Here is a 72,089-nt window from a genome sequence, read left to right as displayed (position 1 = left end):
CTGTTTTAACAAGAGTCTTCCAATCCGTGAACATGATATATCCCTCAATTAATAAGTTATTTGATTACTATTATCGGTGTTTATACTTTTCAGTATACTGATCTTACATACATTTTGTCAGATTTATATCTGTTTCATGTTTTTGGTGCAAATTTAAATGCTATTTTTCATAAGCTTTAAAAATATTAGAATAGTTATTAATTAACAGAACAATTTTAAAGAAAACACAGAGTTACTGTATATCCTTCACCCAGTTTCCCCTATTGTTAAAAACTAAGGAACCAACATTGTTGTGCTAATATAGATAAAATGTCACACTGTATTAATGTCATTTTTTTTTTGTTCCAGGATCCTATCCAGAGTACCATATTACATTTATATTTCATGTCTCCTTAGGCTCATCTGTTCTGTGACAGTTCCTCAGAATTTTCTTGTTTTTGTGACCTTGACAGTTTTGAAGAGTGCTGGCCAGGCAATTGTTACATTTTTTTCTCAATTGGAATTTGTCTAATTTTTTTCATGATTAGAATGGAGTTGAAAGTTTGGAAGGAAGGCCACAAAGATAAATTGCCATTCTCATCACATTATATGAGAAACATACATTATCAATACGATTTATAAATATTGATATTAACCTTGATCATTTGGCAGTAGTAGTATTTGCCAGGTTTCTCCACTATAGAGCTACTTTTTAAATGATATTTTTAAAAATTAAATTTCCAATTGTTCATCATGAGTATATAGAAGTAAAATTGATTTTTTTAAATTGACCTATCATCCTGTAATCTTGTTAAAGTCACTTATTAGTTCATTCAGCTTCTTTTAGATTCCATTGGGTTTCTAATGTAGAAAATCATGGCATTTGCAAGTAGATATAATTTTATTTCTTCATATCCACTTTGTATGCCATTTATATACGCTTGTGCATATGAATATAAGTATATATTCATATGTCTATGTAGGTGTACTTGTCTTATTGCATTGTCTGGGACCTGAAATACAATGTTCAATAGGACTGATAAGAATATTTGGCTTTTTTCCTGAAATCGTGAAGAAAGTATTCAGTTTTTCATCAATACATATTATATTATTTGTAGGGTTTTTAAAGTATATCCTTTAGCAAGTACAGGAAGTTCCTTTCTCTACTTTTCTGAGAGTTTTTAGTGTAAATGGATGTTGAACTTTGCCAAAACTTTTTCTGCATTTATTGAGATGATCACGTTGTTTTGCTTCTTTACTCTGTTGATGTGATGAATGGCATCGTTTTAAACTGAGGGATATTTTCTCTGATAATCAGCCTACCTCACAATCTTTCTCTTTAGCACAAGTAAAGTCCCTGGAGAAGAACCTTCAGGTGTATGCAGTCTTCTTTTATTGTTTGCAGCTCTAGGGAATTCTGTAGTCTCTTGCTAGCCCACACTTGGCATTTAGCAAATTTTTAAATATTTTAGTGAAATCTTTTTAGCCACTTGTGTAACAACTCTGTCTTCCTCCTGTGCTCTGCCATAGGTAAGACAATGGCTGTGCTACATTTTACCTTAGAAGTATCTATCTTTCCAAGATCTTAGCCTCGTTGGTTATTCTGTAACCTCAGATCTCTGATGGGTACAATAAAATTAATGATTTTATATTTAGTACTGTTTTTTTTCTCATTGTTAGTGTGGAAATGACAGCCTTCTCAGCTTTCTAAATTCTAGGCAGAAGGAGGTAGTCCTTGTGATTAGAAGAAATTGACTTACCTCTAACAATGAAATGATTCAGGGATGTTCTTTCCTCAGAGGATTTTACCTATAACTTCTTTGTGAAGTGTAAAATGTAGCAATGGGGTTGGTTTCAGCTCATATGCAGCATAGGCAAGGCTAATTTAAAAACTGTGTTCTGTATGGCATCTAGTCCTTTGCTGGAAGTTAAGACTTGGATAATAACTGTGTTTGCATTTAAGGAAACTCTCTCCCTGGGCTTTAAAATGAAGACGATAAGAGATAATTATATCACTTTTGGCAGAGCAAATTAAAAGCAGAATAGGAAATGAAGCTGTCTGAAATTGCATAAATCAAACCTGCTGGCTGTTTTCCCTAAATAAAAAACTAATGGGTACCATCCAGACGTGAATTCCATGTTGTTTTTTTAATAAACATGTGAATGGTATCAATCAATGAAGTTTAACTTTGTTCATATTATGAGATTTTATATGAAAGTACATGACATTAATATATTTTTTAATTCCATAAATATTCATTGACCATCTAAAATGTAACAGAGCTACTCTCCCAGATATAGAAGAAACATTCAGACAGGCAATTTGGAGACCTGAGTTTTAGCCCTGATGTTATTACTAATCCTCTGCATGATCTTAGATAATTCAGTTCTCTGAAAAAAATTAGTGAGGGTGAATTATGTCAAGAATTACAGATATGCAGCCATCTCAGTACCTCTTACCCAGTCTATTTCTCCCAGTAATTAGGGCAGACCAGGTTATTCATATGTGATTATTCCACCTAAGATAAACAGGCAAAGAGCAAACAATAGTGAAGAATTACAAGACCAAGATTTGGGGGAGGAAGAAGACCTTGAGAAGTACAACCAGCATTAAGGATTCTTGTTGAGCCAGGATAATATGCCAAGCCACAAAGAATGGTTAAGGGCCTTAGATATTATTTTTGGTAGCCTTGCAAGGCTAAATAGATAAAACTGGGTGTCCATAGTCCACCAAGAATAGGAATCCTGCTAATTCCCCACCGTACCCTCCCCTTTGGGCTGGGATCCTGAAGAGTCTTCTCCTACTATTAAGAATGAATTGGAAGTAAACCAACCTTCACAGGAATTTTCAGTTCAGATTTAGTCATATGAAGGTTCCAAAAATCCTTAGTCCTTGAACTTGGATTAAGATGGTCCCTGACTGCTAAAATTTCTGGAATGCCTCATAGGAAAAAAAAATAATATGTGAAGAAAGATATTGATATAGGAGTTAAAAGGAAATTATTTAAGGAGATAGTGAGAGTAAGGAAGTCCTCGGTGAGGTTTCCCTTTGATAAAAAGCAGCCCCCAAATCATTTCTTTTCTAACAAAAAGCAGCCTGTAAAATCGAGCTGCAGACATACATAAGCAAGCTGGAAGCTTGCATGGGTGAATGCCAGCAGCTGTGACAATAGGAAAAGGCTAACTAGGGGCTAGGCATGTCCAACATGGCAGCTCCATCTTCCCTTTTCTTTGTCAACCACGTGTACAGTAAGGAGCAGAAAATATGGCACTGGCCAGGTAGAAAACCCATTTGCATAATGAAAGATTAGGGTGGGTGGCCAGCTTCCTCGTGTGCTATGTAAATGTCATACCTGATCCAGCCAATCTTTGAGCCCTGCCTAAATCAGACACCACCTCCTCAAGCCAGTCTATAAAACCCCGTGCACTTCACCATGGGACTGGAAGACCCACTTGGGAGGCCCTCTCTCTCTTCAGGAGAGAGCTATTCTCTTTTCTCTTTCTTTTACCTATTAAACCTCTGCTCTTAACCTCACTCCACATGTGTTCATGTCCTTCATTTCCTTAGAATGAGGCAATTAACCTCGGGTCTTACCCTAGACGAATTATGCCACTTCATTGTGGGGGCTTGTCTGGTATTGGAATGCAGGGTATATTTATTGAAACAGTGAGTATAGGTGTGAACCTCAATTCTGTCCTTTCATTTAGAGGCTCTCGGCCTTCATTTTAAAATCAAATCTAACCAAAATACTGGGCCCCCATAAGCCATTTAAAAAACGATTAGCATGGCTGCCAGCCTTACAAGACTTGGGGTATAGGCTTGCTGGGGAGAACATGGAGAATCCCCCACCATCCATGTTGCTGGGCATGTTGGCCATGTTTTGAACCGTTTCCTTTCACAGAGGACCTAGCCATCATGTGGGGCTGGAAGAGTTCCTGAAACAACGGAGGATTTCTGGCCAGGACTACACCCCGGTGTTATCAGAAGGCTTCCGGACTGACTCCAGGCTCCGACTGCCCAACTGGGCATTGGCAACAGGATCTTCAGCTTTTCCTATGGTAATTTCCTCCTTTCCTGTCCACAACTGCCATGTCTCCTATCCTGTCTCTATATGCAATGTTATGGGAATTTTTACAGTTCAGGTCAGGGAAATAATCACGTTAGGCAAGATCAGGAAATGCCATAGTAACTGGGGATAAAACTCAAGGGAAGCCCGTTTTTGTGATTTTAGAGGAACAGAAGGTCTCTCCCCGCCCACCCACAGTGAGTGTCTCTCTCTGCCCTTGGTCTGTAGAGCACATGGCATTTCAAGGTCACTCTGCCCTTGGTCTGGAGAGCTTATGGCATTTTAAGGTCAACATCGCCACCTAGTGGAATAGGAATCCTCTCCATGGGGCACATTTTTGCCCCTTCGCAGAAACACTCTAGCTTCCCAATTCTCCTCCCTTTTTGTGCTCCTCTACTAGAGACCATGATTTATGCTGCTTCTGTAAATGAGGAAACTCTGCCTTCAACAATGAGGAGGAAAATGTCCTCCGAAATCAAATTTTAGTCTTGATACTGTCCCATCAGCAGGAAAACTGTCATTCACTCCCTACATTCTTTTATGGTACCTATTCTACCTCCAATTAAAATGGTACCTAAAATAGTAAGGAAATTTTAAGTCCAGAAGTTAGCTGGAGACAATCTATAAGAGTAAACACTTCAACACGGGCCATAATAGTTTCTTGGTCTGGTCCCCAGGCAAAAGGGAATTTTATTTTGGGAAGGGGCTGCTATTGTCTTTGTTTGGGACCATAAACTGTAAACCAAGCTCCTCCCAGAGTTAGTTCAGCCTATGCCCAGGGATGGGTAAGGACAGCTTGGGGGCTGGAAGCAAGATGGAGTTGGTTGGGTCAGATCTCTTTCACTGTCTCGTTCACAATTTTGTGACTTAACACCTCTTTGAAAATACCTCATATACTCGTGGCTAAGTCATAACCTAATTAAGGCTTGTTGGTTTGATCTATGAAGTTACTTTTGGTAAAGTTCAAAAGCAGAAAATCTTAACTGCTTGGTGTGGCTAAAGTCAAGTAACAAGGGTTTTAAAAGGATTTTCTTTTTCTTTTTTTCGAGACAGAGTCCACCTCTGTTGCCCAAGCTGGAGTGCAGTGGTGCAATCTTGGCTCACTGCAACCTCCACCTCCTGGGAGGAAATTCTCCTGCCTCAGCCTCCCAAGTAGCTGGGATTACAGGTGGGTGCCACCATGCCCAGCTAATTTTTGTATTTTTAGTAGAGATGGGGTTTCACCATGTTGGCTAGGCTGGTCTCAAACTCCTGACCTCAGGTGATCCACCTGCCTCAGCCTCCCAAAGTGCTGGGAATACAGGCGTGAGCCACTGCACCCAGCCAAAAGGATTTTCTTAAAGAGTGCTCAGCTTAATTAAAAGTGGATATCCAAGCTATAGGTATATTTAAAAGCCCTTTAGCCCTTTATGTTTGTTTTTTTTTTTCCTCTTCTTGGGTCTTGTTTTTCTGGAAAAAAAATGTTTTTTTTTTCTTCTTAGTCAACTGAATTATTTTTTTCCATTTTTTGTCTTGTCACTTTTAATGCACACATGAGAGGCCCTAAGATAACTTCTAGTAACTTGGGACTACTTGGGAAAAACAGAGGAGGCACCACAAACCCCGTTTTGGAGAAATACTCTGTTTTCCTCATGAAACCCCAGGAATTAAAAATGGATAAATCCCTCTCAAAATGAAAGGCTCTGTTCTGTCTTGCATTGTATTATCTGATGGTTTTGAGTTTTGGGGGTATCAGAAATTACTTCTCATTGTGAGAGAGCTTTGGTGTGTAATAAGCAGGTAGGAAATATACTTTAAGGGATGGCTAATAGTAGTTATGGTAGGATACTTGACTCTGCACAGTTGAATAAGAGAAGCATGCTCTTGGCCACCTGGAAGATATGGAAACATCCCTACCCCCCACCCACTGAGAGATGAGACTCCTATGGGGGATGGGTTGATTACGAGGTCGGCTGGTTGGCTTTGGGTTGCCTTGCAATGAAATGCACAGTTGAAGCATTTCAGTATCTTCTCCCATAGTATTTCCCTCCTTTGGGGGATCCAGGATCCACTATAAAAGGGCACCCTTAATTTTTGGAATCTGTCTTTGCCTTCAGCTGTGCCTGCTTATTTGGCTCTAGAAATGCATGCTCTCCTGGCTCTGTTCCTTCAAGGGCTACACCCTGAAGCCAGTAGTCCAATTAAGAAACTGGCAAATGAAAAATCTTCCAAGTGCTGAATCTTCTGTCTGTGTAGCTATATATGTGTTGTGTGTAATGTCTATAAAAAGAGCTCTAATTGATTGGCTTAAAGAAAAATAAGCACTTAAATCAAATATTTTTAAAGGAAAGATAAAAGCTATAATGCCTTATAGTTCATGTGACTTCAATCTTTAAGAAATAAAATTAGTCTTAAGGATTATTGGTAAAATACAAGTGTCATCAAAATGCAAATTGGTGGTCTACATCATACAAGTCAGATACTAGGTTTGCTAAATGTTTCAATAAACTACCTGCTTTACAACTTGGTAAGGTCTGGGGATATATGAAATTAACCATGCCCCTAACTATGCTGGAAAAAGTCAGACTTTATCTGTGCCTAGTACATAATCAAAACAACTTACTAGCCTTCACATTAAAGTTATAAATTGCTAAAAGTTACCATTATAACATGTAATTTAAACTACTAAAAATGGATTTACATGCAAGGTGTGTAAAAACATTAAAATGTGTTTTTAATAAAAGATTATAAGAAGACATGGAAATGTAAGTTTTGCTTAGGGATAAAGGATTGTCTGAAATTAGATAAGATAAAGCTGAAAGTTTAAGCAAGTTGTGGAACGATTGTAAAAATTAATCTTGCGAAAATCCCATGTGTAAACATTAACTAATTTCAAAAGCATATTATACGGTCTTTTCATAAATTGAGCATTGAAATAAAAGCACAGCAAGGTTGTCATAAGATGTTAGTCTGCCCTTGAGCAAAAGTTATAAAAGGATAGTAAAAATTTCACCTCATGGTCAAATTGGTTAAGATTAGATGGAATTGTCTATGAGTTTTCACTTTAAAATTTGGGTTAACATTAATAAAATAATGCAAGGGTAAAATTTGGCTTTGAACAGGATTTTCATGTAATACTAAAGGCTAATGAAAGGTTTTTGCCTTTTTAAAATTTTTGAGTCATTATTTTGGCAAAATAAATAATTTATGGTAATCTGGAATTCTATTTCATAACATCATCAAGTGTTTAAACTGCTGACATATTTAACAGGATTCAAAAAATCAAACCTCAGTTTCAAAATTGTCTTTCCTGACACCTGGCTTTTCAGAGGCTCCAGAAGGGCCCCCGTAGTGTCCAAAAAAGAAAGGTAAACAGGATTATTTAACATGTTTAGGTATGTGAAATTGCCAAAATGATGTTTAATCTTCTTCAGGTTATATTTTACTGAATAATATTAATATATGTTCCAAAATTGTGTGGATGTCTAAAATTCTAATGTCTAAGTATACAATATCAATCATAATTAAGGTCAAAGTTATTATAAACCACAGAAATAACCAAATCTCTTTGTCAGTAATGTTTTTAACTGTAACTACCCTGGAAATTTTGTCATTTGCAGACAATTGTTGTCTTGCTTTGTTGCTTCTCAAAAGATGGTTTATAATCAAACTATGGGACTTTAACAGGTGTCCTCAAATGCAGGTCTCTAATAGCTTTGAAGATTGTAACATTGGAATAGAGAAAAACATACAGTACTCATTAAGAGCTGAAATGTTCATGAATATCAAACAGGAGTTAATTGCACGAACTACACTAATAGAAGTCTGAAGTAATCTTTTTTTTTAACTTTTTTCTTGAAACATTGCTAATCCTTGCTTTGTTCTTCAAAGTCAAGGCAACCTTTCTTTTAAAGCTATCTATAGCTTTTAACAATTAAGTATACTTCTGTAAACAAAATTTGAAGCATATTTATTTCTTACTGCCTGGGTCCTCTAAACTTTGGAATCTATTTGTGAGTATTCTTAACTTATGGCAATATAGTTATTTGCATCAGTGCAATAAGAATCCATTTTCTTTTTGCAATAGGACACAATTGGAGGAACTGGTTGTTTTACCAAGGCTTTGGCTGGAAGGGTGTGTTCCCCTTTAAGGAATCAAGCTTGACTTGCAGAGCCCATAAAAGTCCCTTGGGGAGACTGGTCTCATGCCCTTGCCTACACAGTCCCTGTACAGGGTTCCCGATCTGTGGTCAGTAAAGAATGTCACTTTCTAACAGGTCCAGGAGCTCCAAGTTTATCTTGGAACCTTAAGAGGAAAGGATCACCCAACTCACAGGTATTTGAGGGTACAAATCCATGGCTGTACTTGGCTTTAAAAGGTTTTATCTGAGATCCCTTGTGGAGCAGAGTTCCATCAAAACTAATCCAAAAGGCCTATGTAGCAATAATTATTCTTGCTGTACTTTATGCAAATAATCAGGCCAAGTATAAGACTAAAGTTTATTCTACAAACAACACAGTCCTATCATAATTTGTTTTTACTGAAAATGAGGACTGGAGATAGAAAAATTATGCTCCAAAACTTATTATACATTTATCATTAAGTTCTAGTTTCATTCGTTGTTTTAAAATTTTTTTGCCTACATTTTAGACTAACTCTGCTTATTTCTGTGAATCAAGTAGTGATCTCCTGCAGCTCAGAAGAAACAAAAAGGGATGGGTAATGTAAAAATCTGGATCAATATCCTAGTTCTGGGCAATTATCCTGCAAATCCTGCCAGGTAATGAAAGTAAATAAGGTGCCCATAACCTGTAGGTTTCTTTGACTGGGAAAATAAAACCAAGGAACTTCAAAGACCCCCAAAGGGAAATTCTATATATTGGCAAGTAAAATTTTATACACTACACTACTCTTGTGGGAATTGCTATACTCACTCTACTATTTGCAGTAGAGCTATACACCAGAACACCTTCTAACTGGAAAATCAGACAGTTTCCATTGCTATAGTATTTTGCTTAATTATTATCCTTAAAGGAGGAATAATAGTTACCGACAAGAAGTAAACATGAAAGTTTTACCATCAATAAATCTGCTAGAACTTTTTATTGGGTTTGGTAATATGTCACACCCTAGCTATGCAAAAAAGCTATAAAGAGAAGAGATTTTATTTAAGAAAGGATCTTGTACAGTAAATTATTGTCCTAAAGAGAATAACTGGTAGTTTAAAAAGAGGGATGTTTAGGACAAGCCAGAAAGTTTAAGCATGTCGTAGATGGTCTGTGGAAGTCATGAGAGGATTGGTAATTGCAGGAAAAAATTAGCCAAGGTTAACACTAAAGTTACTCTAGCCACCCAATAACGTATTTCTCCCAATTACATTGCAAGTTATAAAAGATGGCCTAGATCTAAGATTATCCCCTAATAACAAGTCAAGAGGGAAATACAGGTTTTTCTCAAAGAAAAATTATCAATGCTTAAGGTAAAGTACAGCGACCTCTGGTGGAGGCAAACCAGTATTACAGTCCATCAGAATGGCTGACAGATATCAAACTCTACTGTCATGGTTGTGGCCTACAGTACCCCCACTAATAGTGGTAGTCTTAATGCTCATATTCAAACTAAAATTTGTCTGTTCTTGTCTAGAAGCAATCAACTCCAAATGATGCTGCAGACAGAACCACACATGGCCAAGCTTTACTTCCAAGGACCCTTAGATCAACCCCAGGAGGAGCCCCAGCTGCTCTTCCCCACACAACGCCCAATTTCAGCAGGAAGCCAGAAAGAGTTGCAATCCAACACCCTCTAATAGCAGTTAGGGTTACCACTCCTGAGAGGGGAAGTTAGAAGTTAAAAAGAAATTATTTAGGCAGATAGTGAGAGTAAGGAAGTTCTTGCTAAGGTTTCCTTTTAATAAAAAGCAGCACCCAAATCATTTCTTTTCTAACAAAAAGCAGCCCATAAAATCGAGCTGCAGACATATATAAGCAAGATGGAAGTTTGCATGGGTGAATGCTGGCAGCTGTGACAATAGGAAAAGGCTACCTGGGGGCTAGGCATGTTCAACATGGTGGCCCCATCTTCCCTTTTCTTTGTCAATCACGTGTACAGTTAGGAGCAGACAACATGGCATTGGCCAGGTAGAAAACCCATTTGTATAATAAAAGATTAGGGTGGGGTTTCCAGCTTCTTTGCCTGCTATGTAAATGTCACACCTGGTCCAACCAATCTTTGGACCCTATGTAAATCAGACACCGCCTCCTCAAGCCAGTCTACAAAGCCCTGTGCAATTCACCAGGGGACTGGAAGACCCACTTGGGAAGACCCACTCTTTTCTCTTTCTTTCACCTATTAAACCTCTGCTCTTAACCTCACTCCACATGTGTCCATGTCCTTGATTTCCTTGGCATGAGGCAACAAACCTTGGGTATTACCCCAGGTGAATGACACTGCTTCAATATTATATTAAGTCAAAATTATTTCTACAAATAATTTTTCAAACACAATAAGCACAGTTGAATGTAACAATTTAACCAGGGAACAAGACTCAATGAAAAAGAATAAGCAGAAAATTAGACAAACAGCTGCAAGGCCTTAGTTTTTGGAAATATTAGTACATGTATGTTGTTAGAAAGTAACAGTGGAAAAATCCACTGTAGTTATTATGTTCAAGGCTAGAAAATAATACATTAAAATTTTCTGTAACATATATATGAAATTTTCAGTAGCAAATATATGAAAACTGAAAAAGAACGTCCTAAGAAGAATGAGATCAATAGCTGACTAGACATAGTGAAAGACAGAAGTAGTCAACTGGGAGATAGGTGAGTATAAATTTTTTAAATGAAATAAGGAGAGTAAAAAGCAATCAGAGCTACAGAATAAAATAATAGATTTTGAGGACAAAATGAGAAATTGCCTATCACAATTTTAATTGGAATACCAACAGGAGAAGATAGAAGAGAACAGTTTAGAGCAATATTTGAAAGAATAAGTAACAGTTTTTCTGAACTGATGGAAAGTTCAATCCTTGGATTCAAGAATATGAAGGAATCCCACATTAGAGAAATAAAAATATATTTATACCAAGTTACACCATGTTGTAAATGCAAAATAAAAGGAATGAAAAAATCTTAAAAGCAACCAGAATTAAAAAAAAATAGATTTCCTTTAAAGAAGTTATAGACCACAGAGCCATAGCTGACTTCATGACACTCCTTTCCTCTATAACATTCTTTTTGCTTCCTTATTGTATTTATTATTTTAAAGTTTTAATTGAGGATTTGAAATACAGCAATGTCCCTGAAAGCTATCTTTTAAATTACTGAAAGAAAATAATGCTCAACTTAGAATTATAATAAACAATACATTACTATAAAAATAATAATCCTTGAATTAAAGCAAAATGGACACATTATCCAGACAATTCAATATTGAACATTTGCCAGTCAGGAGGTTCTCCATGAGGGTTCTGCCCCTGCAGCAGACTTCTGCCTTGATGTTCAGGCATTTCTGTACATCCCCTGAAATCTAGGCAGAGGTTCCTAAACCTCAGTTCTTGACTTCTGTGCACCCACAGGCTCAATACCACAGGTAAGCTGCCAAGGCTTGGAGCTTGCACCCTCTGGAGCAAATGCCCAAGCTGTACCTTGGCACCTCTTAGCCACCACTGGCATGCAAGGCTCCAAGTCTGGAGGCTGCACAGAGCAGGGGAGCCCTGGGCCCCACCCGTGAAACCATTGTTCTCTCCTAGGCCTCCAGGCCTGTGATGATGGGAGAAGCTGCCAAGAAGGTGTCTGAAATGCCATGGAGACATTTTCCCAATTGTCTTGGGGATTAACATTTGGCTCTCTGTTATTTATGCAAATTTCTGTAGCTGACTTGAATTTCTCCCCAGAAAATGGGTTTTTCTTTCCTATCACATCATCAGGTTGCAAATTTTCCTAACTTTTATGCTCTGCTTCCCTTTTAAACATTCCAATTTCAGATCATCTCTCTCAAGTTCCAGAGATCTCACAGATCTCTGGGGCAGGGGCAAAATGCTGCCAGTCTCTTTGCTAAAGCATAGGAAGTGTGACCTTTGCTCCAGTTGTCAGTAAGTTCCTCATCTCATTTGAGACCACCTCAGCCTGGACTTCATTGTCCATATCACTATCAGCATTTTGGTCAGAACCATTCAACAAGTCTCTAGAAAGTTTCAAACTTTCCTACATAATTCTGCCTTCTTCTCAGTCCTCCAAACTGTTCCAACCTCTGCCTGTTACCCAGTTGCAAAGTTGCTTCCACATTTTCAAGTATCTTTATAGCAGTGCCCCACTCTCTCTGGTACCAATTTACTGTATCAGTCTGTTTACTCACTGCTATAAAGAAATACCCAAGACTGGGTAATTCACAAAGGAAAGAGGTTTCATTGACTCACAGTCCCACATGGCTGGGGAGGTGTCAGGAAACTTTCAATCATGGTAGAAGGGGAAGAGGAAGCAAAGACTTTCTTCACATAGTGTCAGGAGAGAGAAGAGTGAAGGGAAGAGGCAAGAGTCCCTTATAAAACCATCAAATCTTATGATAACTCACTATCATGAGAACAGCATGGGAGTAACCACTCCCATGATCCAATCACTTTCCTTCCTCAAGATGTGGGGATTACAGGTCCCTCCCTTGACATGTGGGGGTTACAATTCAAGATGAGATTTGGGTGGGGACACAGAACCAAACCATATCAGTAGGTCTGGGGTAGGACTTTATATTTGAATTTCTTTCTTTATTTTATTCTTTTTTGTTCATTTATAGGCTTTTATTGACTGGCTTGCATAAGATTTGGGTTTGTTTTCCAAGTGAATGAGTTTTATCAATATTACTTTATTTTATTTTTTATTTTAAATTTAAATTTCAATAGTTTTGGGGGTACAGGTGATTTTTGGTTACATAGATTCATTGTATAGTGGTGAAGTCTGAGATTTTAGTGCACCTGTCACCTGAATAATATGTAGTTTCTTATCTCTTGTTCCTCCCACCTTCCCCTTTCTGAGTCTCCATAATCTATTATATCCCTCTGTATGCCATTGTGTACTCAGAGCTTAGCTCCCACATATAAGTGAGAACATATGGTATTTGGTTTTCCATTCCTGAGTTACTTCACTTAGAATAATGGCCTCCAGCTCCATCCACATAGCTGCAAATCACATTATTTCATTTTTTATGGCTGAGTAGTATTCCATGGTGTATATATACACCAAATTTTCTTTATCCCCTCATTGGTCAATGGGCAGTTAGGTTGGTTCCATATCTATGCAACTGTGAATTGTGCTGCAATAAACACACATGTACAGGTGTTTTTTTGATATAAGGACTTGTTTTCCTTTAGGTAGATACCCAGTAGTGGGATTGCTGTATCAAATGGTAAATCTACTTTTAGTTATTTAAGGAATCTCCCTACTGTTTTCCATATAGGTTGTATTAATTTACATTCCCAGCAGCAGTATATAAGCATTCCCCTTTCACCACATTTATGCCAACCTCTATTGTTTTTAGACTTTTCATTAATGGCCATTCTTGCACCGCAGTCAAGCTTATTTACATATCCATCACCTGACATAGTTACTATTTTTATGTATGCAGTGAAAACACTTAAGATCTACTCTCCTAGCGGATTTCAAGTAAACAATACATTATTAGTAACTGTAATCACTATGCTGTACTTGTCTTGAGTGTGTTTCAACTTATAACTGAAAGTTTATACCCTTTGACCAAAATTCCCCTATTTCCCCTAGTCCCCTTTCCGCTCGCAGCCATCATTCTACTCTCTGCCTTTTGGTTCAAAGTTTTAAAATTCCACATATAAATGAAATAATGCAGTATTTATCTTTCTGTGACTGGCTTATTTCATTTAGCAAAATGTCTTCTAGTTTCATCAGTATTATCACAAATGACAAAATTTTCTTATTTTGTAAGGCTGAAAAATATTATTTTTGTATTTATTTTAAAAATATATTTAATTTTAGATTCAAAAGTACATTTTTGGCTGGGTGTGGTGGCTTATGCCTGTAATCCCAGTACTTTGGGAGGCCAAGGGATTGGCCCAGTACTTTGGGCGGATCATCTGAAGTCCGGAGTTTAAGAACAGCCTGGCCAACATGGTGAAATCCTTTCTCTACTAAAAAAACAAAAATTAGCCAGGCGTAGCGGTACATGCATATAGTCCCAGCTACTCTAGAGGCGGAGGCGGGAGAATCACTTGAACCCGGGAGGCAGAGGTTGCAGTGAGCCGAGATCATGCATGCCACTGCACTCCATACTGGGTGACAGAGCGAGACTCTGTCACACACATAGAAAAAAGTACATTTTCTTGTTTGTTATGTGGGTATGACATGTGTAATGGTGAGGGTTGGGTCTTCAGAGTACCCATTACCCCAATATTGGAGACTGTAGTCAGTAGGTAATTTTTCAACCCTTCTCCCCATTTTGGAAATCCCAGAGTCTGTTCTCTCCATCTTTATGTCCATGTGTACTCTTTGATTAGCTCCCACTTATAAGTGAGAATATGCTATATTTGATTTTCTGCTTCTGTGTTAGTTCACTTAAGATAATGGCCTCCAGCTTCATCCCTGTTGCTGCAAAGGGGACATGATTTTGTTCTTTCTTGTGGCTGTGGAATATTTCATCATGTATTAACAGCATTTTTTCTTTATCCTTTCAACTGCTGGTGGACACTTAGGTTGGTTCCATGACTTTCTTATTGTATACAGTGCTGCAATAAACATACAAGTGCAGGTGTCTTTTTGATATAATGACTTTTTTTTTCTTTGGGTAAATACCAAGTAGTGGGATTGGTGGGTTGAATGGTAGATCTATTTTTAGTTCTTTGACATATCTCCAAACTGTTTTTCCTAGAGGTTGAGCTAATTTACATTCACACCAACAGTGTATGAGTATTTCTTTTCTCCAAATCCACACCAACATCTGTTATATTTTTACTTTTTAAGAATAGCCATTCTGAACAGTGTGAGATGGTATCTCAGTGTTTGTTTACAAATTGAAGCACAGGTTTTAACTAGCATTTCTCTGATGATTAGTGATACTAAGCGTTTTTTGATGTGTTTCTTGGCTGCTTGCATTTCTTCTTTCAAGAAATGTTTGTTCATGTCCTTTGCCCAGTTATTAATCGAGTTGTTTGTTTTTCTTCTTTAGTTGTTTGAGTTCCTTGTAAATTCTAGCAAGTTACCAGGTGATGCTAATCCTGCTAATCTTGGAAGCACACTTAGAGAAACTGTTTTAGATTCTTCAGAGAAGGAAACCATGTTGCCAGATATTGAGCTCCAAAGGAGTGATTTCTCACAAGTTAATAGTGACTGCTTGAATTCATTTCTTCTAAGAAAAAATAAGTGGGCATATTAAATATAGACTTTAACAAATATTCTTTCATCTTTTTGCCAAATACTATTTTATTTTCTACCCAGATGTGATATAAATTGATGCATGTCCAAATTGAAGCACAATCTGCTGATAGATCAATATTTGTAGTTCATTTTGAAATAGTCAAGTTAGACATTTGGGTACTTGAAAGCAAGTTCCACCTTTAGAATGAAAATCCATTTTGTTTATAAATTGCATATCACTATTTCACTCATTAGTAATGATCTCTTCCATATCCAAGAAGAAAAAAGTGGTATGAGGGTTCACAGAAGAGTTTTCCACAGAATTTTAATATACATTTCATTAAGAAATGCTTTATTGTTGCATTGTTATTATTTAGTGATGTCCATGAATATGTTCAATCAAATTCCTTTGGTATTAAATGACTAGAAGTTTAATTAGACAAATAAGAGTTTTGTCAGTTGCTTTTCCTTGTTCTCCCTTAAATTAGTCTTAGAAACCTCCCAAGGGCTAGCTGTTGGTAAGATGTTGATTGCCTCAGGTCATTCAAATTTTCTACAGACCTATCTTTAAAAGAATTAATGATTAACTTAATCTAGTCTATTGGAAGTCAGGAGTTGGGGCAAGGGAGGAGGGTGGCTAAAACACATCTGAGTTACATATGAGCAACACTACACTATGTGCTTCTTATGGGATCAGGATCACTTGGGAGCTTTGGAGATTTTCATGACTCCTAATGAGCCACTTGAGCCAGTTCAACAATATTTACTCAGGTAACTCTATATGGTGATATTTTGATTTGATAACTTGAATATGTGTACAATAAATGAACATATAAATGTGTCATTTTTTTGCCACATTTATAATAGTGTATGGGTTAGGGAAATATAGTTACCCTTATAGTTTTTCATTTTAATACTGAGCATAGAGTCATCTAAATGAGATTTTTTTTTTAATACATAAGACTTGGGAAATTATTTTGAGCAGTGGTGTGAAGAGTCTTTTTGAATTTCCTTTGGTTGTTATGGAAATGGCAATTGATAAATTTGTCTGCAATTTTTTTTATATTTTAATATAGAGAGTATTCAAACAGCTAGATATAACTGCATTTTAAACTCTTCAAAGTAAATGCCTATATTCACACATAAGATATGATGGACATAATTATGAGTTAAAATGTAAATGTATTCATATAAAATATCCTTTTGAAACCAAACTGAAGAAAGTGAATGTTTCAATATAAAAATATTCAACAATCAGTTAAATTACAAATTGTTATAAAAGATTGAATTACCTTTAAATGATTTCCATATTCCTAATCATTTAAAGCTTATGACTTACATGCATATATCAATTTGCACATCAATGCTCATGAATACTATTTACATGTTGAAAATCAAGTAATTGTATTGTGAATAGTTATGTCCAAGTGAGTACAAACAGATTTTAACTTAGCTTAATGTATGTATTATTTCACCACTCATTCTTCTTTTCGAAGGCATTTGTTAATACTGTATGTCAATAAGATAGCTACATCATAACTGGTGTTTTGCTACACACGTTTTAGATGTAACTAAGATTCTTAGTTCTTAACACAACTCTAGTATTAATAGCCCAGAAGTCAATTATTTTACATTCTCCCTTTGTTAGATCCTCACTTCCCAACACTACCTACTGATAATATCATGAGTTACAGAAGTTTATCTGCCTCAAATATTCACAACCTTATGTATTGAGGTATGCTTCATATATTTAAGTGCCTTAGTAGTGTGTATCCACTATGATTTGGTGATGGAAGAGCCTTTTAGCTTAAAGAAAATAAGACCTTGACAAGTTACATCTAAAATATGAATCTGGGTGGAGTCTGCCTCTAATATTCACAATCTTATGTATTGAGGTATGCTTCATATATTTAAGTGCCTTAGTAGTGTGTATCCACTATGATTTGGTGATGGAAGAGCCTTTTAGCTTAAAGAAAATAAGACCTTGACAAGTTACATCTAAAATATGAATCTGGGTGGAGTCACTTGCTTCCTTGAGTGGCCACTGATGATGCCAAGTTGCCATGGTCTCCATATGGTGATATGCAAGATTGAGAACCAAAGGGGATCCAGGTACACTGGCCAATAAACTTTGATTCAGGCTAGAGTTGACCATTACCTCTGGAAAAACAGGGCTGAGTATTCCCACAGTTCAAGTCATGAGGCCATAAGGGACAGGCCTATAGTAAAATCTCTCTAGTTGAAGATTTATATCAAAGAGCTGTGAGATGTTGCTTGTTCTAACTTAGTTGTACCAGATTGTTGGCTCTTGAACAAATTAGCAGAGACTGAGTCCCAAATTCAGTGGCAAAAAATATTTCTTGAGATGAGCCATTTTCTCTTCTTTTTTTAGTATTTCTTCAGAGAAAGTGTCATACTTCATCATGAAGCTTTTCCTTAGTGTTCCAACTCAAGGCTCATTTGGTTTGGATATAAATCTATCTTCCAGCCAGTATAAGAGGCACTGGTTCAGAACTACTTACACCATCCTTGATGTCATAAATCCAGACAGATACCTTCAACTTTTGATTACTGTTTGTACTGGGCACAGTTTATGCATTTCCCTAAATTCACTTGGCAATGGTGTTCTGCTTGGTGCTCTGATGACCCTCCAGGAAGATTGACTGTCACCAGTCATGCTTATAAGCCACAGAGAAGAGGTTTCAATCTACCCTGAAGGAAGACTTATTGAGCTCTGTCACCACCTTGCACTGGGGGCTGCCACTGCTATCTTAGGATCTGGCTTCCCTAACCAAAAGAAATTTGATGGTGAAAATAAGTAGTACAAGGGAGTTGATGCTCTGTGGGTAAATATTTAATCACAGGAGACAAAAATGGCATATATAATTCTCCCTTTCTACTACTAGTAGATGTAAACCAGGGAGAACCATCCTTTCTAGTAAACCAAGCTACCAGCAGCACATGTTGGAATGCTGTGACCATCGCAGTAATATATTTTCTTACGTTTGTTTCTCCTTCCTCATTTGCCTTATTTCTCCCCTTAAAAAATCTCACACCACACTATTACCTCCTCAATGAAGTATTAGATTTTCCTTCAGTCTCAGATTTTCTAGGAAGCCCCTGCTAAAATAGTGGTCATTATCCTGCCAGGTGGAGCTCCTCCACTCTCTCAGAAGAATCAGGTTTCTTATTTTCACATTAGCTTTCTAAAAAAGGTCTTCATCTGGCCAGGTGCGGTAACTCACGCCTGTAATCCCACCACTTTGGGAGGCCGAGGTGGGCGGATCACCTGAGGTCGGGAGTTCGAGACCAGCCTGACTAACATAAAGAAACCCCATCTCTACTAAAAATACAAAATCAGCCAGGCATGGTGGCACATGCCTGTAATCCCAGCTACTTGGGAGGCTGAGGCAGGAGAATCGCTTGAACCAAGGAGGCAGAGGTTGCAGTGAGCCAAGATTGCGCCATTGCACTCCAGCCTGGGCAACAAGAGCAAAACTCTCTCTCTCTCTCTCTCTCTCTCTCTCTCACACACACACACACACACACACACACACACACACACACACACACACACAAAAGGCCTTCATCCTAGAGTCTAAAGTGACTTTCCATATGTGGCCTTACTGGCAATTTTTCTCACTACTTAAAAGAAATCACAATTCAAACACAGCCTTTTATTTCTCAATCCCTTTAGGCCTTCTTTGCAAGTTAGGAATCATTTGTGGGAGGGAATGTGTAGGAAGTGCCTTTAATTAATGGGATTAGGACAGTTTCAACTGCCAGCAAAGCCATCAAAGTGCTGCTTAAGAGGCAGTTTCCCAGAACACTAACTTCATCACATAGGACAGTATTTTACCTTACGTGTAAGAGTTTCCTCAGGCATTTGGTAATCTTGAATACAGGATACATTTCATGACCCAACTTGGGAATAATCAGTCCCTTCATTACCTAGAAATTAATTGTTTTTCCCCCCAGATTATCAATCTTTCTTAATCACCAGATTCAAAGAGTGATACTGCATTTAAGAGTGGGATGCAGGCTGGCTAACTCTCAGTCCTATTTTCTGTTGTCCCAACTTCTTATTGTTCCACTGCTAAATTCCTTATTATTTTGTTTTCCTACACAAAATCAAGAAAAACAACCTAAAGGATTTTCCCCCTAGTGAAATTGTTTGTGATTTTTCACAGTTTTTACATATCAATTTTTGAGGTGGATAGGCAAGCATTTCCCGCCATTTTTCCTATAGATAGTAAAATATTTAGGAACATTACTCTGATTTACCTAGTTCTAGTATGTTTAATTTTCATATAAGATATGAATAATATTATAATTACAATTGGATTTAATATTATTGCTATTATTCTACTAGTATCAGTAGCAATAGTAGTAATGACAATGATAGCACCAGTAATTATTATCCCGTAATATAAACTCAGTGAATAGGGTCAGAAGACTGGCCTTGACTTTACATGACCTAAGTCATCAAGCATAAAAGAAAATGAATGTATCTAACTTCCTTTTACATTCTTTAAGTTCTCAGGTTCATTTGAGAGATATTTCCTTGGGCAAGCTGGGAAAGATGAGAAATAATTAGAGGGCAATCCTGCTCCTAGTCAGTCTTTCCCACATTCTATTTACCAAAATGATGCTGCTGCATGCAATTATTGGTATTCGTAGATTTTTTTAAAAAGTTTTATTTTTTGTTTGTTTGTTTAGCTACTAAACTACCAGGAGAGACCAACTTGGTCAATTGTGTGTGTCAATACTTGTCTTTTCCCTCCAAGATTCCATCTATGAGGTATATTAGTATTTCTTATTAGAAGAAATATTTTTGGCAGCTCTCTCAAAGGAGATAAAATTTACCCAGGGTCATATAATAAAACACATTAAACTATGAGATATAGATGTTTTGTTTATTTCTTCCTTGGAAAAGAAACTTCTTTGTATAGGCCAATTTTTTCAAATCAATTATTTTGAATTAAAGCTCTAAATCATTAAACCTATGAATTAAGAGAGTTAGGGAATAAGTTAATAACTAGTGTACTTACTAATTATTACTTATTTGGTATTTTAGGTATCCCACAGTTAATATTTTATAGACTAAATAAAATATGAGTACTTGTATACTATAGCCAGGTTATAATAAATGATCATGATTTCAGCATAAAGGATTATTTTTACTTTGAGAATCTTTGGTCAGCTGGAGATGGTGGACACGTAAAATAGCAAGTCCTGAGTTGCATTCTATACAGTTCCTTCCTCTCATCTCTCTCTTGCAGTGCCTATCATGTGAACTATAAGCTCCCAATTGATACTTTGTTTTTTTTTAATTTTCATAAATTTAAGAGGTACAAACTCAATTTTGTTACATCAATATATTGTGTATTGGTGAAATGTGGGATTTCAGTATATCTATAACCAGAACAGTGTACATTGTTACCCATTAAGTAATTTCTAGTCATCCACCCCCTCCACCACCCCCATGCTTCTGCATCTCCAATGTCTGTCATTCCATACCCCCATGTGTACACATTATTTAGCTGCCACTTTTAAGTGAGAACATGCAGTATTTGACTTTCTTTTTCTGAGTTGTTTCATTTAAGATAATGGTCTCCAGTTCCATCCATGCTGCTACAAAATAGATGATGTCACTCGTTTTATGGCTGAATAGTATTTCATGGTATACATATACCACATTGTCTTATCCAGTCATCCATTGATAGACACTTATGTTGGTTACACACATTTGCTGTTGTGAATAGTGCTTTGATAAACATATTTTTGTGGGTATCTTTTTTATATAATGATTTCTTTTCCTTTGGGTAGATTCCCAGTAGTGGAATTGCTGGATTGAATGGTAATTTTATTTTTAGTTCTTGAGAAATTTTAATACTGTTTCCACAGTCATTGCATTAATTTACATTCCCACTAACAGTGTCTAACCATTCCCTTTTTTCCACATCCTCACTAAGATCTGTTATTTTTTCATCTTTTTAATAATAGCCATTCCAAGTGGTATAACATGGTATCTCATTGTGGTTTTGATTTGCATTTTTCTGAATGATTAGTGATGAGCGTGTTTTTTATATGCTTGTAGGCCATTTGTATGTCCTCTTTTGAAAAACCTAGAAAAAAACCTAGGCAAAATTCTTCTGAATATTGTTCTAAGCAAAGAATTCAAGACTAAGACCTCAAAAGCACAAGCAACGAAATCAAAAATAGACAAATTGGACTTAATTAAACTAAAAAGCTTCTGCACAGCAAAATAAATAATTAACAGAGTGAACAGACAACCTACAGAATGGGAGAAAATATTTGCAAACTATGTATACTACAGGGATATCTAGAATTTACAAGGAATCCAACTGATATTTTTAACATTCTGCCTCAGGATTTCATGAAACAAAGTGCTCTTCCAGCTTCCCCTTGCCACTTAGTCTCGAAAACAGTGCTACATTTCACGTTTTGTTAGGGCAACACTCCTTTTCTAGGTACCAATTTTTGTATCAATGGCCTATTGCTGCAAAGCAAATTATCTCAAAATTTAGTGGCTCAAAATACCAACCATTTTTTTTTTCACTATTCTTAAAGTTGACAATAAGGACTGGCTTCAGTTGTACAATTCTGCTAGTCTTTCCCACTGTCATTGAAATAGCTACAGTCATTTGGTGGTTCAGTTGGACCTTAATGGTCTAAACTCACATTTCTAACAATTTGGTGGTGGCTATCAGCTGAGTCACATGTCTCTATCAGGCTAGCCTGCAGTTCATCACACAACTGAGAAAAAATTTCAGAAATGAAATTCCAAGAAATTCTCAAGACCTTTTGAGAACTAGACTTAGAAGTCCACATCAGTTCTGTAGCTAAAAGCAAATCACAAAGCATTTATGGCCAAATAAGAATAAATTACATTATTAGATGGTAGTATGATTTTAGTTTTAATTTCAACTGAATCAAAATATCTAAACTCTTCTCTCTCTCATATATATTCTATTTAACCACTACCCTTTGGTGGAAGATCAAGCTATTTCCTAGGAGTCATTACTCAAGATAAAGACATAATGTAATTGTAATATTAAAAACAATAATCTGAAACCCCCAATTTTTAAATTATTTTTTAAAATTTTGAATTGGCCCAAATTAGTTTTTTTAAAAAAACCTACTTGCAAATCCAGTCATAGTAAAATTGTGCTAAATATTCTACCTTGAGTATATTCAGTGTTTCTTGTAAGACTAATAATAAAGACATATGTTTTAAAATAGACATACTAAAAATCATAAATTTATGATAATTATAAAATATAGTACAAAGAACCAAAAAATCAACATGGCCGAATCTAAAGTCCAGAAAGAAGCTAATACACTCTTTCTCTCACACACATATTTAAGGCACATTTTAAATAGACAGTTGCATTTGGCTACCCCCAAATTTGGAATGTCTTTAAATAACAGAACAAAAAAAAGTTTGAAATCAATGAGCATATCTGTCTACATTTTTACAACATTGAGTTAATATAAATATAGTTTCAATTAATTAGAAAAATATGACCATGCAAAAAAAAATAGAAAATTAAAACATAAACTGGCACTTTATAAAGGAAGAGATTACACATACATATGCATATTACTTTATATGGTAGATATGATATGGAGAAGAGATAGGACTAGAACAAACATGTACAAAAAGAAACTATTTACAAAGTATTAGGAAGCAGGAACAAAATGGTGACAGAACCTAGAGATATTTGAGATGTTATGAAACATTTGTTCATATATATATATATATGTTTTTTTTTTTTTTTGAGATGGAGTTTCACTCTTGTTGCCCAGGCTGGAGTGCAATGGCATGATCTTGGCTCACTGCAACCTCTGCCTCCTGGGTTCAAGCGATTCTCCTGCCTCAGCATCCCAAATAGCTGGGATTACAATCATGCGCCACCACGCCTGGCTAATTTTGTATTTTTAGTAGAGATGTGGTTTCTCCATGTTGGTCAAGCTGGTCTTGAACTCCGGACCTCAGGTGATCCGCCTGCCTCAGCCTCCCAAATTGCTGGGATTACAGGTGTGAGCCACTGCGCCCAGCCTTGTTCATATATTTGATCTAAGATTATTGAGTGAAAAAATATATCAAAGATGACTCCCAGATTTCTAGCTTGAGCAACTGAATGGATTATGGCTATATTTAACAATACTGTATGATCAAGTCTAGAAGATAAATACTGCTGGGAATTCTTTTTGAACATGGTGAATTAAGCTATTTTCTCCTTTCCAGCCTCACTATTTTCTCCTTCTAAACCCCCCTTTAAATAGAGTTGGAAATTTTAAATCAATCTTTCTCTGTCAAATTCTATTTTTTCTTTTGCTTTACGTTTCCATTTGAGGGAAAACCCATTACTTGAGTGTAATTTCTATTTCTCCAATCTGCTTTTCCACTTTGCCCAATCTGCCATTTTTCTTACCCATTATCTCTAATTGTTTTTTGTACATAATAATGCAATGATTTACAATAACTATGTTTTTCTTCTGTGCATGTAATATTGATATTAACTAAACTTGTAAGTTTCTAGACTTGTAGTTGCAATGACTATTTTTATCTGAGTAACTTCTTCTCTATTTCTAGTCACTATTCTCTCATTCATAGTACTGGCTTTAATTAAATGTTTAATGATCTTTGAACATGGCAGCTTTATGTAGTGAGTATACCAAAAGGAAGTTTGGGATGGGTTAAAGTTTAAATGGGAGGTAAGGAAATGGAGACAAAATGATTACCCAATAATTATAGAAGACTGTCTCCAACAGCTAGAAAAAAGTGGGGGCACAGTGTAGTTGGAGAGGATAAGAAGTCAAAAGTGAAGTTTTCTTTGAATATTTTTGTATTTTAATTTTTGTATTAGATTTTATTGTTTAGAAGGTAAGATACCAGATCATATTTATAAAAGTTTCATAGCTATATTCAAATAAGAAATGTTTAATAACCAATGCTAACCTACTGTTAATTTTATTATGAGGTAAGATTTTATTTTCTACATTAGATAATTTGTCTTTTAAACATTGTATTTATGATCATTGTAGACAAACTGATGAGTGCTGAGAAGTCAAATGTTGAAAAAAATCACCAATTATCCAACATCTCAGAATGACAACTTTTAATATTGATATGATAGATTGTGTTCCAGTGTTAGCTGCAATAATAGCTCCCATTTCACAATGTTTTTTGCAATATGGAACTTGCCATGCCCCCATCCAGAGATGGAGTCTATTTCCCTTCCTCTTGAATCTAGACTTTCCAATAACATGTGGCAGAAGAAACTGTGTAACTTATGAAATTGGACATTAAGGAAACTGTAGCTTCAAACTGTACTGCTCCCTCCTGAAAATATTAATGTACAAGGCATATGACTACCCTAAGACAACCATGCTGTAAGGAAGCTCAAATATGCCACATGAGGAGAAAAGTCACATAGAGGAGCACAAAGATGCCAGGTACAAATAAAATGGTTGTTTAAACGTCTACGTTTTGGGGTAGTTTGATATGCAGCAATGGATAACCGAAGCATTTAAAGTGTGTTTATTCACAGCCACCCTTTTCTTCCTAAATGCAAATATTTTTAGTAGGTTAGTAATCTATGAAGAGTTTTTTTTAATATTTATTAACTTTCAAACATACATAATATTTATAAATATTAAAATAACAAACACCCATCTATCAATCACCCAGTTTAAGAAATAAAACATTACAAAATATACTGAAAGCTCCCTGTACACTCTTCTACCAAAATATTTTCCTGCCTCCTCTTATTGGGAAACCACTATCCTGTAATGCTCTTTATTAATGTGAAAATGTCTTATATGGTTATTATATAAATATTTTTTCTTAAGCACTGTAGACTATTCTTATGCAAATTTAATTTTCATAAAAATGGCATTGACTACAATGATCCATTGATAAGTTGTCATTTTTGTGCAACATTAGTTTTTAGAGATTCATCTATATTTGATACAAGTTCCTCTACCTAAATTATTTCATTGATTCTAACTGGATTGTTTTCAGTTGTTTATATTACAAACAACGATGCTATAAATATTCTTATACGTTATGCATCTAGGAGTGAAAAATGCTGGGTTGTAGGGTGTTCACACTGTCACTTTTCTTAGGTATTGTCAAATTGATTTGCAAGTCAGCAGTATTTTACATAATACTCCCTAGTTTACCTAGATTCATTAACTCTAAACATAGTAATGAAGATATTTTGTCTTACATAATTTCACTTTGGCAAGTTCAGTATGTGGATTGTCTCATGTTAGCATCTGACATAAAGTAATACATCTTTTATTTAATCATTTGTATAATTAAGAAAGTAATGTTTCATAGTGTGGGAACAGAATCAGGAGTGGCTATAATTCATTCTCTTATGGATTTATAATTTGGCTTTCTGAGACCAAGTATGATTCCTCCTCTCTCTCCTCATTCTTTTTTGAAACTCATAACCAATAGGAAAAATAAAAATTTCAAACATTTTTTACTTTCCATGCCAGCATATTTACCTCTGGGTTGTTGTTTTTCTAAATCGAAAGATTATTTTTTCCCCTGCTTGTCTCTTTGTCCTATGATGCAATTCTGATATTTTATATAACACTGACTTCTGTTCCTCTGTAACTTAGTTTCTTTCGACAAGATATAACTCTAAAGAACACAAACAGAACACAAGAAGGTTTTAAAGCAGAGATAAAAAGTTATTTCTCCACAATAATCATGGTATAGATTTATACATATTGTATTACTGGTAGTTCTCAATCCACTACCAGAAATCAAGAGCACAATATCTACAAACTAACAGTCTGAATTGTTGCTCTGACTGCTCCATTTGTAAACATATACTGGAAAAGTAAAAACAATCAAACTCTAAATTGGGTTCCACATCCACCTTGATAACACCCTCTTAATGCAGAACGCAGCACCTGAGCTACAGTAGCCTATCAATTTAGGTTCCTTTCAATGGAAAAAAAAATGTATATACGGAAGGAAGTAATTCCTAGCTCCAAATATTTACCCTTCTCTCATGTTGTTTCAGGGAGAATACACTCTAACATTCTACATAAACTTTAACAGTAATATTTCGTATAACTTCATTCTGGCATCTTTTGAAGAGCCCCTCTTTTGTGTTATCTAAAGTTTAAATCAAATTCTGAAATACATTCCCAGAACAAAACTAATGTTTTCCAAAGATTTATATTCATATGAGAGCACAATATTCAGTTTTTGATGATCCTTAGCTTTAAAATAATAACTGCACTCCAAACTTGAGGCATGAGGGGAGACATAGTTTTAATTTTTAAGTAATTAGCATGTGAATCTCCCTTACCTGATTATATATAATTTTTTTGTTTTAATATTACCATATTTGTCTCAATTTTCTTCAATGTATAATTGCGACCCAAACCAAATGACAATTATTGACACTTATTTGATACTTTTATATGCCAGATATTGTGTTAATTGCTTTATGCATATTTTATTTAATTCTATCAATTTATTAGTCAATGTACTCATTTTACATATGAGGAAACCCAAGGCATATAAAAACTTTCAGACACTGATTTCATGTATTTATAAGAAAATCATTTTTTAATTTAATTTTACAAACTTAATACATAAAGTAAGAATGAGGATACAGACACATAATATTTAAGAAAGGTACTTAGAAATTAAGAATTTAAATTAGACTGAGCGCAGTGGCTCACACCTGTAATCCCAGCACTTTGGGAGGCTGAGGCGGGTGGATCATGAGGTCAGGAGTTTGAGACCAGCCTGGCCAACATGGCAAAACTCCGTCTCTACTAAAAATACAAAAATTAGCCAGGCATGTTGGTGGGTGCCTGTAATCCCAGCTACTTGGGAGGCTGAGGCAGAAGAATCCCTTGAACCTGGGAGGCAGAGGTTGCAGTGAGCCGAGATCGTGCCATTGCACTCCAGCCTGGGTGACAAGAGCAAGACTCTGCCTCAAAAAAAAAAATAAATAAAAAGTTAAACAACAACAACAAAAGATACTTTATTACTTTTAATGGCAAAAACCACAATTACTTTTGGAACAACCCAATAATTCCATGAAAATCTTCTTTAAATAAATTTATACAACCCAAAAGCCAATATAGAATTGAGACTAAAAGCTACCTAAAATATTTTCTGTTAATTTTCTATATGAATTATAGGAAACTATTTATGATGAAAAATATTTCTTACTTTATGTAACTTATAAACTCTCTATCAAAACCCTATTTCTGATTGCAGGCATTAGTAAAATCATTCGACTTTGGGTTGTAATCTTGACCAATTACTTTCTGTCCTCTTTGATTTGCCATGGAATTCCTGATATTTTACTCTATTAATCTATCTTCTATAATTTATTCATTGAACTATCAAGTTTATGATATGAATAGATAAGTTACTTGATATTGAATTCTGTTAAGTTCATCTCTTAGGTTTCTGTTTTTTTTAAATAGATGAAATTAGAAGGGATGCAAGTATATAGTTTCTTTTATGCTGCTAATATTCATTAAACATTAGAAGAAAACAGGAACATTTTCTGCAACACTTCAATATATAATTTCACAATCAGTTTACTTTTAAAAAAAAGATGATGGTACTCATAATTTTATATTAATGACTAAAGTAAAGTTTTAGAATACATAATGACAGAAGCATAGATTTAGAAATGTCCTTTTTATATTGAGTTATCTATTTTGTCATTTGATAAATTGTTAGTACATATACTTGGAATATGAAATCAGTGATTTAAATTTGTACCTCTAAGAATATGCAGGACATAGTTATATGTTCTAGATTTATATGCATGCTTCCTCCTTCAAAAAATAACTCAGTTTTAACTTTTGACTAGCTTCCTCCATATGTGGAATTTGAAAGGCATGTTTCTGAATATTCAGATAAGATGAGATAAAGGTATTAATGGGAAAAGGGAATACAACTGAATTTTATATTGTTATGTGTCTTAATTTAAAAAAATAAAGTTACATGCAACACATAAGAATTTAGAAATTTCACCAGAAATATCTTCTAAGTGTTAATACATCACTGTCATTCTTAGAGGTTTGTCAAGTGCTTTTTTTGTTTGACAGATTTAGATTCCACGTAGAACACATTCATTTATTTATTCATCAAATATGTATTGAGTGCCTATCAGGCACCAGGAGTTCTACTAGGTACCGATGATCCAAGGTATGGCTGAAGTATCTTAAAATATTTAGAGAGGAAGACAGATAATTTAATGGAAGAAGCAATACAGAAGTGTTGTGTTCTATGTTATATACGTTAAATCAAGTTTAGCCTAAAGCTGCTTCCTTACATATTTTAGGTTTCACCTAAAGGTTTCTCTGTACATTGTGAACTATAACCTAAATGGAAGTATAAACAGACTGTAGCCTACTCTTGTGCCAATCACCGAGTTTTGGCCAAACAAACGTGGCCAACTGTTCAAACCATGTTGAAATAAGGCAAACGCGAGCTGTAACCTATCTGGCTCTTTCTGTACCTCACTTTCTTTTTCCGTACATCACTTTCCTTTTTCTGTTCATAAATCTTATTCCACCATGTGTCTGCACTGGAGCCTCTGAGCCTACTCTGGCTTAGGAGGCTGCTTGATTTGTGAATTCTTCTTTGCTCAATTAAACTGTGTTACATTTAATTCAGCCAAGATTTTTTTAACAGATGGTGTCAGATGTGGGATCTAAAGCAGAGTTTCTAGCAACCTCCAAGATCACCAAGTGACCAAGCAAGGTACCCGCTGGGCCCATTGTGTCCATTGCTCTTTTACAGCAACTGGGGATTGTGGTAAGTTCTCTCTTGGATTCCAGAGCTCCACAGATTTGTGTTTTGAGCTCTCCAAATTTCTTTGAGCAAATTTTGGATTTAAATTGGGTTTGGAAGTTGCAATTGAAACTGGACTGGGTCCAGGATCAGATTGGATCTGATAATTAAGTGTCTTGGTTCCAGTTAGAGGCCTCTTATAAGTCTGACTGAGTCAGAAAGAAACCTGTAGTCAATGGCAATATTACAAGGGGTGTAAACTTTGGCTTTTGGAAATTCACAGGGATTTTTGTGTTCTACCCCCTTTGTTTCTTCTTTCTTGTATGCTCATGCTTAGGTAGGGAAAAAATCACTGGCTAAAAAAGCTGCAAAGTCTTTTATTATTTAAATACTGTTTATAAAAGGCAAATAAACAGATTAAGTGACTAACTGATAAGAAAAATTAAATCTGCTAACCTTTTGGCTTAGTTACTATCCTGCACTGAAAATGGAAAGAAAGCTATCCTAGATAAAGTGTGTATGAAAAGTAATCTCTCAGGTAAAATAGGCTTGCTTCATTTTCATATCTATCTATGTTGAGTGCAAGCGTAGACAATGATTTCTTTGCCCCATTCCTTAGTGGGTTCCACCAAGAACTCAGTAATTTTAGCTAAGAAACAGTAGCTAATTTTAAAAGACCATGTATTGAACTAAGATACACCTTTCTGGAATTTAATTGGTGCTCTAAAAAATCTTTTGTTAAAGAAATTTATGTCTATAAAGGAAATCTCCATTTTTAAGGATGTCTACCTATATACATTAGGAACTCTTACTATTCTTTTAAATGTACATAATCATACCTCTGTTTAAGATGCTTTTCTGGCCATCTTGTCTTGAGTTATCTTTTACTTGATCACGGTTTTATTTTTCTTGGTTTGAGCAAATGATGATACAATATTTAGGCCTAAAATCTTAAGTTTGTGCTTATGAAATATATATATATATATTTTGTGTGTGTGTGTGTGTGACAACTAAGAGTTGTCCCTTTAGAAATGCAATTTGTTGCCTAGTTAACAATTGCTTAGAGCAATGAAATAGATGAATGGAGAAAAAAAACTATTTAAAAGCTGGCAAATGAAAATCCTTTACAAAAGTTATAAGATCTTCTTCTGTGTGTTTTAATATCTACATGTGTTATGTGTCTGTGATAATATTTGGTAAATAAAGCTAGTTTTAATTGTAAGTAAAATAGGAATGGTTTCAAAATTATCAGTTAAATATAATTGGATACTTGCTTTATTTGACCGTGAGCTGTCTTTAGTTAGAGCCTCTGGATTTAGGAGTTTGGATAGGTGGTCATGATGAAGTCTGGAAACATGTTCTTAGTGTTTAGACCAGCAGCTATGTTTGAAATGCTTGTTCCCTGGTGCCATAAAGAAATAGCACTTGAATATAAATTTAATTTCCTCAGCAAGGCCATTTTTACTTTCTGCAGAAAGGGTACACTCACCAGCAGTTTTGCCATGAGAGTACACCGAACAAAGGAGACAGGGTCATTTATAACCTGACACATCCACCCTACTGCTGTGTCCAGTTTCCATTGGCTGGAACGGGACCTCACATTCTGTATTTGTCCTGATTGGCTAGCAACTTAGAACTTTTTACAAGAGGCAAAGGCAGAGGAGAACAAAGGAAGGAGGAAGTAACTTGTGGAATGCTGAGAAAGGTAAAAACACCTTCAAATAAGGAACAGAAACAGGCTATGACCTAATGCTTGCTTGGACCAGTATAAGCATGCCAGGGCAAATATTTAGGCTAAATTGTGGGAGCTAAGAACATAAAGTACCTTGACTTCTTTATTACGGCTAGCAGATATTTAAGAATGTTAACACAGGTCTTTGAATAAATTTTGCTTCCAAGAGAAGTTACTATTTATTCCTAATTAGATGGGGAGGAAAGTCTCTTTGAAGAGGAACCTCTACTTTACTTTTTACAGCTAGAAGCCAGAATCAAGCCCAATATGCTCTCCTCCTTCCCCACTTTTCCTGCTTGTCTACTGGTTATTTTGGGAGGGATTGGATCCACCGGGTATATTCTTCATAGCTCTGTCTGTCTTCTGTCCTGACCTCTACACCTGGTATGTAAATTCAGGACCCAGACAGGCCCTGAACTTCATAGTCCTCCTGGGTGCCATGTGGCTACTTGAGACCCAGGATGACTGGGAGAAGACATTAGGGCAGGCACCTGTGTAATATTTTCAAAATTATTTTCAGTAATTTAAAATCCTGAAGTCATGTTATGTTACATTAAGTAATAGATAAGTATAAAATTTCTGAGTCATTTTTAAGCTAAAATACTGAAATATCAATTATTAAACATTAGTTTAAGTCTATTTACCTTGACATGTTATTTTCATATTGAGAGACAGGACTAGCTGGATTTCCAAGGCCGACTAAGAATCCCTAAGCCTAGCTGGGAAGGTGACCACATCCACCTTTAAACATGGGGCTTGCAATTTAACTCATACCCGACCAATCGGGTAGTAAAGGGAGCTCACTAAAATGCTCTTAGGCAAAAACAGAATGTTAGGCAAAAACAGAAGGTAAAGAAATAGCCAATCATCTATCGCCTGAGAGTACAGGGGGAGGGACAATGATCAGGATATAAACCCAGGCATTCCAGCAGGCAATGGCAACCCCCTTTGGGTCCCCTCCCATTGTATGGGAGCTCTGTTTTCACTCCATTAAATCTTGCAACTGCACACTCTTCTGGTCCGTGTTTGTCACGGCTTGAGCTGAGCTTTCGCTCGCCATCCGCCACTGCTGTTTGCCGCCCTCGCAGACCCACGGCTGACTTCCACCCCCTCTGGATCCGGCAGGGTGTCTGCTGCACTTCTGATCCAGCAAGGTGGCACCCATTGCCACTTCCAATCGGGCTAGAGGCTCGCCATTGTTCCTGCGTGGGCTAGGTGCCTGGGGTTTGTCCTAATCGAGCTGAATAGAGCTATAATACTCACTGCATGGCCCAAGATTCCATTCCTTGGAATCTGTGAGGCCAAGAACCCCAAGCCAGAGAACAAGAGGCTTGCCGCCATCTTGGAAGCAGCCCGCCACCATCTTGGGAGCTCTAAGAACAAGGACCCCTGGTAACAATATGGTACAGAAAAGCTAAATATATTTAGATCTGTTAATAAACAATAATTTGAAGAACTGTCTTTCTAAAAAATTTTAAAATGGTTTTTATTTACAAATATTGATATAAAATAGTTCAAATTACTTAGGTGTGAACCCTGAAAATTTGAGACAGGTCTCAATGTAGAAAGATTATTTTGCCAAGGTTGAGGACGTGTGCCCATGATAGAGCCTCAGGAAGTCCTGATGACATGTGCCCAAGGTGGTTGGGGCACAGTGTAGCTTTATACATTGTAGGGAGACATAATACATCAATCAATATATGTAAGAAGTACATTGGTTCAGCCTGGAAAGGCAGGACAACTTGAAGCAAAGGCAGGCAGACTCAAAGCAGGGAGCAGGCTTCCAGGTTACAGATAGGTGAAAGACAAAGGAACAGTTGCATTCTTTTGAGTTTCTGATTAGGCTTTCCAAAGGAGGCAATAAGATATGCATCTATCTCAGTGAGGCCAGGGATGACTTTGAATAGAATGGGACGCAGATTTGACCTGAGCAGTTTTTGAAGCGGCCCAAGATATTTTTCTTTCACAAAGGTTTTCACTACAAATTAGGGCTACTAAGAGTTCAAATTCTAGTTAATATATGTAATTAAAGATCCTAGATAGGAAAGAAACAATTCTGTATTCAGAGTGTATAAACAAAAGCAAGATATGCTTTTGATAAGAAAAGTTATAAAGTCATAAAAATATGTGTTTGTTAAAAAATTTTGTCTGGTTAGAAGTTACTTAAAGGTTTCAAATTGAAGGAATAAAAAGCAGATAAAGCATGATAAATATAAAAAGTTGGGGGAGGCCAGGTGCGGTGGCTCACGCCTGTAATCCCAGCACTTTCAGAGGCCGAGGCGGGGAGAACATCTGAGGTCGGGAGTTCGAGACCAGCCTGACCAACATGGAGAAACCCCATCTCTGTTAAAAATACAAAATTAACCAGGAGTGGTGGCGCATGCCTGTAATCCCAGCTACTTGGGAGGCTGAGGCAGGAGAATTGCTTGAACCCAGGAGGCAGAGGATGCAGTGAGCCAAGATCATACCATTGCACTCCAGCCTGGGCAACAAGAGCAAAACTCCATTTCAAAAAAAAAAAAAAGTTGGGGAAAATAATATAAAACAAAAAGTTTATGGAAATCTTGTGTGGTTAAAAGACGACAGATTTGATAAATTTACTTATGAGGTTTTGTTAAAATCAGCTTTAGTATTGATAATACACTAATACAAAAGTAAAATTTTGTTTTCTTTTTTGAGCAAAAATTTTATGTAGTATTAATGACAGAGTAAAATATTTGTGTTCAAATAAGAAATTGATGTTAAACCTTCAAGTTGTGTTTTAATAAATGTTATTAATATACATTTAAAAATTATATGGGATTTCTAAAATTCTACCATGTCTGAATATATGCTATCAGTCATAATCATGGTTGTTATGTTAAGTTATTGTAGACCACAGAAATAACAAAATTTCCTTGTCAATTGTATTTTTAACTATGACCATTTTAAGTCATTTTCATAGTTAATTGCTTAATTTTGATGCAGTTTCTGAAATCTTCACAAGCACACAAAATCCTAGAGTATGTCATCTTTAAGGAGGTTCATGAAAGGATAGGAGGTCTTCACTCTTCTAGATGGGCATCACTTGTTAGGTTCTTTATTTCACAGTTTGGAGTAAATGAGGCAATAATTAGAAATGTATTCCTCATGATAGGCTTTATAGCAGATTCTACTTATAAAAGCTGTGGTTACAAAGCAGACTTTAAATTCTCTTGTGAAAGTTATGCTAAATAACAGAATTGCTCTAGATTACTTACTGGCTAAACAGAGAAGTATCTGTACAGTTGTTGGCACTTCTTGTTGCCCATGGAGAAATAAATTGGGTATTATAGAGATTCAGTTGAGGGGATTAACGAATATGCTGTCTAGTTAAAGTGAGTATACTCTTTATCTAGTTCATTCCTTGATCTATTTGATTTTAGTTAGTTTGCTTTACGGGGGCCCTGGCTGAGGAGCATACTCCAAACTCTTGGTATTATCCTCTTGATAGTCATAATAGTAGTCTCCTTGGTGTGCTGTATTATCTCTAAATGTTTGCATGCAGCCACCCCTAGAATGTCAAATGGTGTCTCTTCAACTGGAATGACAACAGCTGAAAGAAATGTGTTACTATGAGGGCATCATAAAGTATGAATAATGTACTAAGACTGAAAACCCAAAATGATGGTAATTGAGAGTGGTGTTAACGCCCTAAATTTTGGTCATACTCTCACCAAAGTAAGAGCCTGAGCAGAGGGGGAAATTTTAAACAAAATTATGGGAGGTCATCGCTTTCAACCGAGCCCTTGCAGTAGGCCCCAACAGACCAGACCAAACCAAAATGGGGCCACTTATGCTAAATGTGACATAATCAAACTAAGACTTTAAGGAAACAGATAGATTCTAGAACAGATCAGGTTTTGTTTTTCTCTTGTAAACAGGACACTGCAGCATAAGGAGGTACCCACTACTCTTACTCTTACAAAAAAAAAAAAAAACATGAAGTCCTTATTCCCACCTTATAAAACCCACTGTTCTGCTATTTCCCAGTGGGTTTTGAGAACAAATAAGTACATTTACAATGGTAATAGTGACACCAGTGACTAAAGTTTTTGTCAGTCTTTCAAAATTGAGAGGATGACCAAAAGAGGGGAATTGTTAAATCATGTTTAGCGTAAAGCTGTCTTCTTATATATTCTAAGTTTGACCTAAAGGTTTCTCTGTACATAGTGAACTATAACCTAAATGGAAGTGTAAATAGACTGTAGCCTACTCTTATGCCAATTTTGAGTTTTGGTCAATCAGAAGGAGCCAACTGTTCAAACTGTGTTCAAATAAGGCAAACAACAAGCTATAACTAATCTGCTTGTTTCTGTACCTTACTTCTGTTTTCTGTTCATCACTTTCCTTTTTCTGTCCACAGATCTTTTTCCACCACATGGCTGCACTGGAGTCTCAGAGCCTACTCTGGCTCAGGAGGCTGCCCGATTCGTGAATGGTTCTTTACTCAATTAAACCCTGTTAAATTTAATTTGGCTAAGGTTTTTCTTTTAACAATTTTATATTTCCAGAAGTAAGAATTGCTCTTATAGAAGAGAAAGACAATATTAGACAACTCTAAAATGTATGTATGTGAGCTCTCTACTGTTAAGACAATAAGGACCTCAGGTAAAAGGATCATGTCTTATTTTTGTCTCTTATTCAAAATAGAATACATGCTGTAACAAACAACCCCTAGATCACAATGGCTTAACAAAAGGTAGGTGTATTTCTTCTTCTTTTTTTTTTTTTTTTGAGATGGCATCTCGCTCTTTCGCCCAGGCCGGACTGCAGTGGCGCTATCTCGGCTCACTGCAAGCTCCACCTCCCGGGTTTATGCCATTCTCCTGCCTCAGCCTCCTGAGTAGCTGGGATTACAGGCACCCACCACCATGCCCAGCTAATTTTTTGGATTTTTAGTAGAGACGGGGTTTCACTGTATTAGCCAAAATGGGTATTTCTTCTTATGTCACAGATAAATTGGCTATTTTGTGGTCAGCTTTTCAAAGACAAATTCAGAATGAGAGGTCCCTTTTTTCTGTGGGTCAGCAACTTCTAGGGTCTTGGAGATGAGTCTTCTACAGCAAGTTTGAAGACAAAAATAGAATAACAGACACTGGATTATCCCTATCTATTCTAAAAATGTTTTCTTCTTCCCAAAAAGAAGAAACTGTTCCTTTCTCTCTTTCTTCTCCTTCTGGTATTTTCATTACATGTAAGTTACATCATTTGTAATTGTCCCACAGTTCTTAGATTTCATATTTTACAGCTCAATTTTTCATTATTTTTTTCTCCTTGCATTTCTGTTATGAAAATTTCCATTGACATACCCTCAAATTCACTTTCTTTTCTTTGTGCTCTACCAATAAGCCCATCAAAGACATTCTTCATTTTTGCATCAGTGGTTTTGATTACTAGCATTTCCTTTGGTTGTTTCTTAGAGTTTTCATCTCTCTGCTTACATTATACATCTGTTCTTGCATGTTGTCCACTTTTTGTGAGCTACCTCGAGTTACCGGTGGCAAGTCCACATGCATCTGCAGCAACTTCAATTCTTGCCTCCTCAGAAGAAAAAATTTGACCGAGGGAAATAAAGCAGAAAAGGAAACCAAGGTAAGTTTCAGAGCAGGAGTGTAAGTTTATTTAAAAAGCTTTAGAATAGGAATGAAAGGAAAGAACCTGTGGAAGAGACCCAAGTGGGCACCTGAAGGTCAAAGAGGGAAAAAACAGGGGGCTTTTAACCTTGATTCAGGGACTTTATAGGCTTGCCTCTTTCCTATGATTCTTTCCTTAGGACGGGTTTTCCACATGCATGGTGCCCTCCTTACCCTTTGGAATTGAGCATGTGCAGTGTGTTTAGGAAGTTATATGCATGCCCATCTGAGGCTTTCTTCCTTTTTCCAGTAGGGTGTACCTGGAAGAGCATACTGCGCCATTTTTGTCTCTTAATGTGCATGCCCAGGAAGTTGCTTCTACCTGGGGCCTGCCTTTAATTAATAGTTAAATGTTAACAGGTGTGGACCATGAGGACCTGGCCTCTCCTTGGTGCTGGCTGCCAATTTATCACTTTTAAACAGGCAATCCAATAATTGCCAAACCATCACCACACATTTCTAGTGGGTGGTGAGGGGAGAGCCCTCTCCTGTCCCACTCATGCCTAACTACCTGTAACAAAAGGAACTGAGGTAAATGGGTCTTTTGTGTGAGGTGTTAGATTTATCTATGTGTTAGGTTGTGTTAATTGTTTCCTACAGCTGTAGATGTCAGAGGCTAAAATTTTCTCTAGTGTCTTTGTTTTCATCTCCTCTGTGGTATTTGGGTTTTCCTAGAGATTTCTTAAATAGACTACAAGCCTTAGAATTCTTTTCAGCTGTAATGCCCTTTTATTATACAGGAACCCTGTTGATGTGGTAGTATGGGGGCACAGGAGAAGCATTCTATTAATATATTCTTACTATTTAGGTCTCAGTGTTTTAATGGGTCTGTGGGTCCCTGGGCTGTGACCTTATTAACTGTTTCTGAGCTTCTTTATATAATACAGGAACATTAGAGTGCACTGGATTTGTATATTTTCCTTCCCTTATATAGCAGGCTAGAGGGAGTTAGAGTTGAGTATCTCTCTTCCCCCACATCAGTTAGACTCTGTTAAAACCCACATTGGATAGGCTCTGGTAAAAATAGTTTCCCTCTAGGGCAGTCCTTTGTTAATGAGAATAGACACTCTGGGGGTATTTCAAAATGGTTACTTTTCCCTTCCCCCTGAGGGAAGCATAAGAAGATTTTTCTCTGATCTTCACCCATGAAACCTGGTCATAAAATTCAGTATGGAGGACCCCAAAGGCTGACTTCCTAGGAGTTTTTCATCTCTCAAATGTCCCCACTGAGTCTACAGCAATTATTCAATTACTCTACCAGTCTTCAGCTGTGGCTTTTGCTCCTGGTAAATTAGAATTAATCTGTATTTATCTTTCTCTCTAATTTTAAGAACTACAGTTTGCCCTGTGACCTCAATTTGCTAATGGATCTAAGGTGAGTTGATTTTCAGTCTGTTTAGCTTTAAAAATGTGTTTCCTTTAAAAATTTCCTGCTGAATAGCAAGCAATTTAAATATTTAATTAAAAACTGTTTGGGGATAAATTTTAAATGTTTATTCATAATTAGTACATTTTGTAAAAAGTAAAGAAAACAAATTAACTCTACAGTAGTTTCTTGAGAGAAAATAGTTCAAAATTCTTGTTTCAATGCATGTAACCTAGTATCCCACAAAGATAGGGTTGATGCAGTTTTTGTCTGCACAATTCATTGTGAACAAGAGACTAGATGTTCCATAATTATTCATCTATTATTTATTAGTGCACTATTTTTTTCCAGAAAAGGATATAGTTGTTTTTTAATTCAAGTAACTGCAAATAGGAAACCAGAGGGAGAGCCCCAGGCTGGGACAAATCATGGCTACCCCTCCTCAACAGAACAGGGGGAGGAGGTGGCCTCTATGCCCTTTTTGGTCAATTCGGGCCCCCTTGCCAGCTCTGCTGCAGCATCCTAGGGGCAGGGCCCCACCTTCCCTGGGACTGGGGTAGTTGGTCACCCAGCCAGCCATGCTCCAGCCCCTCTTCTCCATGAAGAGTATCTTGGGGGATCATGGGCAGAACAGGAGGCAATGAGGATGAACATTTGGCACTGGTAGCAGCAGCAATGACAGATGTCGAAAAATGGAACATTGAACAAAAAACAACACGACTGTCCAGAGGTAGTTTGTGAACAGAGAAAAAAATGGAACCAGAACCTTGGGGGGCAGGGAGGAGCAGGAGGGTTTGGAGCCCGCAGGGTGAGCTCCTTGTTATTGGTGCCCCATCTGAGGAGGGGCAAATGGCCAAGTAGGAGAAGCAAGTAGGGGTGGGGGAGCAGCCCCAGCCCACCTCAGGTGGCGGCCACAGGGCTTGTGGGCCTCACCTGGACAATAAGTGACTGCATTTCCATCACTGCAATAAGTACTCAGATCCCAGGTGGAGGGCAAGGGGGCTGGGGCCACTGCAAAGAGGGAGTAGGGGGCTCACACCCCTCCTGCCTTCCTGTAGCCAAAGGGGGCTATCCAACCTAGTGTAGGGACTAGGGAAGGTGGGGAAGGATGAAAGGTGTGAGCCCCACGTGGTGAGGAAGACAGCTTGGCTGGTAGAATCCTGGGGGCCAGCAGCCCCCTCCATTGGCCACACCTGCTGCTGCCAGGGCAGTGGAGTAGGGCAGGCCAGGATGAGATGGGGCTTGGGCCCCTTTTAAGGCCAGCGGAACCCTCCCAGGCCCCACTGTGGGAAGCCAGAGGGAACAATGGAGGAGCAGAGAGGGCGCCCCCAAACCAAAAGCCCAAAAAGCAATGTCCCCACCACCAAAGGAGTGGGGACGCAGTAGGTGCCGGGTGCGGCTAAGTGGAACGTTAGCCTTGTCCAGGAGGGCACATGTGTATGCGTGGGTGGGCGGGGGGAGCTGGGAACTGAGGCCAGGGGAAAACTGCTCCCCACTCAGCCCATGGGGGCCCTGAAGCTGCTGGTGTGCTGTGTAGTGTGGTGGTGAAGTCGCAGGTGGAAGACAGGGGTGGCGGCTGGAGGCGGTGGTGATGGTGGGCCTGGGGAAGGGACGGGGGCGGTGGGAGCGGAGCAAAGCTGTCCAGTCCCAAAAGGAAGCTGCTCCTCCAGTGAGGAGCAGGCGACACGCAAGCACGGTCATTGCTCCTCCTCCGAGGACTCCTGTGAGATGCCCTCCTCTTCCTCCTTCTCCAGTTTTTTGGGTCTGCCCCTTGGTTTCCTTCCTGGAGTTGTGGTGGTTTTCCAGGTCTTGGCAGCGTCCTTGTTTTTCCTTCCATTTGGTCGGCCCTGAGGTCTCTTAGGTTTTGGCACTTCACTGGGCTCCTTCTGACTCCCTCCCAGCGCTGTCCTGGGACTCACCAGAGGCTGCTTGCGCGGCCTGCCCCAGCTCCGCTTCTCAGTGCCATCCTTTTCCTGCTTGGAGGCCAAGGGCTGGCTGGACTTCGAGATCGACTCGCTCATCTTCCCTTCTCTAAGAAGTAGGTGGAAAAGTGATGGCTAGGAGAGCCTTCTTGGAGCCGTGCCAGCGCCAGAAATAGCCCCGGCTCAGAGTCTCAATTAAAGGAGACTAGTGCACTATTTTTTTTTAAAGCCACTTGACTACATTATTATAGTACCCTAATCAAATTAATCTGACAATTTTTCACATAAGGCAACATCAATTGAAGTTTTTGCTCCAGTCATTTCTAGAAAACATCTGCCTTGTTGGGTGCAGACAACTATTGTGAAATTTAAAAATACCTATACAATTATTGACAGGTATTCAGCTGCAATGTGACGACTTAAAAAAATTATTTTACTTGTGCAACAATTGTGGAAGCAGACTCTGAGACAAAGTTTAGTTTGCAGGATCAAAACCCATGGAAGGGCCGAAAACAAAGCAGGCTTGGGAAGAGAAAAATTTCCGGTTCTGAGGCAGGTCTATCGAGTCTCAATTCATCTCATGGGGGAAATTCTGGAACTATACTGTTTCTTCAGAATTGTCCCTTACGGGCCAGAAGGTTGGACCTTAATGCCTGCATTTGGAGCAGCCATTGGATCTGGGATGCCAGAAATGGGCATGACCTTGAGGGAGGCAGCTGGAACAATACCTGAAAAGACAGAGCAACTAGTGCAACGAGTTCTTCCTTGAAGGAGAACCAGGTGGTACATCCCTGATCATTACAACAAGATAGTTGAATAAAAATCACACTGCAATATCTACATAATTAAAATAGGTTTTGCGATTAAACAATAGTCAGAGAAATGAGAGACCTTTATTTTATAATGTGAAAGAGATATTCATGTATAGGTGAGCTTAACTGACTTACGAAACACAGACATTCCTCTTACAGGACATTTTTGCAAAGGAATGCAATACAGATGAAAAAAAATGTCCTAAATCAAAACCAAAATATGAGCTCAGTAGTGTAGCAGACCTGGAAAAGTTGCTTTTGTAGAGTGGTGCTCTTTTAAATTTTAGAATATTTTAAAATAAAGACTTTTTATTCATTTGATGGCATCTTGCTAAAAATGTATTATATGTGCTATTTTATAGTCAAAGTGAGATAAGGAGTATTCATTGTTTTTTTGCTTTTTGTTTTTTTTTTTGAGACGGAGTGTTGCTCTGTCAGCCAGGCTGGAGTGCAGTGGCGCAATCTCGGCTCACTGCAACCTCTGCCTCTCTTTTCCAAGCAATTCTCCTGCCTCAGCCTCCTGAGTAGCTGGGACTACAGGTGCCCGCCACCACGCCCAGCTAATTTTTTTTTTGTATTTTTAGTAGAGAAGGGGTTTCACCATATTGGCCAGGCTGGTCTTGAACTCCTGACCTTGTAATCCTCCCACTTTGGCCTCCCAAAGTATTCATATTTTTAAAAAAATGATCTTCGGACAACATTTTGATCACATTTTATATTTTACCATATTATCGGTATGTACACAAGACCTCCTCAAGAGGATGAATCAAACTGGTCTGGGAAATGACTATGGCGACAATATATGTTAAAAGGTTAATTTGGAGAGATTCTACACTTAGCTAAAGAGAAACAACGGTATAGTTGAGAAATACCACGTTATCTATTGAGATGAGGGTTGAGCCAAGGATCTTTAAGGATATGGAAAGGAAAGGCAAGTGAACAGTGTTAAGAATATTAGAAAGGCAGATGAGAAACCTTCTAAAGGATAGTCATCCAGTGTAAAAATATATGATGATGCACTGAGTTTATACTATACTCAATTGAATATACTATATGCATTTTCTTGTACAACTAAAATTCTTTAAATCTACTTGCTTTATGTTCATTACATCATTTAACATTTATTTGTTGTTTGTCTACTACATTGTAAACTCTTATGAAAATTTTGAATCTTAATTTTTTATTCTGCAATTAAATGGATGTAGTAGAAAAAAGTCAGTAGAAAAGCCCAGTATATTAATAATTTCCCATTTCTCCACTGTAACCTTAAACTTAATTGAGCTAAAGTTTACTGTATTTTCTCCTCCTCTAGTTGCTTTCATACTTTTAAAGATAGTAACATATGATGCTTCTCAGACATTTCTGGTAAGATGTATATCTTTACTATTGGATTGTTTAACAAACAATTAAGCCTAGAAGTTAATTGAGGACATAAAGGTGTAAGAATGATACAATGGATTTTGAGGAGTGGGGGCAAGGGTGGGAGGACTACATGTTGGGTACGGTGTACACAGCTCGGGTGATGAGTGCACAAAAATCTCAGAAATCACCACTAAAGAGCTTATCCATGTAACCAAATACCACCTGTCCCCAAAAACTATTGAAATTTAAAAAAAATTTTAAGGCAACCTCTGTCCTGATTTGTATAGTAAATATATCCCGTTATACAGCAATTACATAACATTTTCTTAAAAACATTTTGATCAGGCCGGGCGTGGTGGCTCATGCCTGTAATCCCAGCACTTTGGGAGGCTGAGGCAGGCGGATCAGCAGGTCAGGAGATCGAGACCATCCTGGCTAATATGGTGAAACCCCGTCTCTACTAAAAATACAAAAAATCAGCCGGGTGTGGTGGCAGGCGCATGTAGTCCCAGCTACTCGGGAGGCTGAGGCAGGAGAATGGCATGAACCTGGGAGGCAGAGCTTGCAGTGAGCCGAGATGGCACCACCGCACTCCAGCCTGGGCGACAGAGGGAGACTCTGTCTCAAAAAAAAAAAAAAAAAAAAAAACAAACAAACAAACAAAAAAAACCATTTTGATCAAAGACTACTTTTAACTGTTTTATTTGAGATGTTGCTAAAGACTGCTTGACAGAAGGCTTCTTCTATTAAAAAAGGTGGCAAATAACTGAAATAGTCTGACCCCCTTCATTTTACAGAGGAAAAAAATGAAGTCCGAGAAGGGAAAGAACTTTCTTGTTTTAAAATTGACAAATAAAAATTGTATATATTTGTAAACCAAAAATAAAAATCTAAGGCTCCCCAACCATCTGAATGGACTTCTACTCAGCCAGGGCTCTTAATATTTAACCTGTGAGACTGTTTCTGGCCATGATGGGAAGTGGGGGTTGGTGGCTCATTATACCTCTCTGCCATTAACATCAACACAGACTTTAAATCTGATAAGAAACATTTTGCAACGTGTTCTCTCTGAAGCCTGCTAGCTAAATGCTTCATCTGCTTGATAAAACTTTGGTCTGCACACCTCTTATCTTAACACAGACATTCATTTCTGTTTGATCGCAGGTCTTTAGACAAACTCAACCAATTGTCAACCAGAAAATGTTTAAATGTACCTATAGCCTGGAAGCCCTTACCCCTTGGAATTGTTCTGCTTTTCTGGACCAAACCAATGCATTTTTTTTTTTTTTGAGACAGAGTCTTGCTCTTGTCATCCAGGCTGGAGTGCAATGGCGCGATCTCTGCTCACTGTGACCTCTGCCTCCCAGGTTCACGCGATTCTCCTGCCCCAGCCTCCTGAGTGGCTGGGATTACGGGTGCCCACCACCACAGCCAGCTCATTTTTTTGTATTTTTAGTAGAGATGGGGTTTCGCCACGTTGGCCAGGCTGGTCTTGAACTCTTGACCTCAGGTGGTCCACCTTCCTTGGCCTCCCAAAGTGCTGGGATTACAGGCGTGAGCCACTGCACCCGGCCACCAATGTATTTTAAACCACCGCACCCAGCCTGACCAATGTATTTCTTAAATGTATTTGATGTCCCATGCCTCCCTAAAATGTATAAAACCAAGCTGCACCCCAACCGCCTTGGACACATGTTCTCAGGACCTCCTGAGGGCTGTGTCATGGGCCATGGTCATTCATATTTGGCTCAGAATAAATCTCTTCAAATATTTTACAGAATTTGACTTTTTTGTCCACATATTTATGGTGTAAAAAACGAACCAACCAACAAAAAAGAGTATAAGTTACTTAGAATTTCCAGATACCCTTTCTTTTTTTGAGAAACTGTGATTTTATTTTTTTATTTTTTAAAACCAATATACTTTCTTAATTTTATTTTGTCAAGAGTATAGATTTATAAAGATCTGAATATCAAACACTAGTTTTGTGAGGGAGCAGATAAACTATATTTTTCACTTTTCTAATTCTTAATATTTTATAGTACTCTTGAAGTAATTAAGTTCACCTGTGATAATTAAATTAAGTTTTTCATGACTGGAAATAAGACAAATGAATATTATTTTCAAATGTTTTGTGGCAGTAAAGATAAAGAAAATAGGATAAATGTCTACACAGTCATCTCATGCCTTGAGTTGTAAGTGAAGATTAATTATATGATATTAGATGACAGGAAAATAATTTGACTTTTATTTGGGAAAATTTTTATAAAGCTCAAAACTGGTACTTCTGAAGTATTGCCGTTTCTCGCTTTTTCTAAGTGAATTGGATATACAAGCAAATAGCTACTTTTAGGATTCAGATAAATGATATAATGTATTTTTTTCTACACATTTTAAACTCCCAGCCCCCCCAACAAAAATTGATTGAGGTATTTTGATTAATTATAAACATTAACGTTTTAGAAAATATCTCTTTAAATTAGCATGCAATAATTTAAAAGACTTTCTTAAGGAGTCAGAACTTGCATTTTTAAATATGATAAGTCATGTTTATTTCCTATTCTTGGTTGTATAAAGTAGCACAGTAATATCATTAAATAAAGTAAGCTTAATAGATTTTTTGCTGATTGAATTAGCTTGGATACATACATAATGCATGTTTTCACTGGAAACTCAATTTAATTGTCTTTTATTGAAATGTTTATAAGAGATAGAATAGTACATAGAATATTACTTGGTGCATTAATATGCTGGATATTTTTAGTTTAGTTTAGTTCTCGAAATATTTATTGCAAAATGGATACAACTGACTCCCCTGACCATTGAGTTGAATTATGTTAATATAAAGTAGAACCCTTGCAATAAATTAAGAATCTTATAATTCTGGTGAAAATAAAACTAGTTTCTTGTTAAAAAAAATGGAAAAGTTAGTTTAGTCAAAGATATAGAGTTCAATTGAATTAAATAAACAGTGACTGTGATTTCACTTGGATGTAATCTCCCTGAAGAATTGTAGAAAATTCTACAATTGCTTTAGGATTCAGACATCTTAACCTATGAAACATGAAGATAATATATACCTTTCCTGTATATGCTTTTCAACCATTTTGAAAATATGGAACTTAAAGTATTGCTTTTAGCTGTATACCTGCCTGCTTTGAAACCTTAATTCATATTGTGAATTTCAGTTATTCCCAATATACTGGCATGGTGGCTTTATTTTACTTGTTAATCCTGAAGAGAACAGAGAAGAAATTAAATGCGCATTTTGGAACCATAGACATTATTTTAAAATTATTAAAGTTAAGAATTAATATGCCCATTCTCCTAAATAAACTGCATACATCTTGTTTTTCTGCCTCTCTTTAAGCTTGATTACATCTCTGCACAATTAAAGAAATGAGTTTTTAATTGGACTTCCTTTATTGGAAATTTGTTGGTTGTAGAACACAACCGCTCATTTGTTCCTTAAGAGTCAGTTAGGTCTGATCTGTGTTAATACAGTATGAAAGAATGAAGAGGATTTGAGTGGTCTCTGCAAAAAGAATGTGATCCCTAATGCAAGTTTCTAAATTACAAATGATTCGTTGATTAGTCCTGTCTAAACCTGTCATTTTATAGGTGCCTTCTTTGTGTCTGGTAGTATTTGGAAAACATCTATAAATATAATTAATTTGAACTACCTTTATAAAAATAATGGTACCATGATTTATTAAAGTTGGAAATATGCTCATTTATAAAAATTCAAATATTCAAAAATTAAAGAAAAAGTCTAATAATTTTTCAAATTAAATTCATAGTACCTGTGCTCTTTTTAAACTACAAAGTAATGCAATTACATTTATGTTTATGTAACCAATAAAATAAACTGAAAGGAAACATGGAATAGCAGAGCTTAAGGTAAGTGTTTATTTTTTTAAATATTAATGAAAAAGCTTAATTAAAAGATAGATTTTCAAAAGTATTAAGAATTTGGAGCCATTTTGTTTTAATACATGTTTATGTTTCAAATCTAGATCATACATTTTGGCAGGTTTCTGTAAATTTTGAGAAAACTAGCATTCAACCCCTTACTTATTCCAACTTTCCCTTTACTATCTCCAGCTTTTATTCACTTATAATATTTTTTGCTATGATCAACTTCTATATCATTTATTTACTCTTCTCTAACTCTAATATTAAAATAGCATCAATTGTCTAAATTAAAATTAATTTATTTCTCATCGCCATTTTTGCTCTGTTTACATTATTCCTAATTTCTTTATTTTAAATTATACAGCCAATTAGTTGGATCTTGTGATCAAGTATTTTTTTATTTGTGAGTTTGGTATATAAAATAAAGCTATATTATCTGGCAATTATATGCCTTAAAATATTTTCTATTGTTTTATCACTTGAAGAAAAACTGCTGGATGTAACATTTTTGAAACATAATTTTTTTCTCAAACTGGGGTAACTTGCTGCATAATTTTGAGTTGAATGCTGGTCTGTAGAAGGCTGAGGTCAACATACTTCTCACCACTACTGCATGACTTGCATTTCCACTACTGATGTCTATTTGAATAGTTTTAACATGCTAGATGTTCAGTAGTTTACCACTATATGCCTTGGAATTTAACATTTCATTTCATTTTTTTCTAGAGAAGTTGTTTCCTTTTGGTACACATATTAAAACATTTACTGAAGATGTAGTACCTTTTACATTTAAATAATTTTTAGGTTTAATTTGTCTCTCATATTTATCATTCCTACATTCCCTGATTATTCTTCAGGTTTTATCTTTTCCAGTTATTTTGGTAATAACCTTCATATGGTTTGGCTGTGTCCCCTCCCAAATCTCATCTTAAATTGTAGTTTCCATAATCCCAATGTGTCGTGGGAGGTAATTGAATCATGGGGGTGGTTTTTCACAAGCTATTCTCATGATAGTGAGTAAGTTCTCATGAGATCTGATGGTTTTATAATGGCTTCCCCCTTTGCTGGCTTCTCATTCTTCTCTTTCCTGCTGCCATGTGAAGAAGGATGTGTTTGCTTCCCTTTCCATCATGATTGTAAGTTTCCTGAGGCCTCCCCAGCCATGCTCAACTGTGAGTCAATTAAACCTCTATCCTTTTTTAAATTACCCAGTCTCGGGTATGTCTTCATTAGCAGCATGAGGATGGATTAATATAAACCTCAATCCTGCTAATTATTTTCTTGTTTATGTTTTCAGTCATGCCTATTCCATTTTTATTGCTTCTAACATATCTTATCTCTGAAGAATGTTTTTTTTTTCTTCGTTGGTTTCCTAGAGCTCTAACAGCTCAAAATTTATTTTCTTCTCCCTACTGATGTCTTTATTTTGTACTTTAAAGAGTTTAAACAGAACATTAAATGGTTTTGTGTTGTTTTCTAGGATAGAAAAATCTTGTCACTAATTTATTTAAGATAATGAAAAGTTATTTGTTGGACTGCTGTATTTGTTACGTTGTAGTTCCTCTTTTGGTGTGCATTCTTTGTGTGTGTGTGTGTTTGTGTGTGTGTGTGTGTGTGTGTGTATGTGTATGTTTTATATATAATTCCTGCTGCTTTCATTATTCCAACTTGAAGAGCCATGGCTACTAACTAAATTTTTTTGTGCATGTTGTCCTGGAATAATAATTTCTTATAGAGTTTGGCCTTTGGAAAATATTATGGGCCTTACACAAATGTTGCAGGGAGTGTTACTAACAGAAAAACATTTGTGTATGGAGAAGAGTATAGAGTACTACATTTCCAGTACACTATAAAGTTATAAATCCATGAATTGATTTTTAAAACTATTTAAATATCCGTACACAAATACCATTAAAACAAAATACAGTAAGTATTGCTAGACATTTAGATGTAGATTATAAACTTAGTCAATTTTTTATCTATGCAATCACAAACAAGTTTAATATGTCAAAGACTCTCAATTATTTCCAATACCTTAATCATATACAAATTGTTCCCATGATAATAAAGTTATTACAACAAATATAATTAAAATAATCTTAAAATAGGAATGTTTAAAATTGGCATTTTAGGAATATTTTTAAAGCTATGATTTATCTAAAGTTACAGGCCTCATACCCTTTTGAAATATAAAAACACATCTCTGCAGTTAAAGTAGGATCCTATCTCAAGATGTAACCATTTGTCTTTCAGGGAAACTCAAGGTGTAGCCATTTGGTTTTTGAGGAGATACAGAGTTTTATTATTCTTTTAGAAGTGGCCAATTAACTAAACAAATAGCTTTCTCAGTTTTCCAGGGAACTTTGTACTGCTTTGCTATATAAATTATGTAGGATTTTATACATAAAACACACACATATATAAATTTTAAAGACTTTCTCTATTTCTCTAATAGCTCTATATATGTCTATATCTACCTACAGTTACAGAAATATTGGTAGATCATAAAGAAAAAGAGCACTGTGTGAAACCAGCCATAGATGCTAATTCTGGCCAAGACACAGGATCTAATTTTATCTTTGAAAAATCAAACCTGAATCAACATTCACTGGCTGAGCCTCTTCTTGAGTCAAAGCTCATTACTACATCAATTGGACTTTACAAATCCATGCATGATTTTAGATTTTGGTGTTCCTCCCCATTCACATGGCCGTCAACTTTGATCTGGGAATATCTTTGTCCTTTTAAAAGTTATCTCCTTGTACCTTATTAGCAATTTATTTTAAGTTGTTAGGTTATCTAGAGATTTCTGCTTTAAGAAAATTATATATCTAAGTATTCAGTTTCTGTCTCTGGAGTTTTAGCAACTCATTGCTGTATTTTCATTTGTTAAGTCATTGTGTATGGTGAACATGAACACCAGTGCTGACTATTCCTCCTGATTTTTTATGGTGTCATAATATTCCAGAATTAGATGGCTTTCCTACAGTTCCTTATAGCCACTATCCCTTACTTAAAGGAGACAGAAATATATGTAGCAATGCTTAATTTAAAAAAGAAGAAATTCCAATTAGGTTGCCATTGTATTTTAGTGTATTATTCTGTTACAGTGTCCTTTTATATTTACAATTCACTTTTGTACATTTTGAATTAACATTTTCATTTGCAAGTATCATCATGTACCCAAGGCTTTTCACAGATGAAACATGTTCCAAATAATTGTAATTATTATCCTCTTTTTGATGTTTTAGTTTTTCACATTTTGGCCAGTGGGAGCTCTTTTATAGGGCACACCTTTGATCTTTTAAAACTACTGTAGATCTATTTTAAAGCCATCTTTATTTTCTGGCAATAGGGTCTTCCAATCTATTATTCATATGTTCCTGCCTCAAGACTTTAAATCAGTGACTCCTCTCAATGTACAAATTTTGAATGGAAAAAGTCTTTCAGAAATGTGGCAATTGAGATTGTATTCAGGTGCTGATGACAAGGCCTGGGAATGACATTTAAACAAGTTATGGGTTTATTACCTTACGCTCAGGAAGCGTTTCAGAAATCAGCAGTCCAATATTATGTGTAATGTTAAATGGTGTCTTCTTGTAACATTCAGGAAAGTATCCATGAGCAAACTATGCCCAAGTATCATTTAAAATATAATAGTCTTTAAAATTCAATATAGTTCTTTTCATTCTAAAATATTCCTTAGACAGTGTGAATACAAGTATGCTAGCAGAGCAGCTTTTAATTCTGATTAAATTATAATTTAGCATTTACATTATTGTAAGAAATTTTTCTGGTACTATAAGAGTGGGCATACCCTTATCTACATTTCTTCATTGCTCATCCCATTTATATTAAATTATTTATCTCCTCTATTCCTTCCTATAGTTTTTATATTGCATTCATTTTAATTGTTGCTGTCATTTTCACTTTATTTCTATAGTTAACAAATAAAATTCTGTGAAAATCAGTTAATGTAATTCATCACATCAACAACAAGCCAAAAAAGAAAAAAAATTTTGATCATATAAATAGATACATGGTATGGTTTCGCTTTGTCCCCACCCAAATCTCATCTTGAATTCCCATGTGCTCTGGGAGGGACCTGGTGGGAGGTAATTGAATCATGGGGGCAGGTCTTTCCCATGCTGTTCTCATGATAGTGAATAAGTCTCATGAGATCTGATGGTTTTATAAAGAGGAGTTCCCCTGCAGAAGCTCTCTCTCTTTGCTGCCATCTATGTAAGATGTGACTTGCTCCTCCTTGCCTTCCACCATGATTTGGATGCCTCCCCAGCCATGTGGAACTGTAAGTCCATTAAACCTCTTTCTTTTGTAAATTGCCCAGTCTTGGGTATGTCTTTATCAGCAGTGTGAAAATGAACTAATACAGTAAATTGGTACCAGTAGAGTCGGGTGGTGCTGAAAAGATACCCAAAAATGTGGAAGCAACTTTGGAACTGGGTAACATGCAGAGGTCAGAATACTTTGGAGGGCTCAGAAGAAGACAGGAAAATGTGGGAAAGTTTGGAACTCCCCAGAGACTTGTTGAATGACTTTGACCAAAATGCTGATAATGATATGGACAATGAAATCCAGGCTGAGGTGGTTTCAGATGAAGATGAGGAACTTGTTGGAAACTGGAGCAAAGGTGACTCTTGTTATGTTTTAGCAAAGAGACTGGTGGCATTTTGCCTCTGCCCTAGAGATTTGTGGAACTTTGAACTTGAGAGAGATGATTTAGAGTATCTGGTGGAATAAATTTCTAAGCAGCAAAGCATTCAAAAGGTGACTTGGGTGATTTTAAAGGCACTCAGTTTTAAAAGGGAAATAGAGCATAAAATTTCAGAAAATGTGTGGCCAGACAATGCAATAGAAAAGAAAATCCCATTTTCAGAGCAGAAATTCAAGACTGGTGCTGATATTTGCATCAGTTATGAAGAGCTGAATGTTAATCACCAAGACAATGGGGAAAATGTTACCAGGGAATGTCAGAGATCTTTGTGGCAGCCCCTCCCATCACAGGCCTGGAGACCTAGGAGGAAAAAATGGTGCTGTGGGCTGGGCCCAGGGTCCCTGTGCTGTGTGCAGTCTAGGGACTTGGTGCCCTGTGTCCCAGGTGCTCCAGCCATGACTACAAGGGGCCAAAGTACAGCTTGGGCTGCAGCTTCAGAGGGTGCCACAAAGAAGGGAATCAAAGAAGATAAAAGCAAAAAATCCTATCCAAAGGACAGCAGCTACAAACATTGAAGGAACATTAGCCCACACAGATGAATAATAACCAGTGTAAGAATTCTGGCAATGCAAAAAGCTAGTGTGTCTTTTTATCTCAAAATGCTTGCACTAGTTCTCCTGCAATGGTTCTTAACCAGGATGAAATGGCTGAAATGACAGAAATATAATTCAGAATATGGATGGAAAGAAAGATCTTTGAGATTCAGGAGAAATGGAAACCCAATCTGAGGGTTCTAAGGGATACAATAAAAATGATATAAGAAAAGAAAGGTGAATGGACATTTGAATCAAACTGAACTGATACAGCTGAAAACCTCACTTAAAAATTTCAGAATATAATTGCTAGTATGAAAAGCAGAATTGACCAAGCTGAGGAATGAATCTCTGAGCTTGAAGACCAGTTGTTCAAAATAACTCAGTAAGACAAAAACAAACAAAACAAAACAGCTAAAAGAAGAATGAACAAAACCTCTGAGAAATATGGGATTATGTAACGGGACCATATCTATGATTCATTGGCATCCCTGAAAGAGAGGAAGAGAAAGCAAACAACTTGGAAAAATATTTCTGGGTATCATCCATCAAAATTTCTCCAACCCCATTAGAGAGGAAAACATTCAAATTCCGGAAATATAGAGAATCCCTATGAGATACTACACAAGATGACCATCAGTTTCACCAAGGTCAAAATGAAAGAAAAAATACTAAAGGTAGCTAGAGAGAAGGGGCAGGTCGACTACAAAGGGAACTGCATCGGGCTAACAGCAGACCTTTCAGCAGAAACACTACAAGTCAGAAGAGACTGGGAGCCTATAGTTAGCATTTTTAAGGAAAAGAAATTCCAACTAAGAAATTCATATCCAGCTAAACTAAGCTTCATAAGCGAAGGATAAATGACATTCTTTGCAGACAAGCAAACGCTAAGGGAATTCATTATCACTAGACCTCCCTGAAGGCAGATCCTTACTCCTGAAGGGAGTGCTAAATATGGAAAAGAATGACCATTACTGGCCACTACAAAAACACACTTAAGTACATAGATCATTGACACTACAAAGCAGCCACACAAACAAGGCTACATGATAACCAACTAACAACATGATGACATGTTCAAATATGCACCTATCCATATTCACCTTGAATGTAAATGGGCTAAATGCCACAATTAAAAGGCTCAGAGTGACAAGCTGGATAAAGAACCAAGAGAGAGGAAGTCACACTATCTCCACTTGCAGATATGATTCTATACCTAGAAAACTCATAGTCTCTGGCCAAAGGCTCCTAGATCTGATAAACAACTTCAGCAAAGTTCAGGATACAAAATCTATGTACAAAAATTAGTAGCATTTCTATACACCAAGGATATCTAAGCTTTGAGCCAAGTTCAGAACACTATCCCATTCACATTAGCCACAAAAATAATAAAATACCTAGGAATATAGCTAACAGGGAGGTTAAAGCTCTCTACAATGAGAATTACGAAACATCAAAGAAATCTGAGATAACACAAACAAATGGAAAAACATTCCATGCTCCTGGATAGGAAGAATAAATATTGTTAAAATTAACATACTGCCCAAAGCAATTTAGATTCAGTGCCATTTCTATGAAACTACGAATAACATTCTTCACAGAATTAGAAAAAAAGTATTTAAAATTGATATGGAACCAAAAATAGCCAAAGCCATCCTAAGCAAAAAGAACAAAGCTGGAGGCATCACATTACCTGACTTCAAATTATACTAAAAGGCTACAGTAACCAAAACAGCATGTCACTGGTATAAAAAGAGCTACATAGACCAATGGAACAGAATAGGGAGCCCAGAAATAAGGCTTCACACCTACAACTCTCTGATCTTTGACAAAATAAACAAAAACAAGCCAATGGGGAAAGGACTCCCTATTCAAAAAGTGGTACTGGGGTAACTGGCTAGCCATATGCAGAAGATTGAAACTGGACTGTTTCCTTTCTTGCTTCAATTCAAGATAGATTAAAGACTTAAATGTAAAACCCAAGTCTATAAAAACCCTGAAGAATAACCTAGGAATACCATTCTGGACATAGGACCTAGCAAAAATTTCATGAGGAAGATGCCAAAAGCAATTGCAACAAAAATACAAATTGACAGATGAGACCTAATTTAACTAAAGACCTTCTTCGCATCAAAAGAATCTATCAAAAGAATAAACAGACAACCTACAGAATGGAAGGCAGTATTTGCAAAGTACGCATCTGACAAAGACTAATATTGAGAATCTATAAGGAACTAAAACAAATTTTCAAGTGAAAAACAATCAACCCTATTAAAAAAGTGGACAAAGGACATTAACAGGCACTTTTCAAAAGAAGACACACATGCAGCTAACAAGCATATGAAAAAATGCTCAATATTACTACTCATTAAAGAAATGCAAATCAAACCACAATGAGATATCATCTCAAACCAGTCAGAATGGTTGTAAATAAAATAGCATATGCTAGTGATGTTGTGGAGAAAAGGGAATTCTTATACACTGCTGGTTAAAATGCAGATTAGTTCAATCTTTTGGAAACTGTGGAAAACAGTTTGGCAATTTCTCAAGGAATTTAAAACAGAATTACTATTTGACACAGCAATCCCATTATTGTGTATATACCCAAAGGAATATAAATCATTCTACCATAAAGGCACATGGATGTGAAGGTTCATCACAGCATTATTCACAATAGCAAAGACAGAATCAGCCTAAATGCCCATGAATTGTAGACTGGATAAAGAAAAGTGGTACATATACACCATAGAATACTATGCAGCCATTAAAAGAATGAGGTTATGTCCTTTGCAGCAACATGGATGGAGCTGGAGGCCATTATCCTAAGCAAACTAATGCAGGAACAGAAAAACCAAATACCACATATTCTTATTTATAAGTTGTAGCTAAACATTGAGTACACATGGACACAAAGAAGGGAACAACAGACATCGGGGCCTACTTAAGGGTGGAGGGTGGGAGGGGAGTTGGGATCAAAAAACTACCTATCAGGTACTATGCTTATTACTGGGTGATGAAATTATCTGCACACCAATCCCCCATGACACACATTTTACCTACAGAACAAACGTGCATATGTACTTCTGAACCTGAAATAAAAGTTAAATAATATAATAACTAAATAAATAAAAAGAAAAACAACAAAGAAAACTAAATAGACAGTTTTTCCATGCTCATGGAGAGTAAGACAATATTTTCAAGAAGTGAGTTTTTTCTAAATTGATCTATAGATTCAATGTAATATCAATAAAAATTCCAACAGGTTATTTTGTGTATCTTGACAAACTTATTTAAAGTTTATATAGACAGCAAAAGACCCAGAATAGTTAACCCAATATTGAAGGACAAAGTCAGAGGAGTGACAATAGCTGACTTCAAAATTTACTATAAATCTGTAATAATCAGGACAGTGTGGAATTGGTGAAATAATAGACAAATAGATCAATGGAACCAAAAAGAGAGCCCAGAAATAGACTCACATAGTCAGCTTATGTTTGAATGGGGAACAAAGTCAGCACAATAGAGAAAAGATATTCTTTTCAACAAATGGTTCTGGAACAACTGGACATCCACACGTAAAATAATAAATCCTTTTGAAACTATTCCAAACAATAGAGAAAGAGGGAATCCTCCCTAACTCACTTTATGAGGCCAGCATCATCCTGATACCAAAACCTGGCAGAGACACAACAAAAAAAGAAAATTTCAGGCCAATATCCCTGATGAACATCGATGTGAAAATCCTCAATAAAATACTGGCAAAACAAATCCAGCAGCACATCAAAAAAGCTTATCCACCAAGATCAAGTCGGCTTCATCCCTGGGATGCAAGACTGGTTCAACATATGCAAATCAATAAATGTAATCCATCACATAAACAGAACCAATGACAAAAACCACACGATTATGTCATAGATGCAGAAAAGGCCTTCGACAAAATTCAACACCCCTTCATGCTAAAAATTCTCAATAAACTAGGTATCATTGGAATGTATCTCAAAATAATAAGAGCTATTTATGATAAACCCATAGCCAATATCATACTGAATGGGCAAAAACTGCAAGCATCCCTTTGAAAACCAGCACAAGACAAGGATGCCCTCTCTCACCACTCCAATTCAACATAGTATTGGAAGTTCTGGCCAGGTCAGTCAGGCAAAAGAAAGAAATGAAGGGTACTCAAATAGGAAGACAGGAAGTCAAATTGTCTCTGTTTGCAGATGACATGATTGTATATTTAGAAAACCCCATCGTCTGTGCCCAAAATCTCCTTAAGCTGATAAGCAACTTCAGAAAAGTCTCAGAATACAAAATCAATGTGCAAAAATCACAAGCATTCCTATACACCAGTAACAGACAGAGAGCCAATTCATGAATGAACTCCCATTCACAATTGCTACTAAGAGAATAAAATACCTAGGAATACAACTTACAAAGGATGTGAAGGACCTCTTCAAGGAGAACTATAAACCACTGCTTAAGGAAATAAGAGAGGACACAAACAAGTAGGAAAACATTCCACGCTCATGGATAAGATGAATCAATATCATGAAAATGGCCATACTGCCCAAAGTAATTTATAGATTCAATGCTCCCTCCATCAAGCTACCACTGATTTTCTTCACAGAATTGGAAAAAACTACTTTAAACTTCATATGGAACCAAAAAATAGCCCACATAGCCAAGACAATCCTAAGCAAAAAGAACAAAGCTGGAGACATCACACTACCTGACTTCAAACTATACTCCAAGACTACAGTAACCACAACAGCTTGGTACTGGTACCAAAACAGATATATAGACCAATGGAACAGAACATAGGCCTCAGATATAACACCGCACAGCTACAACCATCTGATCTTTGACAAACCTGATACAAACAAGCAATGGGGAAAAGATTATCTATTTAATAAATGGTGTTGGGAAAACTAGCTAGCCATATGCAGAAAACTGAAACCTCACCCTTTCCTTACACCTTATACAAAAATCAACTCAAGATGGATTAAAGACTTAAACATAAGACCTAAAACCATAAAAACCCTAGAAGAAAACCTGGGCAATACCATTCAGGACATAGGCATGGGCAAAGACTTTATGTCTAAATCACCAAAAGCAATGGCAACAAAAGCCAAAATTGACAAATAGGATCTAATTAAACTAAAGAGCTTCTGCACAGCAAAAGAAACTATCATCAGAGTGAACAGGCAACCTACAGAATGGGAGAAAATTTTTGCAATCTATCCATCTGACAAAGGGCTAATATTCAGAATCAACAAAGAACTTAAACAAATTTACAAGAAAAAAACAGACAACCCCATCAAAAACTGGGCAAAGAATATTAACAGACACTTCTCAAAAGAAGACATTTATGCAGCCAACAAACATGAAAAAATGCTTATAATCACTGGTCATTAGAGAAATGCAAATCAAAACCACAATGAGATACCATCTCACGTCAGTTAGAATGGCAATCATTAAAAAGTCAGGAAACAACAGATGCTGGAGAGGATGTGGAGAAATAGGAACACTTTTACTCTGTTGGTGGGAGTGTAAATTAATCCAACCATTGTGGAAGACAGTGTGGCAATTCCTCAAGGATCTAGAACTAGAAATACCATTTGACTCAGCAATCCCATTACTGGGTATATACCCAAAGGATTATAAATCATTCTACTATAAAGACACATGTACACGTATGTTTATTGCGCACCATTCACAATAGCAAAGACTTGGAACCAACCCAAACGTCCATCAATGATAGACTGGATAAAGAAAATGTGACTCATGTACACCATGGAATACTATGCAGCCATAAGAAAGGATGAGTTCATGTCCTTTGCAGGGACATGGATGAAGCTGGAAACCATCATTCTCAGCAAACTATCACAAGAACAGATAACCAAACACCACATGTTCTCACCCATAAGTGGGAGTTGAACAATGAGAACACATGGACACAGGGAGGGGAACATCACAAACTGGGGCCTGTCAGGGGGTGGGGGGCTAGGGGAGGGATAGCATTAGGAGAAATATCTAATGTAGGTGACAAGTTAATGGGTGCAGCAAACCACCATGGCACCTGTATACCTACGTAATGAAACTACACTTTGTGTACATGTACCCCAGAACTTAAAGTATAATAAAAATATATAAACAGACATCTTACACCCTTCATAAAAATTAACTCAAAGTGGATCATATACCTAAATGTAAAATGACAAACTATAAAACTAGAGGATAACATAGGAGAAAACCTAGATGACCTTGGGAATGGCAAAAAAAAAAAAAAAAAATCTAGATGACCTTGTGTATTGCAATGGCATTATAGGTAAAACACCAAAGACATGATCCATGAAATAAATAATTGATAAGCTAGACTTTATTAAAACTAAAAAATTCTGCTCTGTGAATGACACTGTCAAGAGAATGAGAAGACAAGCCATAAACTGGGAGAAAATATTTTCGAAAATCATATCTGATAGAGGACTCTTCCCATAATTTACAAAGAACTCTTAAAAATTCAACAATAAGAAACCAAACTACCTGGTTAAAAATGGGCAAAAGACTAGAGGAGACACCTCACCTGAGATTTATAGATGACAAATAAACATATGAAAAGATGCTCCATATCATGTTAGAGAAATGGAAATTAAAACAGCAATGTTATACCACAACAACATATTAGAATGGCCAACATTCAGAACACTGACACCACTAAATGCTGGTGAGCATGTGGAGCAAAAGGAATTCTCTTTCATTGCAGGTGGGAATGAAAAATAAACAGTCACTTTGGAAGATGTTTGGCAGTTTCTTACCAAACGAAACACATTATTACCATATTATTGAGAAATCTTCCTCCTAGGTGTTTATCCAAATGAGCTGAAAACTTATGTCCACACAAAAACCTTCACATTCACAGCAGCTTTACTCATAGAGCTTTTCGTGAAATCAAAAGATAAAGCCAAAATTTTGTCCAAACTTGGAAGCAACCAAGATATCTTTCATTAAGTAAATTTATAAATAAACTGTAGTACATCCAGACAATTGACTGTTATTCAGTGTGAAAAAGAAATGAGCTATTAAGCCATGGAAAAACATGAGGAAATTTAAATGTACATTACTAAGTGAAAGTAGCCAAACTGAAAGCTACATACTGTATGAGTCCAGCTATATGACTTTGTAGAAAAGCAAAACTATGGAAACAGTAAACAGACCAGTGGTTGCCAGGAGTTAACAGGGAGGGAGAGATGAATAGGTGGAGCACAGGAAATTTTTAGAGCAGTGAAACTACTCTAGATGATACTATAATGGTGAATATATGTCATTGGACATTTGCCAAAGCCCAAACAATGTACAGCGTTATATTGGGAGAATATATTAATGTAAACTATGGTCTTCGAGTGACAATAATGTGTAGGTTCATCAATTGTAGCAAATGTACCATTTTTGTGGAGATGCTGATTGTAACAAAAGACGCACATGTGAAGGAGCAAAGGACATATGGGAAATCTCTATCCTTTCTGCTCAGTTCTGTTGTGAACCTAAAACTGTTATAAAAATGAAGTATATTTAAAAGAAAAAAATGCACTGTTAAATAGGTCATATTTTCTCAAATGTAATTGTTTTTAATTTTCACAGCCTAATGATGTAAGGATTCTATACTTAATGGATGAAAACAAATACTCAATTTATATATGGCTTAACTAAATATTTATACATTTATTGTTCCTTCATTTATTGAATAAATGTTCCAAGAACCCTTTCTATGTTATTAGGCTCCAAACAAGCTATGGATTATTTAATTTATTAGCTTATCATCTTTATAACTATATTGAGTACCTACTAGGTACTGAGAACAAAATAGAGAAGGTCACTCCTCTCCTAGAGATTGCTAGATTATAATCTGTATTAAACATGATAGACATGAGTTTTGCCATCAAGGAGGTCATATTCATGATACAAATCCCATTGATTTAATGGAAAACCCTATGTATGCTATTCTGTGTTCCTAAGAATATTTTAAAAGTTTTCCATTTCAGGTTTTTCTTGGTCCTCATTCAACTTTTCTATAATCTGGAAATGATTTGAGTTGAAATGACATGTTATGAGTTGAAGCGACACAGAAGGCCGGATATGGTCAAGATTGAGATCTTCGATGCCTGGTAAAAGTGCAGTTTACGTAAAATAAATTTTATCAGGTATTGCTAGTTAGAACATTCATAAAACATTTATTAAGTGGCTAACATATATTAGGTTCTGTTCTAGTAATTGATATAGATCCATACACACAACAGAGCAAGATGGTTGCTTCTGAGAAACTTACATTTTAGCAGGAACTTATTGAGGACTTGTAATTGCCTGATATTATATTGTATTATATATTAATTATATTAATTGTATTATTTGGTTTATTGTTAATTGTCTGTCTCACAACTGGCATGTAAGCTCCATTAAGTCAGGCCCATTTATCCATTTTATTCCAAGTGGCTTGACAAGTTCCTGGTCTAGAATATGTATAGTATAATTGTTTGTGATCATAAAAGCAATAATTACAGTAAAAGAAAATGTTTATTCATAAAGGAATTTTGTTTCTCTGATAATACTGAAAAAGCGACATCAACATAATGTGTAAAATGTAGTTTTGATGATGAACTGATTATGAAAAGCAATAATTACAATCCAGTAGAAGAAAACCTGCTTATTTAGAGAGGGATGCTTTGTCTCTGAATGATACTGAAAGGAAGATATGGATATTAAGTATTGAATTTTCAGTTATTTTTACTGAGAAAGTCCTTTCCAGGAAGCCTATTTTACACTGTTAGCCTAAACTCAGGTTTGCAAACCAAAATTTTGTTTCCCTACTGGTCTGTAGAAGTATCCAAACTGTTGGTTAGAGGTTTTTAGAGTTTATGCAGCATTTTGTTTGTTTGTATATAGTATCTGATACCTTTGAAATGTGAGATTTTACTGGACCTATCTGAAATGCTTAGAAAAGAATGCACATGACCTATGCCCCAACCTACCCTCGCCATCCACACACAGGTACACATGTCACTGATATACACATACAGGCACATATATAGACACATCCTAGAGCCTGGTATTTGTACTTATATTTTCTAATCAGTATAAATTCTGTGATATAATCAATGGATACTGAAGAAGCAAAATCAATCAGTGTTTGTGCAGTCTCTCAGAAAATTGATGACTATCGGGAAGAGTGAATTCCACGGTGTCATCAATCAGGAAGTGACCTACATGAAGATCATATATACTTTAATCCACTCATTTTGCACTCATTCATAAGGTATACTCTGAGAAACTCAATTGGGCTTCTACTAAACTTCTTAGCTTTCCCTTATGGACAGTTTTTAATAAAGTAACTAGAAAATGTCCACTGTGATGGGTTGTGTTGATAATGTGGGAGGTTATGTAAGTGTGGGGGAAGGGGTACATGGGAAATCTCTATAACTTCTTAATTTTTCTGTGAACCTAAAACTGCTCTAAAAAATAACAACATTTTAAAAAAGAGAGAATTATGGGCAAAAATACCTACAGTGCCAACATTGTAAATGATTCTGATAAAGTATGACTATATTCTATTAGGCTGATGTATTACCTCTGCATGAATCTTAAATTAGTTTTATTTTAAAGATAGTAAGTTTCAATAAAAATCACAATTCTCCACATATCATAAATTTATGTGTCAGTTGGGAAAATTTCCTGTTGAAAAGAATGAGTATTAATTTATTGAATATTAGTATTGTAACACTGGAGTTAATCCATTTTATTTGACATTATACAGAGAAGTGAAACAAAAGAAATATTGATAGTCATCCTTAGTAATCCAAAACAGACCATAGCTATTCACTTGAGTTTTACAAAAATAGATCTGAAATACGTTTTGTGATTGTAAAGATTTTACAGTGCATGACTTTTACTTAACTATGGCAATTCTACCTTCTAAATGATACTTTCTCCTTATTGTGAGGTAATAAAATTTTTTACAGTTTTTACTCTCCCACCCAACCTAACTTGGTTCCTACGGATTTCTAGAACTACCTTAGGCTATTCCCTTCTGTTGTAGATTTCTCCTGTTGCATAACAAATTACCACAAATGCAATGGTTTAAAACAACACACATTTATTATCTCACAGTTTCCGCAGGCCAAGAGTCTGGACACGACTTTACAGGGTCCACTGCTCGGTCTGCAATTAAGATACTGGCAAGCTGCATTCTTATCAGACTCTTAACTAGGGAAGAGTATGGTTTCAAGCTTATTCAGACTGTTGACAAAAGTAATTTGCTTGTGGCTGAATAACTGAGGTCCCCAGCTGATTACTGGCTGTTGGCTGGAGGACAGCCACAGTTCCCTGCCACATGGCCCCTTCGAAGGCAGTTAACAACATGGCTCTTTGCTTCTTCAAGGACGCCAGGAAAATCAAATCTCTCTCTCTATCTCCCTCTCTCTCTCTCTCTCTCTCTCACACACACACACACACGCATACACGCACACACATACATACACAAAGACACACACATCATCATTATTATCAGTGGAGTGGCATCCTATCATCTGTTTCATAGTCTATTGATTAGAATCAAGTCATAGATTATGTCTGTACTTGAGGAGAGAGAATTATACAAGGGTATGACTCATTGGAGTTCATCTTACTGTGTGCCTGCCACACATCTAATCCTCAAAATCAACTGGCAACCCTATAGAGATGAAAAGGTAGCACTGATTTGAGCAAAAATAATAACAAAAAGTTGGAAAACCACTGAGAGTCTCTGACTCCCTCCAATGGTGTTTGTTTATCAGGCGTGCTGCGCATGGAGAAGGGAGTAGCCCAAGAGAGCAATAAAAGAAAGTGATAGAGGGAAGATGGTAAGCTCTATTTTTCTCTCCTTGTTGCCTTGAAACATCAGTCATCAGCCCCTCAACAAGGATATCTGTAGCAACAGGACAGACCACCAGTGTAGAAAATAATAGTAAAAAACAAAACTTCTCTAAGGAAGAAAAATTTAAAATAACAGATGCAGGATGATCAGGCAATTTTGGGTGTTCTCTATGCCCTCACACTGCAAGTCTGAAGACCAGTGGATTATAACTGAGGGAGGCTCTCTTCAACAATCGCTGCTTTTAATCAAGTGTTTAAAATAAAATCCTGGCTAGAAGAGTTACTTTCTTGAGTAACATCAATTGAGAGTGACCTACAGTGTTTCTGAGTTCCAAATATTCTGCTTATCTCTTTAAATTCACCTTGAGATAATGCTTATACACTGCTGGTGGGAATGTAAATTAGTACAACCTATATGGAAAATAATATGGAGATTTCTCAAAGAACTAAAAGTAGATCTACCATTTTATCCAGCAATCCAATTACTGGGTATCTACCCAAAGGAAAAGAAGCCATTATATAAAAAAGACACCTGCACATATGCTTATCACAGCAAAATTCACAATTGCAGAGATAAGGAATCAACATAAGTGCCCATCAACCAATGAGTGGATAAATATAATGTGGTATATATACAACATGCAATACTACTCAGCCATTAAAAAGAATGAAATAATGTCTTTTGCAGCAACTGGGATGGAACTGGAGGCCATTATCATAAGTGAAGTAGCTCAGGAATGGAAAACCAAATACCTCATGTTCTCACTTATTAAGTGGGAGCTAAGCCATGGGTACACAAAGGCATACAGAGTGGTATAATGGACATTGGAGACTCAGACATGGGGAGGGTGGGAAAGGGGTAAGGAATAAAAACCACCTACGGGGTACAATGTACACTATTCCAGTGACAGGTAGACTAAAATCTTATATTTCACCACTATAAAATTCATCCAGGTAACCAAAAACCACTTGTACCCATAAAGCTATTTAAAATTTTTTTAAAGTAAAAATAAATAAATTCACCCTTTAATTTATGAGTGAGATTGTCCAAGACATTGACTTTTGACTGTTCCAATACCAAGCAGCACAGCTGACAATACCAGGAAACATGAGCTCTTCGATCAAATATATTAGACATTTAAAGTACAATTACTTCAAAACAAAGGCAACCAAACCACAGAGAGCATATGAAACAGAAGAGAAGCACTACAAATTTAAATATAATTAAATAATTATTATAAGATGTGATATAAACAATAAACACTATAAGTGATAAAATATCAAAAAGAATCAAGTAGAAACATTTGGCATAAAATTTATAATTGTTGAAATAAGAATACATAGTTGGAATAAATAATAGGATAGATAAATCCTACTATTACTTATTGATTTGAAAGGCCAGGTTAATAAAATATCCTAGATGGTAGCAGAAAATATAAAATAAGTCAGAAAAAATATAAAATAAGTCAGAAAATATAAAGCTAAAACTGACAGCAAAGGAGGATAGAATTATGAGTTGCAGAAAGGAAGTTAAAAGAAAAAGAGAAGTGATAATGTTTGAAAAAATGTTAAAACTTTCCCAGGATTGAAAAACAAAAAGTTTAGATTTACTGTTCTTCAAGATGGTAAATGGGAAAAAATCTACACTAGACAAATTATAGTGAAATTTAATGACACCAATGACAAACTCAAATTTTAAATGATCCCAGAGTAAAAGGAAAATAACCTATGGAGAAATAAGGACCGAACAATTACATCAGAATTATCAACAGCAAAACTGAGTATAAAAAATAAAACAATGTTCTATTTAAAGACTACCTATTGACATTCTTTATCTACATATTCTATATATATTCTATATAGATACATATCTTTAATTTTATATATATATATATATATATATATATATATATATATATATATATATATATATATATAAAATGCAGTATTGGGCCTCATGGGCATTCAAATGTGAGGGCATAATAAAAATAACTTTCAAAAATGATGTTGAAATATTTGCCAAAAATAAAGATATTGTATAGATACCTGCAAAACCTTATAAGAAGTGAAACAAACCCAGAAACACACTTTAATATATGGGGTTTCCCCATGTTGGCCAAGATGGTCTCAATCTCTTGACCTCATGATCCGCCTGCCTTGGCCTCCCAAAGTGCTGGGATTACAGGCGTGAGCCACCGCACCTGGCCATTACTAGAGAATTATTATGTTCATCTGGAGGTGTCATGTTTTCTTGCTTTTTCATATTTCTTGTGTTTTACATCGATTGCTGATAATCTGTTGTAATAGTCGCTTCTTTTAATTTTATGGATTGGCTTTTGTAGGGACTTTTTACTGTAGGTGCATCTATAATCTTTATTGAGTATAGTGCTTTGGTTTTGATTCTGAGTGATTTTAATCATGCAGTCTCTGTATAATGTCTTTGGTTGTTATCAATTCCACTGGCGTATGTGGGTCCTCAAATGCTTAGCCTGTGATTATTAGTGGAGGCTGGGACAAGGCTTTACTGAGGATGAGAACCCCAGGTGGGTCAGTTCTTGGGCGCCAGTGGTGGCAGCGACAGGATGGGAATGCTGGTATTCAGGATCCCAGGCAAAGTATGTGGGTACTGGCAGTGGCAGTGGCAGTGACAGTGGTGGGTAGAGAGGTCAGTTGTCTGGCCCCAGGACAGCAGTGGTGGCAAGTGGTGACAGGCAAGGTGAGTCTCTCCTCGGACCTGTGGATGGTATGCATGGTACCAGCAACATCAGAGTCAGATGGGGCTTGCCAATCTTCATGCACCTGGATGAAATACATGGGAATTAGTAGCAAAGGAAGTGGGCAGGCCAAATTGATTCCCAGCCTCCCAAACAGCTTGGTAAGCACTGGCACCATGGGTGGGGTGGGCCCATCTTCATGTCCCCAATAGCACATTACCGCTTTTGCATTGGGCAGGGCTGGCCTGTCCTCTGGCCCCTGGCACGTGCACAAGTGGGCCACTCCTCAGGCTCCCCAAAGGTGAATGCAGCTATGCGGCAGCCCTGGCTGGCACTGGAAGAGGTCGGTGGTAGTGGCTCCAGGCCGGCAGCTCCCAGGCTCTGGAGAGTGCATGTTTCAGCTCCCTTTGCCCTGCAGGCAGCCTTCTTTGTGTGCTATACCACCTATTCTCCAAGGTGTGGTACACTGCATGGGCTAGATTGTTGAGGACCCCACAGCAGCACTGGGTCCACCTAGCATTGCAATGCTGAGCCTTCTGGGTGGACATGGGTGGATAGCAGTGCTCTGGGATATGGAGATGCAGAGACTCTTGGATCCCAGGGTAGTAGTCTGGCGGGGGCTGTGCTCTCAAATGGCATCTTGCTGCAGCTGCTTGGTTCTTGGAGGGTGAGTGGGACCCATTGTGAATTCTTCCCTGGAAGAATTCAGTTGCATAGACTCTAGGCATTTCCCTGTACTAGGTTCAGGGCCTGTAATGGCTGAGGGGCTCTGCTGCGCTGGGATGGCAGGCATCAGTAGTGGGAATGCAAGCCTCTGGAGATACCTTGCACATTTGTCCCCACAGTGAGAAGTTCCTCTTATCTTTGAGCCAATCCTACCATTATTTCTTTTTTATGTCATATATAAAACACAATTTAAAATAGATTATATGTCTAAAATTTACAAGTTCGATTTACTCATCTTCTGGAAGAAAATTTAGGATAAAATCTTTGTAATCTTGGCTTAGGCAAATTTTTTTCAACAGGACATCTAAACATAAAACATGAAAAAAATGATTTAGACTTAAAACTTTATGCTCTTATAAAATTTGATTTCATTTAAGAAAATGAAATCAACACACAGACTGGAAAAAAATATTTATTGTTTATCCAAAAGGAACTTGTATCCATAATATATAAGTGTCCTTGCAATTCATTAACATTATCAAGTAACAACTCATTATTATGTACAATTAAAAATTGGTCTGTAATCCCAGCCCTTTGGGAGGCCGAGGTGGGCGGATCACAAGGTCAGGAGTTTGAGACCAGCCTGGCCAACACAGTGAAACCCCGTCTCTACTAAAAATACAAAAAATAGCCAGGCGTGGTGGCTTGTGCCTGTAGTCCCAGCTACTCGGGAGGCTGAGGTAGGAGAATAGCTTGAACCCGGGAGGCGGAGGTTGTGGTGAGCTGAGATCTTGCCACTGCACTCCAGCCTGGGCAACAGAGGGAGACTCTGTCTTAAAAAAAAAAAAAAAAAAAAAAATTGGTAAAATATGTGAACAGATACTTAACAAAAAATATGTGATGTCTAGTCAAAAGAGAAAAGCACATTAAAATACATTTTGATACCATTACACACATATTAAAATGGTTTATATTGAAAAAAATTGATAATAGCAAGTTTTAGCTAAGATGCACAGCATTTGGGCATTTCATACTTTTTCTGATGGGAGTGCAAAGTAATAAAACAACTTTGGAAAACAGTTCCAAAGTAGTATTCTCATGAATAAGTACTTAGAAATGGGATTGCTGAGTCATATGTTAAATTATATTTAACTTTATATGAAACTGTCCTAAGAAACTGTCATATAAAGTTAAATATAATTTAACATATGACTCAGCAATCTCATTTCTAAGTACTTATTCTTGAGAAGTGAAAATGTAGGTCTACCCAAAGACTTGTACTTGAATGCTTATGGCTGCTATATTCATAACAGTCAAAAAATTTATTAAAAAATTTGGTACTTCAATTCAGTATCCTTTCAGAAATAAAAAGTGATGAACTACTATATACAACAATATGGGTGAAATGTAAGTGCTTACTGTTTGATTCTTTCTATATGAAATTCTAGAAAAAAATGAAATTATAGTTACAGAAATTATATCAATAGATACCAGAAATCAGTAGTTACAAATGGAGATTGACTTCAGATAGTCACAACATAATATATTGAACTGATGGAAATATTGTGTATCATGATTTTGATGGTCATTACCTGCTAAATACATGTCAAAACTTACTGAATTGAGCACATAAAATTGGTAAATTTTATTGTATGTAACCTATATTTCCAAAACCTTGGTTATAAATTTAAATATATGACAAATGACAAATAAAATTTGAATAAAAACTCAAGAAGTTTTACTAAAATTTTAAAAAGGAAGAAAGAAACATTTGTATATATGAATATCTGGCATACCCCAGATGAACTGACAATATTCATAGCTCTTGTTGGGAATAATTAATGGAAAATAGCTTAATTGTATCTCATATACTTCAGAAACTTCGAAAGTTAATGAAGAGTTAATTTATTTCTAAAATAATTGGTTTGACAGCTTAGATTGAACTTATATGTTTTTAGTACATATCACATTAGTAACAATTAGAAACTTATCAGTTCAGTACAAAGAATGAAATTGATCCTATGGGCAGTTATACTATGAAATTATCTCATAATCAATTTAAAGTTAATGTATGTCAATTGAAACTCTTTAACATCTCCTTATGCAACCCTACCAATATGTATCTTCCTAGTTACTCAGAAGTAATATTTAATTTAGAAGTTATCTTTAATTTCTCTCTTTTCCTGACCCACTACATAAAATCTATCAATATGTTTGGCTGGGACTACTTCAAAATCTGCTCTGAATCTGATCATTTCTCATGAGCTTTATTACAATAATCATAGTTTCACTCTTCATCAGCTCTTTCCTGAACAATCACAATAGCTACCTAACAAGTCTCCCTGTATTCATTCTTGCCCCTCTACAGTACATTCTCTGCAAACTTGCCTGACTGACATTTTAAAAGCCTAAATTAGATCACTTCTATACTCTGCTTATAACCCAATAATAGTTTTCCACAGCATTTAGGCTAGTATCAAGGAATTTTCTCAAGATTATGAGGCCCCTTATATCATACTGTAAAGTGGATACATTTTTATGGTTAAAAATAGCAAAATTTAATAATCTTGCTTTATTAAAGGATTTATATTTTTGAAATATAAACTTGGTCTTAAATGTATATGGTGAAAGACTGTGATGTGTGTGTATGTACATTATTTTTAAAATTTACTTAGCATATGTATGGGACCTCCCTATTTTATGTGCAAAATAGGGAGCATTACCTCCCTATTTTATGTGCCCAATAAAAATGAATTAAAAAAAGATATGAATTAATGAGTAGGAATGTAATTATGTATAAATCTGAATTTTGGTAAGTCCAAGTCTTATTTCCTGAACATTAATTTACTTAACACATCTTAATTTAACTTGTAATAGTATTTATGCTTTAGGATGATACACAATCATTTTATATATATTAAACATTAGCCTGTGAACAAAACATCATAATAATTATGCCAGAATGTACCTTTCCATAAAAAGAACTTTGTAAACACAGTGATATAAGACTAATGGCACAGGCCAAGATACAGATACTTGAATTCTATACACATGTTATACATAAAATCACAAATGTGATTGTCTCCATACTACCTAATCCTCATTAACAAACTTTTTATATCACTCCCAATTCTAGATTGTAATCAATCTTCATAGAATTATAGAGCTACCTAGAGTAGGAAAAATTTATAAATTAATTCACAAGCCAAGGCATAAATCTGAGAATGATTCATTATCTAATCTATTAAGGCAACAGTTCTCTGTGTGTAGTATGGAAACATCTTGGGGGCACTGAGATCCTTTCAGGAAGTCTGTGAGGTCAAGACTATTTCATATTAATACTAAGATGTTTGCCATTTCACCCTCATTTTCTCATGAGGGTACTGTGGAGTTTTCCAAAGGCTATGTGAAATAAGATATTGTAACAAATTGGAAACAGACACAGATATGGGAGCCCAGCTATTCTCTATTTAGCCAATAATTCAAAAGATTTGCAAAAGTATAAAAAATGCCATTTTCACTATATTTTTAGAGAAAATATATTTTTATAAAGTATGTCTTTTATTAATATGTAAAGGGTTTATTAGTGTCATTTTAACTGAAATAAATACATATTTTAAAATTTATTTTAATTTCAAATATGGTGAATAATGATAGATATAACTCATACAAACAAAAGCTTATTGGTGTCCTCAGTGATTTTTTTTTTTGGGACAGAGTCTTGCTCTGTCGCCAGGCTAGAGTGCTGTGGCGCGATCTCGGCTCACTGCAACCTCCAACTCCCTGGTTCAAGGGATTCTCCTGCCTCTGCCTCCCGAGTAGCTGGGATTACAGGCATGTGCCACCATGCCTGGCTAATTTTTGTATTTTTAGTAGAGATGGGGTTTCACTATGTTGGCCAGGATGGTCTCGATCTCTTGACCTCGTGATCTGCCCGCCTCGGCCTCCCAAAGTGCTGGGATTATAGGCGTGAGCCACCACGCCCGGCCAGTGTCCTCAATGATTTTTAAGTGTATAAAGAACTCCTGAGACAACATAGATTGAAAAGTACCATATTAAAGAACCTTTGAAAAAAAATTTTTTTTTTATTTGAGACGGAGTCTTGCTTTGTCACCCAGGCTGGAGTGCAGTGGCACAATCTCGGCTCACTGCAACCTCCGCCTCCCAGGTTCAAGCGATTCTCCTGCCTCAGCCTTCCAAGCAGCTGGGACTACAGTCACGCACCACCCCGCCTAGCTAATTTTTGTATTTTTAGTAGAGACGGGGTTTTGCCATATTGGCCAGGCTGGTCTTGAACTCCTGTCCTTGTGATCCACCCGCCTCAGCCTCCCAAAGTGCTGGGATTACAGACGTGAGCCACCGCACCCTGCCTGAAAATCTTTTAAATAGATTTTATCACTTATCCTCATCCCAGCTCTACTTTCATCAACATGGAGAAATAATACTACATTATTTTATTAGGTATAAATAAGAGAAAGACTGCAAAAACTCTTTGCGCAATGCTCAAGAAAAGTTAGTTATTATTATGACTGTTGTTATTTACAGAATCGTGGTTTAGAACAGGAAAGAAATATTTTAACATAATATGTAAGATATGTACCTGAATCATGTAATAAAAACAGGCTAAAGGTGATATTTAATTAAATCTACTCTGTCTACATATTTTTGACTGTTTTTACACTTCAGACAATTTTGGGTAAATAGATGTAGCATTAAAAAGGAAAGGCAAGAAAAAATAGCTCATATGAATCTAAAATGCTGGTTTTAGTTATGAGAAAAACAGAAACACAAATTTGAGGGAAAAGAGTCTTAAAATACCTTCTTGGTATTTTGAGGTATTCTTTAAGATAAGTATGCATTTTCATTTTATGGTAAATGGTGGAGGAAGAGAATGCTATTTCATGTACAGATATAAATTTGTATGAGCAAAATTGATAAGGATTCTGATGAAACTTGTTGATTAAAATATCATAGTTTGGTAGGCTGTTTAACAAATTACTTCCAAAAACCAAGTTGCCTGGCAGGAGTTATTTGAAGTCATCTGTAAATATTTGACTTGATTTTATAATATTAGAATACCTACAGGGAAACTGGAGGAAAATGATACTAAAACATTGCCCCATGGAACAGTGAAAAAAAGAGTAAAGGAATGGGAATGAAGATTGCTTTCTTCTCTAGGCCTTACAACCCATTCACCCTAGAGCCAAAATTAGACTTTCTTAAAGAATAGAAATTCTTAAAATTACTATATCATGCTTCTGAATGACTTTGGGGTAAACATCTCAATTGGTTCAGCTTACACAATTCTGACTGAAAAAATTAAACTTCAGGTCTTCAAAAAGTCCATGGAAAATACATATTATTAAAAATGATGCATGGATTTCAAATGTTTTGCATAAAAATAAACTCATACTTATTTGTTATAACGTGTCTAAACAGGATCTAGTCTAAGGTATGAAGAAGGATAAGACACCAGTTTGAAAAGAGTCCCAATTACAGCAACATGAATTCTATTATAATTGAAGCAAGAACAAATATCAAACTATGGTGAAGAATGGAAATTATGGTGGAAGAATGGTAAAATTAGTGATGCTTTATGAAAAGTTTATGAGGACAATTCCCTCCCTCCAAATCGGCAGTTTACAAATTGGTAATTTTTTAAAGAAGGGATTAGATGATATTAAAGATGAAGCCTGCAGCAGCAGAACATGCACATCTATTGTGAGGAAAAAATTCATCTTTTTCATGCTCTAATTGAAGAGGACCAATGATTAAGAGCAGAAACAACAGCCAACACCATTAACCAACTGGATCTAATAGACATCTACAGAGGGCTCCATGAAACAACCACAGAATATACATTCTTCTCATCCACACATAGAACATACTCTAAGATCAACCATGTGCTCTGCCATAAAGCAAATCTCAATAAATTTTTTAAAAAGGAAATCACACTAAGCATACTCTCAAACCATAGTGCAATGAAAATGGAAATCAAAACCAAGAAGGTCTCTCAAAACCACAAAATTACATGGAAATTAAGTTGCTTCTGAATGACTTTGGGGTAAACATCTCAATTGGCTCAGCTTATGCAATTCTGACTGAAAAAATTAAACTTCAGCAAACTTGCCACTCAATGGACGCCAAAACTGTTGTGCCCAGATCAGCTGCAAAGAAGATCAGAGCTTTCATTAGAAATTTTAAACAAGTGGGACCAAGATCTTGAAGCATTTATTCAAAGAACTGTAACAGGAGATGAAACATGGCTTTACCAGTACAATCCTGAAGACAAAGCACAATCAAAGCACTGGCACCGAAGAGGTGGAAGTGGTCCAGTCAGAGCAAAAGCAGACTGGTCAAGAGCAGAGGTCATGGCACCAGTTTTCCAGGATGCTTAAGGCATTTTGCTTGTTGACTTTCTGGAGAGCCAAAGAACGATAACATCTGCCATTAGGAGAGGGTTTTGAGAAAGTTAGCAAAAGCTTCAGCAGAAAAATGCCCAGGAAAGCTTCACCACGGAGTCCTTCTCCACCATAACAAGCTCCTGGTCATT

At 36.4% G+C, this 72,089-nt stretch overlaps 1 pseudogene, besides 1 other annotated feature; it reads right to left on the bottom strand.

Moving 5' to 3' along the window:
- Nucleotides 32,495-33,065: an enhancer, noted in NCBI's record as "OCT4-NANOG hESC enhancer chrX:26773077-26773647 (GRCh37/hg19 assembly coordinates)". NCBI's record gives its function as "activates a minimal SCP1, AML or CMV promoter by ChIP-STARR-seq in naive H9 embryonic stem cells {active_cell/tissue: H9 hESC(naive)}" and the evidence as "EXISTENCE:reporter gene assay evidence [ECO:0000049][PMID:30033119]".
- HMGA1P1 (high mobility group AT-hook 1 pseudogene 1) lies at nt 38,322-40,101 on the bottom strand (annotated as a pseudogene).

The sequence above is a fragment of the Homo sapiens genome, chromosome X (assembly GCF_000001405.40).
Source record: "Homo sapiens chromosome X, GRCh38.p14 Primary Assembly".
NCBI lineage: Eukaryota > Metazoa > Chordata > Mammalia > Primates > Hominidae > Homo > Homo sapiens.
Note: the sequence above shows the minus strand (reverse complement) of the source record. Positions and strands in the feature narration are given on the sequence as shown.